This window comes from Arachis ipaensis, chromosome B1 (assembly GCF_059453495.1).
Source record: "Arachis ipaensis isolate K30076 ecotype BB chromosome B1, ASM5945349v1, whole genome shotgun sequence".
Classification (NCBI taxonomy): Eukaryota; Viridiplantae; Streptophyta; class Magnoliopsida; order Fabales; family Fabaceae; genus Arachis; species Arachis ipaensis.
In genome coordinates this window covers 150280322-150352052 of record NC_142436.1, presented here as the reverse complement: position 1 = coordinate 150352052, position 71731 = coordinate 150280322, and the positions used below count along the sequence as shown (strand labels likewise).

The window sequence follows — 71731 nt, the reverse complement described above, 5'->3', positions numbered from 1 at the left end:
GGGATTAGAGGAATAGGGGTGACTTTGGGCTTACAAGCAAAAGCTGGAGTATAAACTGTCTCCCAGCCTTCTCTCCATTTGAAATGGTGATAAATTGAAAATCATGATATTAAAACACCTTCACTTATCTACCTTCAAATAGGAGGGGGAAGAAACATGTCAGAAACTATAATGCAATGGCATTTGTAGTTTGTAGCTATTGGTGTCTGATTTAGGACGAAGGTTCATAACATGAACAAAAGTCATTCTTTCTAGTCATTTATCATATAGTTGAGTTTCTTCCCCAATATTTTTCATTCCATTGATTTCTACTTGCCATACTACCTGTTCACAGAGTGACTTCATATATGAGTGACTTCATAAAGTTTGTCAGTAATTACTGCCCGAGTATCTGAAATTTATACTCATCTTAGCACTTAGTTGATTATGGGTTTTAGAGAAATCCAGTGTTTTGAACTTGTTTCCCTCTACCAAACCAACATCATCCCGTCTATAGTTGGATTTCTAGAATGATGCTAGTTGTAACTTGTAATGCGGAAGGGCTTAGGTATCTGACTTGGATTCAACTAACATGCCCCATTGGAAATTTTACATCTTTGAAATTTTCTTATTCATCATGTATAAGGTGGGTAGTTTGCATGAGTACAAGTGTTAGCTTGAATTTGCTATATATATCATTATATGAAATGATAGGATTTGCATTCTCATGTCTAACTCCTTTTTATTGTCATGTGCAGCACCCAGTAAGCAGGGCTGACTATGACAACGTAATTGGAGCCTTGCCATATCTGAAAGTAAACAGAAATGTTACATAAAGGTTGCAATCTGAGTCATAAACCTAGCTTTGTTTAGTCTAGTGATTTGTGACGTCTCTAAATCTGCTTTTACACCATCTGAAAATTGTTTAATTTTTCAAATGATGTGAGATAGTTTTCCCAATTGAGATATCCCTATATCAGTACCATATGAATTTGGCACCCTTCCTGTATCATGTAACAATTGGTATTTATTCACATAATTGACAATTTGAAACCAAGTTGTTTAGTGGATGAGTAAAGCTAGGCAATTAATTTTTTAAGTCAACATTAGTTAATTTTAAAATTATTTTGTATGTTTTAAATTCTAAATGGTAAATTATAAATTTTTAACTCAAAATCCTAAATTGTAACCCTACATTAAAATTGACTAATGTTGGATAACTAAAAATTAGTTTCTTATACTTTGATTACTTTCCCTTAGTGGATTTATCTCAGGTTGGGTTAGAATAGAATGAATTAAGAATAGTTGTGGTTTAGTCAAAGGCGAAGGTTTTGGTTATCACAAAGTGTACACACATCTTGAATTTCATTCACCCATTGGCGCATTTAAAATGGCAACTTTTGACCGTGAAGCTAAAAACAACTTCATGGCAGCAAGCATTGGGGATGGCAAAATTTTCCGAGACGCGGGGATCCCTGCGGGGACTGCTCCAAATGAGGATCCGATTGTGGGGAATTTTTTCCGCGGGAATGGGGATGGAGAACAAAATTTCCCCGAAGCAGGTGCGGGGACCCGAGCGGGGATCCCCGCCCCGTCCCCGCTATTCCCCGAAATTTATGAATTCCTTGAATTATCTTTAATAGTTTATTTCTCATATATGTTTTTTAGTCATTTTTCACATACACATATATATAGAAACTCAAAACTCCTAATTTTTATTTGCATAACCCTTCTTCAATTCAGAGATCTCTAAGGTTGTCCATACTCCATCCAACCTCTCTGTAGCCACCCCCTCGTTACCCTTCTCACCGCATCGTCACACCTCACCGTGCCATCACCCTTACCGCATCATAATTTCTATTTGCGGCGTTCCTTTTCGTAACTCTGCCGTCATGTCCATTCTCCTCTTTGTTGCCGCGTCTCCCACCTTGTCCACTGCTTTGTCCTTTGGCTCGTTGTTGCGTCCCCTCCCCCCCTATTGCGTTATTTCGAAAGAAGTCACCATCGTGTCATTTAGATTTTTTGTATAAAATGTTGCAGTTTTTGTATAAGATAGATACTTGCAGCTCTATTCATATGAAAATTAATAATTAGTTAGAACTATTATGTAGATGGGAATGGAGTTCCCGCGAGAAATGGGACCCATGGAAAATGGAGATGAGAAGCAATATTCCCCCACGACGAAAAATAGAGGCAGAAATAAAAAACAAATCTAAAGGCGGGGATGGGGAGCAGAGAGGCATCTCCGCCCCCACCCTGCCCATTGACATCCCTAGCAAGCACTACTTCCCTTTGAATATGTTGTGTTGTCCAACAACATTCCCCACACATTGGGTTTCTGGTCAACAGGTCAAAGTTGGGGTTGGACAAAGCATGATTGTTAAAAAAAATGTTTACCACGATATTCCATTTTTCAATGCCGAAAAAATGAAAACTTAATTATCTACTTTGCACTCTTTTAGTGGGTGGCATTTATAAAATATCAACCATGCTAGCTATATAAATAGTCAGGTTAAAAGAATTCATGTACGATTTTTATGAAGAACAAAATCAGAATAAACAATTCCATTTCTATAATAACTTAGTATAGTATAATATTAAATGAGATATTATTCCTTTTAGAGACGTAATAAAAAATAGATTATCCAAATAAAAGAATATAATATTGGAAGGAGGCTTCCATCCATGGATAACACGGTTTAGATAGAGTCGAACTAATTTTAATTTTTTTAAAGGTATATTAATAATAACTTAGTATAGTATAATGTTAAAAGGTATAGTATTAGAAGGAGGAACACATTTATAACACAATTTATAATGTTAACAAAAAAATCCAATACAAAGATATTTACTTCTAGGGGTATATTACAAATCGGATAAGATAAAAATAAAATCTCGATTCAATTCGCATTTAAAATATCGGATCGGGTGTTAACGAGCTATAACTCAAATAATATAGTCTCTTTATACTCACTTAGAAGTCGCAAATTCAAATCTCATTCCTAACTTTGAAAAAAAAAAGAAGATATCGAATCTGATTGAATATCGAATATAATCGATAATAGAAAAGAAAAACAATATTTTTTTTTGTATAAGAAATTATAATTTTTTTATATTTTATATTTGTTTATTTTTAAAATATTATTAAATAATATTTTTTAAATAATAAAAATAAAACAATCAAATATATATAAATATTAATAATAGAAATAAAACTACATCAAAAAAATAATAAAAATAAAATAACCAAATCTAATTATCCAACGTTTTAACAATAAAGTAATAATACAAGTTTTAATGTATTAATATTATAAGAATATAACAAAAATTAAAAATTAAAGTGAATAAAAAAACATAAAATTATAATATAATAAAATTACATAAGTTCACAAAAAACATTATAATTTCATTTATTTATAATATCTTTTATTTTTTAATTGGATCCATGGATTTGCCAATCAAATATCCAGGTATAATTCTATAATTTAATATCCGATCCAATCTTTACCGTGATACTGCACATTGGATCCGGATTTAATCACCCTCTCTAACAATGCATCTGGCATAGATTATCCCAATTTTGGTCCATCCAGTCAAGGAAGTCCACGTGTCAAAACCAGAGCCAATCACGACAGAAGCTAGCCGGCGGGATCGATCTCCAGGTGGCAAACTCCGCCGTTAGTTAAAGCGAAAGGAAGGTAAAATGGGACCCACATATATCCATGAATTTCATACGTGTCTTTGTGAAATGACATTAAAACCCACGCCAACCTCAAAGCTCGTCACAGCACAGGGACCAGAGGTCATTTTTGACAATTCGACAAATCTTGCACGTGCTTCTCACTCACGTGCATGTCTTTATACTCTAACTTGGTTTGGTAGAGTTTTTATTTTTTCCAGAGTAGTTTATGAAAGCTATTTTTTAAAAGATAATTTTTTAAAAGTTATAGCACTTATATTTGGTAAAATCACATTAAAAATAATTTTTAATAACCACAAATACTATAATTGCGTTTGGTAAAATAGATTTTTAAAAATTAAAAAAATTATAATAAATATATTTATAATAAAAAATAATTTTTTTTTCAAATTTTAGAGACTAATAATTTAAATATTTATTTGATTTACTCTCTATATTAATATAAATTAATAATAAAATTTGTGTGTAATCTAATATTAGTATTGATACGTTCATTACTCATCTATATATATTGACTCACTTTTATAAATCATAGAAAATGGAATACATATCTCAAATAAAATTATATATATATATATATATATTATATATAGTTATTATAATTTTGACTAATGTTCATGAAATTGGTGTACGAAAATTTTATGATTAGTTTCTATAAATCAGGTCTATTTCTTTATGTTTTAAAGAATAAAGAAAAACAAACATTTACTAAAAAATACAAAAATAACGCACAAAAAATAATATAAATAGATAGAAATTCATACCTAATACGTAATAGAGAATTAGAAATGTATTTGTGTTGAAATTGTAAAGATTAGATTAAAAAATAAAAAATATATAAAGATTATGTTAGAATTTATGGAAGTTAGAGTGAGAAATTAGAAATATATAAATATTTCAATGGCCATATAATGACAAAAAATATGTGTAAAAAAATAAATAAAATCTAGTGTTAATAATTAATAAAGATAATTTTAAATATTTATTATATTAGATTTCTTTTAATTTTGATAAACACAAATCAACTTTAAAAAAATTTTTCTTATATGCTTTCAAAAGTACTCCTAATTTTTAAAAGCCACAAAAAAAAAAAAAAACACAAATACTTACACTTTTTAATTTGCCAAACATAAAATAAAGTAATTGTGTTCTTAAAAACCACAAACACCCCTCTAAAAAATTTTACCAAACCCAGCCCCTCTCTCTCTTTCTGTTTCTCTCTCTGATTCGTCGAACATTACCAAAGCCCCCTTTCCTTCTTCTTCGTGGTTTGTTGTGTGTTCTTCTTCTCTCCTTCTTCTTTTTTTAGGGTTTCGTCTCGGAATCTCCGATCTTTGCGATCGTTGCGTCGGAATCGATTGCTGATTCGATTCTTGGATTCTTCAAAGTATTATCATTCTTGCCTCGCTGAAAAGTTTCCATGGTTCAGCTGATGGGCTCAGGGAACCACCATTCAGACCCCGAAACGGCGTTGATCCGTGAAAGGAGGCTGGTAAAGCTGGAGATCGAGGACCCTCTCGAGGAAGAGAATGGTCCCATCAACAAGCGCTCCAAATCTTCACTCGCTCCGAAAGAGGTTTGTGATCAGCTGGACTTTTAAAATAATTATTTTTTTAAGGGAAAAAAAAAAGAAAGAGAAAACGTGTTTTTGGGTAAAAAGAAAAGGGTGATTTTGGCGTGCAATTTTTTTGTTCCTTTTGATATTCCCTGTTGAGATTAGAAAAGAGTAGAGTTCCTTTCTTGTGTTCAAGAGTCGGATGAATATGATATTTTATTATTTTGTTGTTAACCACAATTTTCATTGAAAGATTAATTGGCGTGTTACTGCATGCGCAGATGAAAAAAAAAAAGTATATTCAATTTAAAATTTTGGTTGTCATAAGCTTTTTATTTGACAATGTTCTTTTATTTCGGGGACTTATTCTCCTTGTGATTGGTTTCTGGGAATTTCGCACATGAGCAGAGTATCTCAAGGGATGCATCTTTTGGTGATGCTTCAGCATACAGCATACTTGATGAGCCTAGCCCTTTGGGTTTGCGTCTGAAGAAGAGTCCTTCACTGTTGGATTTGATACAAATGAAGCTTTCTCAAGGGAGTGTGGCTGTTACAAATACGGAAAGTGACAACTTAAGCTGTCTAGGGAAAAAGGATACGCGTGCTGCTGCTGGAACCAGTTCTGTTGATAAGCTTAAGGCTTCGAATTTCCCAGCTTCACTTTTAAAAATTGGTACATGGGAGGTATAGTTCAAGTATTACTACCTTGTCACTAGTATTTTTGGGAGATATCTTCACCTCCCTCCCCCCTTGAATTCTGCTTAGGTTGAAATTTATTTGTTTATTTGTGCAGTATAAATCAAAATATGAGGGCGACTTGGTGGCAAAGTGTTACTTCGCTAAGCATAAGCTTGTTTGGGAAATTCTTGAAGGTGGGCTGAAGAGCAAAATAGAAATCCAATGGTCAGATATTACAGCACTTAAGGCCAATTGCCCTGAGGATGGACCTAGTTCATTGTCTGTAGTGGTAATTATTTGCCTAGTCATCTCTCTATATTAACTAGTTTATAATTAATCTCTAGGCATGCTTAGTTGTTCAGTATTCTTTGATTCATTGGGAATTTATTTGTGTATATGTGCAGCTTGCCAGACAGCCTCTTTTCTTCAGGGAAACTAATCCTCAGCCTAGAAAGCATACACTGTGGCAGGCAACATCAGATTTTACGGATGGACAGGCGAGCAAACATAGGTATATTCTTTTCCGCAGTTATCCTCTGGTGTAGATGTGAGCTCAAATATTTTCGTTGATATTTGGTATGGATTTAAAAGTTATAAGTTGGGTACCAAAGGTAGCATTCAATATTGAAGACTGATCTCCCATAGGACAACCGAGAGTGCTATTAGGTAACAACGAGAGAGCTCAGTAAAATAATTGAGGGAGGGGAGGCCCAGTTGCATTTGGTTTTTGGATATCATATTTGTTTAGTTTTAGAGGAGTCTTTATGATATAGATTTAACACATTCATAGTCGTTAATGGCTTTTTATTGTGAAAATTTGTTTGGTTCAATGTGTTAACTTCTAATTTATATTGGGTTCATGCTATAATCATCAAGTCCTAAGTTATTATATTTCTAAGACCTGATGTGTCTAACTCAACTTGGGTTTTCTGTAGGCAGCATCTTTTGCAATGTCCACAAGGGCTGTTGACCAAGCATTTTGAAAAGCTTATCCAGTGTGATGCCCGTCTTAATTTTTTAAGCCAACAACCAGATATAATTTTGGATTCACCTCATTTTGAGACAAGGCCCTCTTCTGCTGAGAGCGCGGACAATCCAAAAGATCATGATGTGCATCAAGTCAACAGTAAGGGATCTGCCATGTCTAGTTTTCTGGACGTGCAATCACCTATTGCATCCCTGTCACCATCATTTACGATTGAGCACAATAATCCTCCAGCCATTAGCATAGATAGTCTGCCCCGTGAAGCGCCTTCCCCTAGTTCAGGTAATATAAGAACCTGGCTCTTGTATTGATTGTCCTGATCATTGATTCTTTATTACACTGTGTTGAAGGTTTATTGTGCTTTATATTAACTTTTTGTTTTGTTTTTCTTTTATAAACTAGTCATGGACTGCCGTGCAATTGAAGGGAGTTCAAGTTCTGAAGCTGAATCCAAGGCCCCTAGAAATTGGGATGAGATTAAAGTGCCTGGATTACGCCCTTCTATGTCAGTCAGCGATTTTCTTGGCCACATTGAACATTGCCTTTCTGAGCAAATAACATCTGAGCCAGAGTACCAGGAAATGCTGGAGGACATTGCACAGTATCTTCTTAGTGACAATCAGGCTATAGGTACAGCCGCTTCTGATGAAAAATCACTCATGTCAAGGGTCAATTCTCTTTGTTGTCTTCTTCAGAAGGACCCTCCAGCCGTGCAGAACTCACATGACCATGAAACTCTGGTTGAAGGGCCTGACCGTGGGAAAGGTATTCAACTTGCCCATACTCATGAAACAGTGATGGATGACAAAAGTAGAATAGATTTCAAGATATTGGAAGAGGACTCTAGAGATGTTTCATCTAGCAAGCAGGCACCAGGCATGTCTAGGAAAGACTCGTTTGGAGAATTGTTGCTTCATCTCCCTCGAATTGCCTCGCTTCCGAAGTTCTTGTTTAATATATCAGAAGAGGATAGCGACAGTCAAGGCAGATAGCTACTCTGAAATGTGAAAATAGTCAAGCTGCATCGAGAATATGTTAATGTACTCGCATGTACCAGTTTAACTTCTTCCATGGGAGTCACTAGGATTCTGAAAAAATTTTAATGAAGAATCGTGGTGTAGAGCTCATGTTAGAACTCTTTAGATAGGTGCTTTAGCTCTTTTCTTGTGGTCATTCTAGTTTTCGTAGACGGTTATTGTAATGTAAGTAGATTTATTGCCTAATAAGTGTTTCAGCAGTCACGGATTTTAATTCTTTTCAGATTTGATTGACGATGTCACATTCACGATGTTAGCTCTTTAAAGTGTAAATACTGTTACTCTGTTATCAGCCATTCAGTGGGGAAAGTTAGGAACTTAAAAGTATTTTTTAAGGTGTATTTTATGGTGTAGAAATGAAATTGTTTCTACATGTGTAGAAAGATAGGTGTCAATGCATTAGTAGTTCATGATGATGGCTCTTGGATGGGGAAGAATTAATTAGACTACACAATTATTGATTCATTAGACCCACAAAAAGAAAGTGTGTGACATTGTATTTCTGTCATAGAGACAACTTATTATATTTTTTTATTTTAATAAATTGAATAAATATTTAATTTATTAAAATAAATAATTTAAAAAATTATTACCATAGAATTAATTAGACTACACAATTATTGATTCATTGGATCCACACAAAAAAAAGAGAGTGTGTGACATTGTATTTGTGCCATAGAGACAACTTATTAGATTTTTTTATTAATAAATTGAATAAATATTTTATTTATTAAAATAAATAATTTAAAAAATTATTACTATGTAGACGAGATATATGTATCTATAAATATAAAAATATATTTTATAAAAATAATAAAAAATATTAATAATTTAAATTAGACCAAATTCTTAAAAATAGAACATTTCAATTAATATAGAAAGTGGACGATCTTAACCGTGCGGGATTCGAACTCCCAACACCTGTTTAAGCAAATTAGTGAGCTAACCACTAGACCAAGTTCATTAATTAGTTAGTTAAAACTGCCTATTTCTTCTGTTATTTTGAAAAACTGCTCATCTTTTCTATTATTTGAAACTGTTTATCTTTCTTATTATTTGAAATATTCTATTTTTAAGAGTTTGATTTAATTTAAATTATTAATATTTTTTATTATTTTCAAAAATTATATTTTTATATTTACAAATACACATATCTCGTTTACACTATAAACGAGATAATTTTTTATGTATCTCGCTTACAGTAAGGAGATATATGAAAATTGAAAAAATACACATAACTCGATACGGGTAAAATTATCTCGTTTACAGTATAAACAAGATAAGAGATGCTGATGTATTTTCCTAATAATTTTTAAAATGATTTATTTCAAAAAATAAAATATTTATTTAATTTATTAAAATAAAAAATTTCCACATATTATTTGATTTATTGTTAATAAATATGTGTATCACTAATCAAATTAGAATTAAGTCCATTAGATTTTGAAAAAAAAATAATATTTTTTTAATATTAACCAAAATATTTTTCATAGAATTAAAAAAAAAAAGATCTAACTTACTTTCACTCTTAAAATTATTACTATTAAAAACGAAAGAATGTATAATTTAAGTAATAGGTAATTACTATTCATTTACCGTGGTTAACAAATTTAATTTGTTTTTATAATTTATATGTCCTAAATATATTACTAACTATTTTTATATTTTTAATATTTTACATGTTTTAATTTATAAATTGAATTGATAATTTACTATTATTAAAGGTATCCCATTTTTTTAGAAGAAAATATTTAATTTTGAAAAAAAGACTAAATTAGAACGATATAAAATGTTTTAGACAAAAATAAAATATTTTTTTAATTGTAATTGAATGAATCGAAAACGTTAAAGATAAAATTAAATAAAATAAAAAATTAGAGATATTTTAAAAAAAATTACAAACATCAAGGACAAAAGTATATTTTACCCTATTATTAAATATTTGAAAATAAATAACAATTTACAATGAAAAAATATTGTTTTGGTCCATAATATTTGAACTAAGTTCTAATTTTATCCTTAATGTTTGAAATATTTTATTTTTGTCTAAAATATTTTATATCGTTCTAATTTAATCTTTTGTTCAAAGTTAAATATTTTCTTCTAAAAAAAGGGATACCTTTAATAATAGTAAATTATCAATTCAATTTATAAATTAAAACATGTAAAATATTAAAAATATAAAAATAATTAGTAATATATTTAGGACATATAAATTATAAAAACAAATTAAATTTGTTAACCACCATAAATGAATAGTAATTACCTATTACTTAAATTATACATTCTTTCGTTTTTAATAGTAATAATTTTACGAGTGAAAGTAAGTTGGTCTCAAGATCTTTTTCTTTTTTAAATTCTATGAAAAATATTTTGGTTAATATTAAAAAAATATTTTTTTTTCAAAATTTTTTTCATCTAATCGACTTAATTCTAATTTGATTAGTGATACACATATTTATTAACAATAAATCAAATAATATGTGAAAATTTTTTATTTTAATAAATTAAATAAATATTTTATTTTCTGAAATAAATAATTTTAAAAATTATTAAGAAAATACATCAGCATCTCTTATCTTGTTTATACTGTAAACGAGATAATTTTACCCGTATCGAGATATGCGTATTTTTTCAATTTTCATATATCTCCTTACTGTAAACGAGATACATAAAAAATTATCTCATTTATAGTGTAAACGATATATGTGTATTTATAAATATAAAAATATAATTTTTGAAAATAATAAAAAATATTAATAATTTAAATTAAATCAAACTCTTAAAAATAGAATATTTCAAATAATAAGAAAGATAAGCAGTTTCAAATAACAGAAAAGATGAGCAGTTTCAAAATAACAGAAGAAATAGGCGGTTTTAACTAACTAATTAATGAACTTTGTCTAGTGGTTAGCTCACTAGTTTGCTTAAGCAAGTGTTGGGGGTTCGAATCCCGCCTTGTTATTATTTGAATTGATTTAGTGTAAATTCTAATAAAAAACGTCAGTGGATGGAAGTAGTATGGTTAAGATCATCCACCTTCTATATTAATTGAAATGTTCTATTTTTAAGAATTTGGTCTAATTTAAATTATTAATATTTTTTATTATTTTTATAAAATATATTTTTATATTTATAAACACATATATTTCGTCTACATGGTAATAATTTTTTAAATTATTTATTTTAATAAATAAAATATTTATTCAATTTATTAAAATAAAAAAATGGTTTAATTACTCTGTTGGTCCCTATAATTTCGCGAAATTTTCAATTAGGTCCCTATACTTTTTTTCCTTTTAATTGAGTCATTGCACCAAATTTTTTTTTTAATTGGGTCCTTACATTTTTTTTTCTTTTATTTAAGTCCCTATATCAATTCCTTTTTTTTAATTGGGTTCCTATAAAATTAAGCCAATTACTACTAAGAGGGACTTAATTGAAAAAAAAATTAGTGCAGGGACTCAATTAAAAAGAAAAAGAGTATAGGGACCTAATTAAAAATTTCACGAAACTATAGGGTATAGAGTAATTAAAACTAAAAAAATCTAATAAGTTGTCTCTATGGCACAAATACAATGTCACACACTCTTTCTTTTTGTGGATCTAATGAATCAATAATTGTGTAGTCTAATTAATTATTCCCCATCCAAGAGCCATCAACATGAACTACTAATGCATTGACACCTATTCTTCTACACATGTAGAAATAATTTTATTTCTACACCATAAAATGCACCATTTTTTAATGATCAAGAATACAAATATTCGTAAGACAAAAGGTTGGGACTTATTTGTTCTTTTTTCTAACAATTTTAAACCGTTAATTTTTTAAATCATATAAATATAATGAATGATATAAATACAATAATAATAATAATACTTTTAACTTTATTAAATTAAATTAAATCGATAATTTCAATTATATTTATTTAAATAAAATTAAATTAATTGAAAAAAATAAATATAATAATTCAATTCAGATCGTACCACGCCAAATACATAGAAGAACGTGATATAAATAGGCAAGTTGAAAATGGACGAATTTTGTGCGTATTACTAAATTTGCCAATCTGTAAATTTTGTGTGTATTACTAAATTTGTCAATCTGCTAATTTTTTTTCTCTCAATATTTTTGTTTAGTGTAATTTTGAATTAATATATAAAATGATCCCTAAAATTTGATCTCAATATAATTTAGTTCTCAAATTTTTAATTGACTTAAATTATATCCTGAAATTTTGACCTGTGCCTCAATTTAGCCCTTTCGTTGTTTTCCATCACTAAAAAGCTGACCTGACAATTTTAAATGACGTCTGACACTGTAATGGTTAGATGTCATCTTCCTCCACTATTTTCTCTTTGTCCTTCTTCCAGGCAGCACCTGGAGCATACTTCAATTTAAATTTCCTCAATCTTACTGCGTATAGACCACCTTCAATATCTGATTCAATAGAACTATCTTGTGGTCCAGACTTATATAGGTTGTCTTTTGCAGATTTGTAGGAGTCATGTGAGTCACTGTCACTGTCATTGCTATCATCGAGGCTTATATAGGCTGTCTTGCTGTCAGTATCCTATTTTTGTCCCACCACTTTTTTTTAGTCTAGCAGAGGATCTGGTTGTAGTAGGAATTGATTTGGATGAAGTGGCTTTAGATTTGGGTGCTGAGTTGCGTGTTGAATTGGGCTTGGGTGCTGATTTGGGTGTTGGATTGGGTTTGGATCTGGACTTGGGTATGGACTTAGTTGTATTCGATGTGGACTTGGGCTTAGGTGCTAGTTTGGATGTGGACTTGGGATTAGGTGCTGGTTTGAGTGTGGGTTTAGGTGTCTCCTTAGGTGCTGGTTTGGGTTTAGGTGTAGGTCTAGGTATCTCCTTAGGTGCTGGCCTGGACTTAGGTGTGGGTTTAAGTGTTGGTTTCGGTTGCGGTATCTCTTTCAACGGGGGGTGGAAGCAGATTCAAGTGGGGGATTGGATGCTACATTGGAAGGGCCTTCAATTGTGCTGTTGATGGGTGATTTACTATGGGAAGAAATTGTTGGTGTATCATTATTTGGGATAGGTGTGGTCCCTTTGACATCTTTCTCTACACCAGTGAAATTAGATGTTAGCTCTATCAATTTAGGTGCTTCTTCATCTACCATGGGTTGGAAAACTCCATGCTCATAGTATATGTGCACTCTTCCCTCATTGTTGTTTGCATAGAAATACATCTCTACCAGCTCTTTGTCATGACTTAGTGCTCGCAATCCACTCTTCATAGGTCTACCAGGAACAAGCCACCAATACTCAACCATGTTATCATAACCTAGGACCTTGTAGTAATTTCTAAGTGAAAATACATCTAGTAAATCCTCATCTAGCCTAGTCAACTCATCAGTGTAATTATTGTCATAAACCAAACTACTATTTGGTTTGGTGACAAAACTACCTCCATGATGATACACAATCGTTATACCTTCATCCATCTACAAATAAGATTTAAAAAGACACAATGGTTAAAAACCACACTAACTTCAATATATTGAAAACAGTAACTCATATTACAGACAATTCAATTCAACTGGTGTCTAACAATCCTTTCTCAAACCAACGCAAATTATGTATCAAATATATAATTTATATTGCTAAATGTCAAACTCTCATCATGTATGAATATAATTCCTCCCTTTCTTCTTCTTGTTAATCTTATAAGAACTTCCACTTTCTCTTTGAAGGTTGTGGTAGGCTTAGAGAAGGGGGGTTGAATCTATGCCTTCCTTTTAATTACTGTTGTTACCCTTTTAGAACAGATTTGCAGTTCTGATTCTGTTTTAACTTAGCAGCGGAAATTTATGAGACAATTTATTTTTGTCTCATGAATATCAGAAAACAGAACACAGCAGAGAGGAGAAAAGCTAACACCAGCATGTATCCTGGTTCGGTTGCCTTGTGCTATGCAACCTACATCCAATCTCCTCCACAACTATGGAAGAATTTCACTATAGTAAACAGTATTACATACACCAATAACACAGGATTGACCCAATCCTTTCACACTCAAGTTCTAACCTAACTTGACATTGGCTATGCTAATACCTAACTATACCTCTTAGTGCTAACCCAACTAAGAAAGGGATACCTCACAGGTACAAGATACAAGACATAAACACACCTAAAGAAATCTGAAATTAACTCTAGGCTTTTCTCTCAAGTGTATCACTCAGCCTTTTTCTACTCATGGCTTTTACTTGAGCTTTCTCACAATGCCTTTTCTCACAAGAAATTACAGAAAGATAAACTTAGAAAAGCACATTACAATCAGTAAAACATGAAGGAGATTGACTTCATCAACAGCCTCTTTGCTATGTGAAAAACCAGCTTTGCAAACCACTGTTTTAGTTCTTCAGTATTGGCCGAATGCTTCTTTGATAGAAAGCATTATCCAAGTAGAGGAACTTCACAGGGAATACTTCACAGAACACAACTCTCAAACTCAGGTTTTCTCCTTCCCTTCTGAATGAACAGCAAGCTTCTTATATCTCCTTGCATGTGGTTGAGTTCTTCTTCCAAGGTCAACACCTTGAGCCTTGAGCTTCACCAACCCACAAGCTTACTTTTTCATTTTTAACATCAAAGAGTAACCTTTGCTTCTGACTTTTCCAACTTGACCGAAGGCCATGAAGAAGTGACTGGAATTGTTTTCCAATGGTCAACCAAATCTGAACCATAGAGATGCAACTTGGTCCCCAAGTTTTGATTAAGTCCGTAGATACACAGCAGAATGGGGCAGAAAACAACTTTCCCTTCAAAGCCATTTTCGGGTAGAGCAGAGAGTAGGGAAGAAAGGATGAAGATCTGATGCATGCAAGATGATATGGATTACCTTTCTTAAGCTTGATTTAGCTTGGGTTTTCTGTTTTAGCTTCTGTGCTTCAAGCTTCAACTCTCTCTCTCTTGCTTCTTTGGTTAATGGCTTATGGAAGAAGCTTTTCTTCTCTTTCTCTTTCTTGCTTTTTCTGAAATCTTGATGTGACTTGATTAGAAGGAAGAAGAACGTTGCTTTTGGTTAAGCAAGAGAGAGGAAATTTCAATTCTGAAATCAGTTCGGGCTTGGATGGTATTAGTGTGCATGGCCCGATTTAATTTCTTTGGTTTCTTTCTTTGCTTTTGCTTGGGCTCTTTATTTTGCTTTCAGCCCAATATTCTTTGCTGAGTGCCTTTTATTCCATTTGTGCTATTAACATTTGGCCTGCAATAATAAACAATTAGTTAATAAGTAGATTTAATTAATCAACACTAATTATTTATTTTGCTCAAAAATAATGTTTGTCATCATTAATTAATTTAGTTAATTTCTTAACTCAACAATCTCCCCCTTGATGACAAACATGATTTTAAGCAACAATCAAAAGGAAATGAGTTTGAGTTAAGGTTTTAGAGACTCCCTTTGATTTTATGTTGCTCCCCCTGAATCTATGCTTTCCTCTTTGTCCCTGTTTCACATTGTACTTAAAGGAAGCACAATAAAGATTTATGTACAATATATCTTGTACAAGGGATATCAAATGAGCAACATCACATAATCAGTCCAACATCAAGCTATTACCATCAGCAAACAAATTCAGCATGTGAGAAACAAGTATTAATGCAGCAAAAATAAGTAACAAGTACTAGTACTAGGATCTACTATCCTATCCTATTGCTATTTTACTCCCCCTTTTGTCATCAAGGGCAGATAAGAGCAACAAAAACAAAGTCTTGTATCCTGCAGAAAAGAGTTAGAGCACAGATCAAAGTACTAATTAAGCTGTCTAAAGAGCATCAATAGTAAGAGTTATTACAGTCATCCAAAAAAATAGTTCAAAAGTAGCAAAAGAAGCAGAAATCATGAGACAAAAAGAGAGCAGCAGCAGTTTTTATGAGACAAATCCTAGGCATCAGAACCATTCCCTTCCGAAACAGCATCCTCTTCAACATCAGTGGCAGCATCTTCATCATTTTGAAGGTTATCAATGAAGGTCATCAGTACAGCCACCCTATCCCTTGACTTCTTTAGGAAGTTCTCATGCTTGCTAGCCAGCTTCCTTTTCTCTTTGCTTAATTCAATCAAGTGGTTCGATTGAGAGACAAACTCTTGAGCAACATCCCTGACCACATTCAGCAGAGTGGATTTCTTCCCAGTGGAAATGGAAGTACCCTCAGTGGACGGAGCAGTAGAATCATCTGGAATGAACTCGTCATCATCATCGTCTAGAACCACTCTCTCAGATCGAGTTGGTCCTTTTTGCTGTTTCACTGAACCACCTCCCTTTAGATATGAATGTCTATTTTCATATTTCTCATTGGTCAAGTCAACACCAAAATACTCAAAAATACAAGTCAGAAATATGCCATAAGGAAGAGCTTTGTCCTTTTCACTTCTAACAGAGTCAAACATGTATCTAACCATCAAATATGCAAATGAAATTTCAGTTTTGGTGAGAAGGGCATATAAAACAAGAGTATCAGTGTAGGAAACCCTTTGATATGAGCCGCTTTGAGGCAGAATAATATGATTGACTATTCGGTGCAGTTGAGCACGCTCATATCCTAGGGCTTTGTGAGTGGGTGTAATGCCATCTATTAGAGAGATATGTTCACAAATACTAGCCAGGACATCATTGTAAGAAACACCAACCCCTTCATCCCACTTAACTGACGTGTAGGCACAGGGCCCAACATCAGTATACTTCAAAGCATCACTGATGGTCTCATTGTTTAAAACGATATCTCGGCCCTTGACATATGAATGAGCAGTGCCCTCATGATAAGTCATGTTTGCATAAAACTCTTTGACCAACAATGGATAAACAGGTTTTTTGATGTCAAAAAGGTGATTCCAGTCCAGAAAAATCAAATTATCAACAAAAGGAAAACCTTTTCTTTTCAAAGATGGCAAATCAGCGAGAAAAGAGGGACATAGGGTACGATACTGGATAACCTTCTCATAAAAATCATTGTTCATGGCAGATTTGAATCTATAAGGGTTATAGTTCGAATGAGAAGTCAAAAAGTGAGCTTTGTGATCAAAAGGTCCAATGTCTGGTTCTTTAACATTCTGGAGAGGGACTCGAGTGTTACCTCGTTGAGAGCGCATTGGAACGGACCTGGATTTTGGTTGAGATGGTTCGGGTATGGGTTCCTCAGTCGCCTGACGTTTGCCTTTGGAGGAGCCAGACTTTGCTGAACTTGGTTTTGAGGAGCCAGGCTTGGAAGGTGTGGCCTTTGGTGGTGGCGTCGGCTTGGCAGAGGCAGGAAACCTTGGAGTGTTTTTGGTCCGAGCCATGGGGTCACAGCGATGAGGAGAGGTAGGAGGAGAAGGAGAAGAGGTAAAGGTGCGGTCTTGAGAGCGAGTGGAAGGCTTTGTGGGTAGCTTGAAAACCTTTTCACGAGGAGCCCTTTTTGCTATGGTTTTCTTCCTCATTTGGTTAGATTCAATTTAAGAAGATGAAGGAGTAGTTAGGGTAGTGGTGAAAACCGAAGTGATGGAGAAGGAGTTATGGAGGGAAGAGAGGGAGTGTTGGTAACCGTACCCAAAAGCAAGTTTCCAAAACCATGCAACTGCATCACCATTTGAAAAGACTTGAAAAGACATGACCTCATTCAAGAAAGATTTTATTTGATTTTAAAAATTAATTTTAAAATTTTGAAAAACAACAATATTAACCTGAAACACTTTTTGGGCCAAGAATAAATCCACTTGAAACCTTTTGGGCCACAAAACATTTATTGAAAACCTTTCATGAAACACACAAGTCATCAAAAACTAACACACAAGATTGTAACATTCATAATTGGGCCTTGAGGTGATAAGAAATTAATGAAACACATTTGGACCACTCTTGATCTGAATATTGAGGTTGGCCCAGATTGAGATTCATTTGAAACAAGCCCAGAACACGTTGACTTGATGGAAACGTTCATCACCTGCCCAGAATTGTCTCATACCTGTTTATGAGACAAAAAGCTCCAGCAAATACATCAGCATTTTTCAAACAAGGAATCATAACTCAAAATTCCTAGACAAGTCCTAAGCATGCAGAATCTATCCTCAGCTAATGGTTTTGTAAAAATATCTGCTAATTGCTCCTCTGATTTAACAAATTGAATACTAATATCCCCTTTTTGGACATGTTCTCTTATTGAGTGAAATTTCACTTCAATATGTTTAGTCCTAGAGTGCAAAACTGGATTTTTAGAAATATTAATGGCACTCATATTGTCACACAGCAGGGGAATATTTTCAGCCTTTAATTTGTAATCAGCGAGCTGTGTTTTTAACCATAAAAGCTGAGAACAACAAGAAGAAGCAGCTATATACTCAGCCTCTGCAGTGGAAAGGGCCACTGTTGGTTGCTTCTTACTTGACCATACATTTAGGGACTTCCCAAGGAAGCAACATAAACCAGAAGTGCTCCTTCTATCAACTCTATCACCAGCAAAATCTGCATCACAATAACCAACTGCAGAAAAATCATCAATCTTAGGATACCAAAGACCAAAATTGGATGTGCCATGAACATATCTAATGATCCTTTTAACTGCAGAAAGATGTGACTCTTTTGGTTTGGATTGGAACCTAGAACACAATCCAACGCTTTGCATAATATCGGGTCTAGAGGAAGTTAAGTACAAAAGAGAGCCAATCATTCCTCTATACCTAGTCTCATCAACATCTTTCTCAGTTTCTCCCTTATCTAATTTAGAATTAGGATGCATGGGAGTTCCCATGGGTTTGGCATTTTCCATACCAAATTTCTTAACTAATTCCTTGGCATACTTCTCTTGATGAATGAAAATACCTTTTTCAGTTTGTTTAATTTGCAGCCCAAGGAAGAAATTAAGTTCACCCATCATACTCATGTCAAATTCACTTGTCATGAGTTTTCCAAATTCAGAACAAAGGGATTCATTTGCTGATCCAAAAATAATGTCATCAACATATATTTGGACTAGAATAAAAGAATCATTAGAGTTCTTGATGAATAGAGTTGTGTCAGTGGTGCCTCTTTGAAAACCATTTTTCAACAGAAAAGAGCTAAGTCTCTCATACCAAGCTCTAGGAGCTTGTCTTAAACCATAGAGAGCTTTAGATAGTTTGAAAACATGATCAAAATGCTCTTTATTTTCAAAACCAGGAGGCTGCTCCACATACACTTCTCTATCTATCACTCCATTCAAAAATGCACATTTCACATCCATTTGGTATAATTTAAAACCACAAAATACAGCATAAGCTAAGAGAAGTCTTATGGCTTCCATTCGGGCAACAGGGGCAAAGGATTCATCAAAGTCGATTCCTTATTCTTGGTCATATCCTTGTGCCACCAGCCTTGCCTTGTTCCTTGCAATGCTACCATCTTCTTCCAACTTGTTCCGGAATATCCACTTGGTGCCGGTCACTTTCTTTCCACTTGGCCTTGGAACCAACGTCCACACTTGGTTCTTTTCAAACTCAAGAAGCTCATCCTCCATAGCCTTAATCCAAGAGGGGTCACTAAGGGCTTCCTTGACGTTTTGAGGCTCTATTTGTGAAAGAAGAGCAATGTTTGAACCTTCATTTGCCTTTCTAGTGGAAGATTTGGTTTGCACTCCACGAGAGACGTCCCCAATGACAAATTCCTCAGGATAATTCTTCAAGAATCTCCATTCACGAGGTCTGGTGGACTTGGAGGCAGATTCAGTCACCAAGGAATTCTGTGTGCTGCTGTCTGCAGAATTTCCTTCAGATTCATGAGACAAAATGGAATTGTCTCTTGAATTTTCAGCATTTGCTGTTTCTGGTTCAGATTGTCCAGAATTTTCTTTTCCATGATTCTGAGTAGTTTCATCCTCATTTTGAGCTTGATTTCCTGCATCACCATCTTCCAAAATGCTTTGCACCAAGTTAGTATCACAGAATGTAACATGTATGGACTCTTCAATAATTCTAGCATCTTGATGATAAACCCTATATGCTTTACTAGTTGTGGAATATCCTACAAACAAACACTCATAAGCCTTTGGATCAAATTTTCCCAAATTTTCTTTGTTATTTAAAACAAAACATTTGCATCCAAAGATGTGCAAGTAATCTAAGTTTGGTGGGTAGCCTTTCCAAAGTTCATAAGGGGTTTTCTTCAAAAATTTCCTTATGATTGTTCTATTTAAAATGTGGCAAGCTGTGTTAACCGCTTCAGCCCAAAGGAATTTTGGAACATTACTCTCACAAAGCATGGCTCTTGTCATCTCTTGTATGCTTCTATTTCTTCTTTCCACAACACCATTTTGTTGTGGTGTTCTTGGACAAGAGAAGTTGTGAGATATTCCAAATTCCTCACAAAAGGATTCAAACAAATTATTTTCAAATTCAGTTTCATGATCGCTTCTTATAGAAGAGATTTTCAAATCCTTTTCATTTTGAATTTTCTTGCAAAAAGGTTCAAAGGCCGAAAAGGCTTCATTTTTGTGTGCAAGAAATAAAACCCAACCAAACCTAGTATAGTCATCCACAATTACTAAACCATAATGTTTACCACCTAGGCTTTGAGTTCTTGTTGGACCAAATAAATCAATGTGTAGCAACTCAAGTGGTCTTTTAGTAGAGATGTCTTCCTTTGGTTTAAAAGAACTTTTTGTTTGTTTTCCCATTTGGCAAGCATCACAAGTGATGTCTTTGTCAAACTTTATCAAAGGAAGACCTCTTACTAATTCTTTCTTTACAAGTTTGTTTATTTGAAACATACTTGCATGGCCCAATCTCTTGTGCCATAACCACTTTTCAGATTCTTTAGAGTGAAGACAAGCTACATTTTGATTCTTTAGTTCATCAAGAGTAAGTCCATACATATTATTGAAACGCTTGGCAACAAACATCACTTCATTTGTCTTTTCATTGACAACACAGCATTCAAGCCTTTTGAAAACAACTAAATATCCCAAATCACACAGCTGACTTATACTTAAAAGATTGTGCTTTAAACCACAAACCAAAAGTACATCATCAATGAAAGTAGATTGCTCATTACCTACTTTTCCAACATCAATGATTTTACCTTTACCATCATCTCCAAAGGTCACAAAACCTCCATCATACTTATTTAGTTTAATGAAGTAGGTTGACCTTCCAGTCATGTGCCTTGAACATCCACTATCCATGTACCACATGTCCTTTTTGTTCTTGGATGCTAGGCAAATCTGCATGATGAGTTTCAAGTAGCCTTAGGTATCCAAATTAATTTGGATCCTTTGAAGTTAATCCATCTTGGTTGCCCAAGTGCATTGAAATCACAAACAACATTGTAGACTTTGTTTCCTACAACTCTCTTTTCAATGAAGCATTGTGCATATGAGTGACCAAATTTCTTGCAATTAACACAATGATTTTCTGGTGTGTGTTGCTGAAACTGATGTGAGTTATATTGCTTAAAATGATTAAAGCTTTGAAATTTTCTGGTTCTTGGAGGAGATGCATTTCTTTTGACAAACTGATTTTTAGTAAAGTTATTCCTCTTTGCAAAGGCATTTTCACCAGAATTTTTTTGAATATTTTTGCCTTTCGAGAATGAGGTTTTGTTGTAAAAAGTTGGTTTCTTGAAAACAGCCTCATTTTTCGAAATATAACCCAAACCTGGCCGGTTTGAACTCGGTTCAGTTTTTGGTGAAGGGTCAGTTTCACTTGTGTATACTTCATCAAATTTTTCTTCAATTGTTGGAGCATTTTCAATACCAGATTTGTTTGGTATGGTTTTGGTATTTGATGAAGAAGCCACAAACTTTATAGAGGAAATATTAGAAAATGCATCTTCCTTGGCTATGTAGCCTAAACCAGATTTTTCAAACAATGGTCTTTGACTTGCGAGTAATTTGTCCAAGTTACTAGAACTTTGAGCAAATTTTGCTAAGTCACTATTCAGCCTTTTAACCATATCATTTAATCTTTTATTTTTAGCAATTAACTCATGTGAAGGATCCACAATGTGCTTTCCTTTTAATTTTTCAAGTTCAGATTTTAGAAATCTGTTTTCTTCAATGATGTCTAAAGCACATTCAGTTTCCTTCACTTTTTCTTTTAAAAAATCATTTTCAGCTCTTAACACATCTCTTTCAGATCTGCATTTATTGTATTTATCAAGCAGTTTTGATGTGTTTAAAGTGAGATCATCAATAATAACATGCAAATCCTCAATGGTCAAATCATAATAGTTTACCTCATCAAGATTGTTGTTTCCAGCCATGAAGCAGTCTTTGTCATCTCCTTCAGATTCTTCTTCTTCATTTGAGTCATTCTCAAGATCCTCCCAAACTGCCATGAGTACTCTCTTCCTTTCCCTCTTGCCTTTGTCCTCCTTTTTGAGTTTTGGACAGTTTGATTTGAAGTGTCCAGCCTCCTTGCAATGATGGCATGTCACCTTGCTCAAGTCCATCTTTTGCTCCTTTGAACTTGAACCCTTGTATTTGCCCTTGCTTTTCATCATCCTTCTAAATCTCCTAGCAAAAAACAAAAGTTCGTCATCTGAAATACCATCACTAGACTCACTCTCTTTTGGTTCTATTTGTGACTTGAGGGCTATTCCCTTTTTCTTTGAGTCTGTGTTTGTGTGTGTGGCTTCATAGGCAAGGAGTTTTCCTCTCAGCTCATCATAGGTTATGGGACTTATGTTGTTACTCTCGGTTAGGACAGTGGCAGTGTTTTCCCACTCTTTTGTGAAGCTTCTAAGGAGTTTTCTCACCAAGGTTTGTTCTGCATAGTTTGTACCCATAGCATCAAGGTTGTTGATTATGATTGAGAATCTCTCAAATGCTTCATCAATGCTTTCTCCATCCTTCATGCTAAACATCTCATACTCTTTTCGCAGCATATCAATCCTCGTTTCTTTGACTTGTTTAGTGCCTTCGTGTGTAACCTGGAGTTTTTCCCAGATTTCTTTGGCTGTCTTGCATCTAGACACCTTCCGGTACTCTTCAAAGCTGATAGCACAGTGAAGAAGGTTGATTGCTTTAGCGTTCAGCTCTATCTTCTTCTTATCATCTTCATTCCATTCAGCTTCTTCTTTCGGAGTCACCACTCCATCAGCACTTGTTTTTGTTGGGATCTTGGGACCACTCACAACGATCTTCCATAAGTTGTAGTCAATGGATTGGATGAAGATCCTTATCCTTTCTTTCCAGTAGGAATAGTTCTTTCCGTTAAAGAAAGGTGGCCGGTTGTTTGACTGGCCTTCAGTGAGGGTGTAGGCAATTGTGGTTGTGCCCAGATTGTTCGCCATTGGATCTTTGCTCCAAGCGGTTAAGCTTGATTCTTGAGACCTTAGCTCTTGATACCAATTGAAGGTTGTGGTAGGCTTAGAGAAGGGGGGTTGAATCTATGCCTTCCTTTTAATTACTGTTGTTACCCTTTTAGAACAGATTTGCAGTTCTGATTCTGTTTTAACTTAGCAGCGGAAATTTATGAGACAATTTATTTTTGTCTCATGAATATCAGAAAACAGAACACAGCAGAGAGGAGAAAAGCTAACACCAGCATGTATCCTGGTTCGGTTGCCTTGTGCTATGCAACCTACATCCAGTCTCCTCCACAACTATGGAAGAATTTCACTATAGTAAACAGTATTACATACACCAATAACACAGGATTGACCCAATCCTTTCACACTCAAGTTCTAACCTAACTTGACATTGGCTATGCTAATACCTAACTATACCTCTTAGTGCTAACCCAACTAAGAAAGGGATACCTCACAGGTACAAGATACAAGACATAAACACACCTAAAGAAATCTGAAATTAACTCTAGGCTTTTCTCTCAAGTGTATCACTCAGCCTTTTTCTACTCATGGCTTTTACTTGAGCTTTCTCATAATGCCTTTTCTCACAAGAAATTACAGAAAGATAAACTTAGAAAAGCACATTACAATCAGTAAAACATGAAGGAGATTGACTTCATCAACAGCCTCTTTGCTATGTGAAAAACCAGCTTTGCAAACCACTGTTTTAGTTCTTCAGTATTGGCCGAATGCTTCTTTGATAGAAAGCATTATCCAAGTAGAGGAACTTCACAGGGAATACTTCACAGAACACAACTCTCAAACTCAGGTTTTCTCCTTCCCTTCTGAATGAACAGCAAGCTTCTTATATCTCCTTGCATGTGGTTGAGTTCTTCTTCCAAGGTCAACACCTTGAGCCTTGAGCTTCACCAACCCACAAGCTTACTTTTTCATTTTTAACATCAAAGAGTAACCTTTGCTTCTGACTTTTCCAACTTGACCGAAGGCCATGAAGAAGTGACCGGAATTGTTTTCCAATGGTCAACCAAATCTGAACCATAGAGATGCAACTTGGTCCCCAAGTTTTGATTAAGTCCGTAGATACACAGCAGAATGGGGCAGAAAACAACTTTCCCTTCAAAGCCATTTTCGGGTAGAGCAGAGAGTAGGGAAGAAAGGATGAAGATCTGATGCATGCAAGATGATATGGATTACCTTTCTTAAGCTTGATTTAGCTTGGGTTTTCTGTTTTAGCTTCTGTGCTTCAAGCTTCAACTCTCTCTCTCTTGCTTCTTTGGTTAATGGCTTATGGAAGAAGCTTTTCTTCTCTTTCTCTTTCTTGCTTTTTCTGAAATCTTGATGTGACTTGATTAGAAGGAAGAAGAACGTTGCTTTTGGTTAAGCAAGAGAGAGGGAATTTCAATTCTGAAATCAGTTCGGGCTTGGATGGTATTAGTGTGCATGGCCCGATTTAATTTCTTTGGTTTCTTTCTTTGCTATTGCTTGGGCTCTTTATTTTGCTTTCAGCCCAATATTCTTTGCTGAGTGCCTTTTATTCCATTTGTGCTATTAACATTTGGCCTGCAACAATAAACAATTAGTTAATAAGTAGATTTAATTAATCAACACTAATTATTTATTTTGCTCAAAAATAATGTTTGTCATCATTAATTAATTTAGTTAATTTCTTAACTCAACACTCTTCTCTATTCAAAGTAATTACTTAATTTTATATTTATTTCTAATATCTTGAATATTAATACAGAGCATTCACCAAATGTAATCTAACAATACTACTACTAACACTTGCTACTTTTAACTGTCATGCTTTAATAATAATAATTATGAACTCTCTTTTGGAATTGCAAAGAAATATTTTGTTTTTGGAATTATTGATTAAATAAATCTAAATAAAGGAGAAAAATTTATAAAGTAAACATAATGAGATATTTAAAAGTAAATTTCTTTTTTGGGAATTCAGTAAAAGATATTTTATGCGATCGATCAAGACCAAGTTTTTACAATAATATAAACTCTCATTACTGATTTTACCAGGCATATACAGTAATTGTATTAGAGAACCATCAATGAATAAGATTGTCATTTTAAATTGATAGAGGAGTAATACCATTGCTCTAAAAATGATTACTCCAGTAATAAATTGTTTGTAATTTCAGCCAAAAATTCATGGATAAAGAATTAAAATGGAATATGAAGGAATAAGATTGTCATTTTAAAATGGTTATGAAGAATCAATGACTATTCAAATGGACAAAGAATTAAAAGATTTAATTGACCACAACCACAAACATACAAAGAAAAATAAATTCTAATATGCAAGAATTCTACCATCACCAACAAGGCAACAACCATAATCAACCAATGTCCCCAAAATATTCACTGATGAAGTAGTGAGAAAAAAAACGAAAAATAAAACTCAACCAACATTTTATAAAAAAACAGAGCATTATATGTTGAGAGCAACGATTTTGTTACTAACCTGTTTTTGAAGAAATCGTGATTCTCATGTACTTCGTCTTCACTATAGGGGCGAAACCAGTGAAAAAACTTTCAAACTTCAGTTACAATGACAACAATGATTTTTTTTACTGGACGTATAAAAGAGGAGGAGGAAGAAGAAGGGTCAATTGGGATTTCGCTTTTGAAGTGGTTAACGTTTAGGCTTTTGTTTAACCCCCTCCCTCGTGTCACACGACGTTGTTTTTGAATATTTTCTGCGCCAAGCGTTAACGGCATTGTTTAGACAGTGTCAGGCGTCATTTAAAATTGTCAGGTCAGCTTTTCGGTGACAGAAAATGACAAAATGGCTAAATTGAGGCACGGCTCAAAATTTTAGCGTACAATTTGAGTCAATTAAAAATTTAAAGACTAAATTACGTGGGATAAAATTTTAGGAGCATTTTGAGTATTAACTCGTATAATTTTACACTATACGCTTAAGAAGTAGACTAAGTGCTTGTTTGGGTGCCATTATTTTGATAAAAAAAATATCTTTTTTAATGAAAAAAAGATATTTTTTTTATTTTTTAGCGTGTTTGGCAAATTTCTAGTAGTAAAAGTAAAAGTACTAAAAAAATAAAAAAAAAATCTTTTTTGAGAAGCTGTAATTTACATCTTTTTTAAAAGATCTTTTTTTCTTAAAAAAAAATATTTTTTTTATTTAATAAATAAATAAATAAGTACTTTTATATCGTTATACCCAAACATAATTGATAGATATTTTTACATGAGATACCCAAACATACAATTACTTTTACTTTTTCATAAGATCTTTTAAAAAAAATAACTCAAAAAAAATATTTTCTTAGAAGATCACCCCGTTGAAAGAACACGAGAGAAAATGTTAGATGGTGAGAAGATCTATTTCCCCATTGTGTCAAGTGGTGATAATTTGACGTTTAACTGTGACAGAGGAACAGAATCCATCAAGGTTGATGGCGGCGTCGTTCAGGTGGATATTGCAACTGCATAAGGACGTTCCGAAGGGTTGGGGTTCAGCACCAACGTGTGCATTCTCCGCTGGGCCGAACTTCAATCTGGTCCTCTCCACCTCGCCCTCTTGCACTCACCCAACCCCAAATACTTTCCTATTTCTCTCATGCCCTCCTTCTGTTTGATCATTTGTCACCTAACCATTTCAACAACCTCTACCACTTGGCCACAAGTGACCAAGTCGTGCAGATGCATAAGGGCTACTCTTCGCTTCTATCATTTACTGTAACAGACATCAACACTACAGTCACTAAATTAATGGCTTTAGGAGCTGAATTAGATGGCCCTATCAAATATGAGATCCATGGAAAGGTAATGAATGATCCATTTAACATTTAAATGTTCTTCAATGTGTAAATAATGAAACAAGGTTTGTTGTCATTTGCTTGTGATCAGGTTGCAGCTATGCGGTGTCTTGATGGTCATATGCTGGGCCTCTATGAGCCAGTATAATAGAATCTCCACTAACAGCTTCATGTATTGCAATCCATATAATAGTTAAATTGCATTAGGATGATCACCATGGCAACGTTTGATAGAGAAGACATGAGAAACATCTCCTTTTTTAGGATTCCCTTTAATAATTGATAGTGTTTGTTCGTCCAGATCAAAAACAGCAGTGCAGAGCGTGTGAAGCAGTGGACCTGAGAAGATAATCGCAGGGGGGGAAATTTTATAGTTAAAAATAAGATTGAAAGAGAAAGGATTCAGATTTCCGTCCGAAACTACCTGTCATGTAGATGGGGTATTTTCTGTCATCTGCATCTCCTAATAGTGACAGGAAATCCTCTTTTGTTTTTTTGGGCAGGGCAGCTGCCCTTTTCTGCCTGCTGATTGAGTTCTCATCATGTACCTTGAATTAAACCCAAGAATGTATTTACTCACTGAATTAAGAAATGTTCTACTGATTGAATTATGTATGATATCTTGATATGCGAAATTGCAAACTACTCGTAATTCGTCTGTGTTTTGTGATTTGGATAATTTTGTGTGTCAGTTACCTGATTAATTTGTAGGTGGAGATACATGTTTGCATGGAAGAAAGGTGGTTCCCCCACCTCAAAAACTGAATCCCGCTTCCTAGAGGCAGTTTCTACATTGAGTATTCTGCGTGTACTTGTTTCAATTAAGTTGTAGCAATGCCCCACAGAAATTTCTGATGACCGGATCCGACTGATGGCATCCTCTATGCATGTAGCTTCAAGAATGTCTCGAGAGATGAAGTTGCGACCTATGCCACCGGCCACGATCTCATCTTCAGCCGGCGGTACAGAATCCAGAGTGAAGGCCTAAGAGGATCACAAAACAGTTTTGTACTTAAATAACATTTTTGCTTGAATTACACCTCTTGATAAGGTACTAGAATTCTCGAGAATCTTCATTTAGGATGTTATCAAAGGATAATTTCTTAAGTCCAGGCATGTATATGTATAAATTAACTTGGAATGAGGAATGCTAGTTTACCAGTCCATGGCTATTGAAGCCAAAGGCACAGCTTGGAAGCTCTCCAGCATAAGTGTAACCAACGAAGAACATTCCATCCGGCAAGATTCCTTTGATTAAATAGCTGCATATTTGATTGAAGTCCACAATGAAAATTGAAAACAACTGAAGCTAGTGCAATAAATAACTGAAACATTAAGCATTTAACCTCACGTGTGGCCAACAAGCGCAACATTTGCATCCTCATTGTGCGCCGCAATGGCCATAGATTCGCCCACAACAAGAACATCAGAGCAGTCATCCAAGGTATCTGCACTGGAACTCTTTGCTCCTTCTTTTGGAATGAACGGAAGAATCTCCTTCCTGAAGTTGATAAGTAAAATCTGCACAACCAAAATAGATACCATAAATTTGATATTTGATATTACTGTTAATAAAGTAGCAGCATTTGACTCCGGTCTGAAAATTTCAGAGTTACATGAAGAAGAGGCACTGCGCTGCCTGCTGCAGTACCCAAGAGTTCATCCCAATATCTTGGAAATTTTCTTTGATTATTATCGAAAAGGGTTTGGAGGAATGATTGGGATTGAAGGGTATTATTGGCAAAAGGCAGAAGCTGATTATGAAGAATGAGGTCAGTAGCGAGCCTAGTCTTTATGAGTTTGGAGAATCTTTTGCCAATTAAAAATCCGAATTGATATGCATCTTGGCATGGTCCAACTTGAAACATCTCTACCTTTTCCCCATCTCTGTCCATATCGGAGCTTCGCGTTTTCGCGTAGCTTCCTCTCCTCTGCAGTGTCTGCCTTACCTTATCCCCTTTTTCACTTTTCTTATCACTTCACCTGCTTCTTTTCTTCTTGTCAGTTATTTCCATGAGAACATTTATATAACATTTTGAGAAAATGACAAATAGATCCCTAACCTTTTGACCCACGGACATTTTCGTTCCTGACCATTGAAAAATACTTTTAAGTCCTTGATCTTCACAAAACTTGGACGGATCAGTTCCTCCGTCCAAATGCCTTCGTCAAGGACTGATTCGTCCAAGTTTTGTGAAGGATAGGGACTTTAAAATATTTTTCAATGGTCAAGAACAAAAATGTCTGCAGGATAAAAGGTCGGAGACCTATTTATCCTTTTTTCATAAATAGAGAAAAGTACCCATGAAAGATTTTATAGGATAGACACAAAATGCACACACAAAAGATTGATAACAGTAGACAAAAAGTGATATATCATTAGTTAGTGGGGTTCTGTTTCTGTTAAGTTTAGTGTCTACATAACAAGGTAGATTTTAGTGAGGTTTAGGTGAAAATAAATTAATTTAAGAAATTAAAAAAGAAAATTAAAAATCCTAAAGAGTATTGGGTGTCCTAATTTTTGAAAGAACTCTATCTCTTATTCTCAATTGCAGTGGCTTGTGAAATCGAGGGATGAGAGGTGAAGCTTAGTCCAGGTGTAAGGATAAATCGAGTTATATAACTTCAATTATAATACATCACTTTAATAGAGTTTTTTTTTTTTTTTTTTTTGGAAAGTAAGAGTTCAACACACAAGTGGAGCAAATTATTACTAAGACAATAACAATAAATGCATAAAAATTCCTATGTCATTTTCGACATAGCCATCAACAACATGAGTTATTTACAATACCATTCCGTAGTATATGAAAATGATTGCTCCACACAGTCGCTAATACCTGTTATCTTGCTGTGAAATATGGCATCATTTCGGCATAACCAAATAATCCATATAACTGAGAAGAATCCTAGTAGCCAATACTTACGCCTCTCTTTTCTCATCGGCACGGATCTCCAACTCTCATAATGCTCTTTCAAGCTACTAGGGACAACCCAAGTCTCTCCAAACGCCGATATCCAAGCACACCACACCTGACTGCACGACTGTCCTCTAAACCATGTATACTTTCGGTCATTCAGTGCCAAGTCAACCAACTCCATATCATTTATCCATGTCCTAAACTCTGTCGCAGACGCTAATAATGTAGTCGCTCCTTTCCTTCCTCCAAATGCAAAATTTCATTAAAATCCTCCAAGAAACAGACGGCACCTGACACAATCCTGCAATATAACTCAATTCTTCCCACATGGAGATCTTCTCAGCTCTCTCATACGAACCATACACTAAGCAAATAGCACAATGAAAATTATTTTTACCACAACTCCTTCTACACAGATCCATCTATCCCCTTTATAGCAGTTATACAGTTTAAAAGCCGCTTCATCCCACATTAGTAATAACCCTCCAGAAGTCCCAATAGAACTTACAGACTCCCAACATGTTCTGTCACTTCCCCAAATACGCATAACATCAATTTTAGTTATTAATTCCTTTTTTGTTTCTATCAGGCCCAACATATCCAACCTAAACTTATTTTTGAAAGTCTTTAGCATACTAACTTTTGCAGCACCTCCTAACTCCCGTATATTCCAAGAACTAAAAATCATTTAATCAGCCTATTACACACCTGTTTACGGTTTTTTGGCCGGCTTCTTCGGACTTTTTCTTTTTGCTTAGCCTGCCGCCGCTTTATAGTAATCGCTTCATTCTGCTCTTGTAAAATAGCCATGATGTCCTCTTCATCGCTGCACTGAGCTCCTGACTTTACAGCCAGTTTTCAAGCCTCTTTGTTCTCAGCCATCTCCTCTTCCCAACTCGGCCTCTGTTCCTCACGATCTGGCTTCGTACCGTCATTCAAGCAGTCTCCCATCTCTGACCCTGATTCTGCACTATTCTCCTTTTCTTCCTCTTGTCTGTTGCCATTCTGAGTGAATCCATCCAGCACAATCTCCTCCTCTTCCAGTCCCAAGCCGGACTTGCTTCGAAGCTGCCTGTCTGTTTCTGGTTTATTGCAGTTGTTGGTCATACCAACAACCTTACCCTGGCCCCTAGCTCCTGCAATTCGCATCCTCTCCGAAGCGTCCAAGTTAGCTGAAGTTTGTTGATGATGTCTCGGTTCAGTTCTCAAGTTCGTCTCCTTCCTCAACAGCTCTTGTTCACTCTCGGTGGTCAATCCTTCTTGAAGTCCGTCAGCAGCTGCCTCCGGTGTACCCTCAGCCGTCTCGCAGCGCTGTCCACTGTCCTCCTCTACCCGGATTCGCGCCTCACACCCTGCCTCGTTCAAGCATTCATGCTCTAGATCAGCGGTTCCTTGCCTCTTTCCTTGCCGAGTTGGCTCGCCGGACGTACCCGTTACCTCCGCCCCAGCGTGTCCAGAACCCAGCTTCCCCTCATGGCGCGTCCCGTGGTGTTCGTGACCAACCCTTGGAAGCGCCGTCTCCAATGCAGCCTGGTTCAGGAGCATGTGATCCTGGCGGGTCAAAGATGGAACCGGGTCAGACCCAACCCGGTTCGGGAGCCCAACGGAAGGTCTACACTAGCATGCATTGCCCCTCACCCAACACGCCTGATTCATGATAATCTTGTTGGGCCTTGTAATTCCCAGCCCATTACCATGCCTTGTTCCATCATGTACTTGATAAACCAATCCTTCTTCATAATTATTAGAAACTGTTTCTTCTGAGTCAATATCTTTATTTATTTCAGATAATCCCTGAGAATCTGCTTTGCCCATTAATGCCGCATAATTGCCATTTCCGTCAGACCAATTAAAATTTTTTTTATTCCATTCGTTCAAATCGAGGCTTGAAATTACCATTCTGTCCTTATCTTGTTCTTCGTTTCTATGTTCTACCGTCATCAACACCGCCACCTGATCCCAATCTATCACCTTCCGTTCAGCTCCATGACTCAATATGCAACTAGAACTTCCATGCTGCGACTCTTCTATATTTATCATGTGCCTACCTTCCATCTCTTCTTTACTCTTTCGAAAACATTCCTCCCGATATACCTCTCCACCCACTTCTCTTACAAGAATGTCGAACATACTTGTCCCTATTGTAACGTGAATCCATTCGTTAATCATATTGAAAACACACGTATCAATTAGAAATTTACCCACACTGAATGAATTACACGATCCCGTTAGTTTATCGCACTCCACCACTTCGCCCCATTACTCCCTTATTCTGCGAAAAGTGTCATTCAACCATACATGCAATGGGACTCCATAACACTCCAACCAAACTCTCCTAAACTCACTTTTCTCAGTCTCATCCCATCTCCATACTATATGAAACAATTTTAATAAATCGTTCATTCTAAAGGTGTAAGCTTCTTCAGTACTAAGCACCGTATCGAACGTAATCACTGCTTTATATGCCCCCAACTCTCTTACCTGTGTCACACATGGCCAGTCCGTATGGATCTTTTTCTGCAGCCACCGAAAGTCAATTGCCGATTGCGTACCGCCGACAATACTTCTCTGTAGCCAGACAACATTCTCACTTGCTATTGGTACTTCTAGCTTCTTAGTCCATCCATTGCTATTTGGATCTTTGACAGGTGCATCTGACAGCTTCCTCCCCTCTTTCACTTTAGCTGCTCTCACATTCTTAATATGTGGCTGGCCTCCACCAGTATCGTACCTGGTGATCACCTTCACTCCTGTACCCTTCGTATTTTGCATCACAGCTCCTCTTCTATGTTTGGCTTCGCCGACAAACATTCTTTTACCCCTCAATACTATACCGTTCATTTCTGCAACAACCTTCAAAGCCCCTCCCTTTGTAGTGTACCGTACAAAAGCAAACAGATATATCTGGCTATTTTTATTCTTTCGCGACAGATATATGTCGATGATCCTACCTGTCCATTTGAACGTATTAAAGAGTTCTCTTTTCGATATATCCCCCGGTAAATTGTCGACAAAAATGGAGAAAAAATCAAGCTCCAATCGTTGATAGTCTTCTGTGTTCCAAACCCTAGGATCTTTACCATGTTTACCCTGTGTGTTTGTTCCCCTCCCTGTGTTTCCCCACCTCACACGCTCTCGCTCTCTCATTCTCTCAACCCCTCTCGTATTATTGTTCACTTTAATAGAGTTATACAAGCTCATCAAAACCAACATCCCTACACCAATGTACAAACCAATTATCAATATCAGGTTATTAATTTTCGAATTCATCCTTTCAGCATCACTTTTGCATTGAAATCATCCTGTCCTTCCATTTCCTGATATTTGCATTGTCTTACCAAGATCGTGACTGGTGTAATAAGCCCCTAAAAAAATGACCTTCTCTTTGCATTCATCTTTAAGTTTATTAACCCAAATAAAATAGTCACATCTCACCTCTAATTTCTGCTGTACTCAAGATTGGAGGAGGGAAGAATGAATCAGCATCAGTTAAGATTTCTATTAACAGTGGGAGCACAACGGTTAGTGTACATATATCTTATAATGCGGGCACCGTAAGAATCATCTATTTGAGTTTTTCACCGTCCGTGACTTTAACAGCACAACATCCATGCCACAATAGCATTTGCCACCATTGAAAGGTTGTTTCTTCTTGTTTCTCTTCATCACACCGTATCATGCTACATAGTCACGTAGGCACTAATCTTAACGGAACCAAAGCCCACTTTTGTCAATCGTTATCAATATTTTGTGTGTATATCGAGTATTTCGAATGATTACAATACACATTTATCCACCCTAAAATCTAGGGGTGAGCACGGGTCAGTTTGGTTCGGGTTTATGGTGAAATTAAAACCGAACTGATCAAAATGTAATTGGTTTGGTTTGGTTCAGATTTGTATTTTTTTGTATATGTACCCGAACTAATCCAAACCGATTAAGAACAGATTGGTTCGGTTCGAATAATTGGGTACCCGATAACTTTGAAATTCATAAAAAAACCAAATTTTTATCTTAAAAATTCAACAAGTACAATAAACATGTAACATCAATAGAAATAATCCAAACATGTTAAACACCAAATACATTAAAAACCAAACTCATTAAAATCCAAATATATTAATAATGTATAATCATTGTCTAATGAAAAAGCCATATATTTTTTTTTATTTTTTGTTATTTAATTAATATATGATCGAGTTTGCAGGTTGGTTCGGATTCCGCACTCCCAAAACCAATACCCGAACCAATTACTAACAAAAACCATCGGTTTGGTTCAGGTTGGACCCAATTACTCGTTAGTTTCAGAACCAATTTAATTGGTTCGATTCGGATTTCAGACGGGTAATTGGGTACCCGCTACGCGTGCTCACCCCTACTAAAATCTTTTTTCTCTATTTTAAATTGTTTTAAAATGATACCACCGAAAGTTAGGTAACATATTACTTTGGTGAACTACGTATCGTGTATAACCCAATAACTATACCTAATTGTTGAGGTGATTTAAGATGATAATTTATATTAGGACATAGAACTTATTCAGAATACTCGTTCAACTGCTTAAAGATACATCTAAATGAATTGTTCAATACGTGCAACTACTGGGTGAATTTGGAAGATACTGCCTACCAATTGAGCGCGAGAGCTTAAAAAGAAACAGCAAAGTTCCAAATAAACAGGTGCTAAATAATATTCACAATTTGTACAGAATCATAAAGGTAAAAATATGTACAGGGGAGATGAAACAGATCTGGTTCATCAGCTATACAAATGGTTAACCAGTTCAATACTCAGAAAGAGCATTTCATCTTTGGAAAGTTGTTTTTCGTATGTACAATTAAATTCTTCCATCACGTCTAATCTGCCAGGATGATGCAGGATCAGGAAGGAGAAGATGAATGAATGGTGGTATCAGGTAACATTGCTACGGTCACTATGAAATATTCACAGCCAGCAGGGAGACCATATGGATTGAGAGTTGATCCTGAATTCAAGGATAACCGGTCAGTCCCCGTGTCAGATGTCAGTTTATCAGACCTACCATGACGCTCAGGCCGAGTCACAGTATGCGCTGATGCCTTCACAATTTGGCGTTCAATATGCACAATTTGTCCAACAATGTAGTTAGGTCTGCTTGGGAGATGGTCAACAAAAAGGGCCACAGATTCAGTGGATAGGTAGTAATTAGAGCAGTTCCTAGTAATAGCCACATAATGCCCAGCTGGAGTGAGCACAAAGGCAGCAAGCTCATGAACTTCCAAACAACCAAAAGAAATCTTCTCTTTATTAGCCTGTGTAGCAAAACCACCAGCAAATATATAACTCAGTCACTACAAAAACCATTCAAGCTATTAAATATGGTGATGGAATAAAAATATTTACTAAAATGCCCCTTAGTTATTAAAGAAAATGTTAAAATTTAAGTATCCATTCCTAGAAATTTCAGTCCCTTGTGTCCCCACTTTCTGGAGAAACTAAAGGGATTGAAATTGTGTCCCGGGACTGAAATTTTAGTTCCAGCCATCAAACACAATACTGAGTCTCGATCCCTCAATTTCAGTTTCAATTTCTGGAAACAAACACTACCTTAATAACAATAATATAAAAAACAACCTAGAACCATCATAAACATGAGGGCAATTAGTTACCTGTTTCTCAAGCTGATGCTTGTTGTAATAGGTTTTGACCTGGTCTTTTTTCTCCTCCAATTCTTTCCGGAGCTGGTCATTAGCAGCTTCTATTCTTGTGTACTTCTCAAGTAGCTCTTCACGGTGCCTCGATAAGAAACCAACTTTATCAGCCAATACACGAATGCAGTTTCGGAACTCAGCAATATCATCATCATCTTTGTCATTTGCAGAGCTGAAAAGAGAGGAGTTTCAATGATTCTTTTCACAATTTATGAATAGAGAATATCACCTCAGAACACAACAGTCCAACATAATAGCCTAAAATCTGTTCTCTTCGACGACAAACAGCCAAGAGAAATTTAGGCATCATTTACCTCTGGCTTCGCACACCTCTCCACCCAAAAAGATGACAATACAAAAAGTGCAAATGTTCAAATAATTTTATAAATTACAAACGTAATTAACTAATCAGTCAGCTGCTAAAAGAAAAATTAAACATGACCTTATGAAATCAAAACTTCAAGTGATGTTCGAGGAACTAAAATTAATATCTTAAGTACTAACGTGTAAATGCAAGTAGTTATGAGTAAGTAAATTACTTGGCCAAAGATTGTGCCAAAATACGCAGCGAATCTGCAAAACCAGCCACAGCACCAGGAGAATAAACACAGGTCTTGAGCCTTTCAAAAAGGCTGCGCATTTTAATGAGAGATGCACGCAGTAAACTATATTCTGAGGCCCTCCTGTCAGCAGAACTTTTTTGTGTTTGAGCTTCCTCTCTTGCCTCATGCAAACAATTCTCTAGGTGAGCACAATTCATCTGTAGAAAGAGGAAAACAAAATTATTAAAAAAGCATGCACAATAATGTAGATACATGACAATGAAAATTGTAAACTGCTGAAGCATGCCTGTAAAGTTCATCCTAGATTACTTCTAATCCTACAATAGTTTTAGTTTATATGCCAAGTTCTTAATCAAGCATATCCATTCAACAAGTATCCCCTAACTGCTCAAAACATAATAAACAACAAGACAGTCTTTTCCCCCTAGGTGGGGTCGACTACATGTACCAAACAACGCCATTCACACAAAGATCTTGTTTGTCCACTTCATGCATAACTACTCAAATATACAAGAATTAAAGATTCTTTGATTGGCTTTGATCAAGATGGTTTTCAAAATGTGTTCATGGGAAACAATGTTCTAGTCAACAAAAACTAACAAGAAAATATCTTTCATGGTCGGGGCAATGGGAGATGGATAGAGATGGCTTGCTATTTCAAACTAAACACACACGCTAACTATTAGTTTAGAAAACTTAAGCAGCTACTTCTCAGAAAATTAAATACAACCTTAAAATCATAGGTATCTTTATCAAATTTCACTCGAATTTACCTGAGATTCATCAAGTAGTATTAACTTGGCTTCCAGCTCACTCTTGAGACTAGCAACCTCATCTACAACAGCTGTAAGCTTGTTTTCAGCCTCATTCAATTGATTTGTTTTTTCTGCAAGTGCACTTTGTAGTTCCAACAACTTGTCATTGTTTATTTTGGAACCCAATACTGCACAATCTGCTAAGCTACAAGGTCCAATATCATGCTGCACAGGCATGCTCTCAGCAGTTGAACTATTAGTTAGTGACATGCCTAATTGTCCAACAATCTTTTCCTTTTTATCTTTATCACCACTTTGCACTTCTTCACGGTGAGGCTCCATCATAGAAGAATCCAACTGTGGGTTCTGCACTCCAGAGGAATCCAACATGTTTTCATCCACTCCATCTAAAGCTTTATCAGTGTGTTCTGCAAATAGACCAAGTTTTGCATCCAAGGAACTCGAGATGCATGATACCTCATCCATGGGCTCTGAAGTAGATACGCAAGGCATGTGGGCTTCACTGCTCACATATTGCGATTTGCAATTGTCTGTCTTCCCAGACATAAGGGGGAAGTCAGTAGCATCATGTAGGCTGGAAATCTTCTGCCCCTGCACATACTGATTGGACAATTTCTGCTCCAATTCTTGAATACGTTTCTCATATGAATCACACTGCATCTGCTTCATCTTAAGCATGGATTGAACATGTTTAACATATTCATCTTTCAGATGCAAGGCTTCCGCTGTCTTCTCTGTAGCATTCTTCAATATATGATCCATCCTTTCATCATCCAGTGACTCGTACTCAATCTCAGGGCACAGTGAACATATCAAAGCAATTCTTGAAGCAAGCTCAGCTTTGAGTTTTGCATTCTCAACTTCCATTTTGCTAGTTCCAGCAATTTCAACCAGCTCACTGCCATCAAGAAGGTCCTCAGAATCATATCTGTCAATTGACTCGGAGGTAATTTCTACAGTCTCAGCCGAGTGAGAGCTAGAACCACTCAGAGCAGATGAACTTTTGAAGCTCCCCTGCTTCTCCATCTTGGACATTACTCCTGCTAGATGCTCAGGAGCATACCTATCTACATCTGATATGTCAATATTAAGCAAACCAACATCAAATGGAGCTATATGGACATCACACTGGTTAGGAGTGTCAAACAATCCCATAGCCGACAATACATCTCTAGGGATGCATAAACTATGTATTCTCAGAAATTCCTCTCGTCTCCTGACCTCAGCCTCCCGCTTACTAGCAAGTCTTTCAGCCAGTTGTCCAGCCATGCCCATGTACAGCTTCATGGAAGCTTTTCGTCTCACTATTTCTGCAAGGCAAGCTCTGTATGCAGGACCTATACCATGGAACAACTTTAAATCCACAAATAAACCCTCCTGACGACCCATTGCCTCTTTGAATACAGGGAATTGTAGCTTCTGATCTTTGATGAGATAAGAAACATATGTTATGCTTTGCATGTATCTGTGCACAAAGTCGTTCATATCATTCTTATTTTTCTTGCAGATGTTTAATAGCTTAGTAATAGCACGATCACAAGCCTCCATCTTAGGCAAGTGATTTTTGTCATGGACATCATACATAGGACCCAAGGCTGACACTGCATCATGAGGACGAAGTGATGACGACAATTGGGAGGATAGGCAATCATCGACCAGTTTCTTTACAGTGTTCACATCTTTGCTGCAGAAATCCCCATAAAATAAAATTCATAAGTTGGACCGACTCGGGGCATAAAAATTTGGAATAACAGGTATAATTGAATTGCAGCAATCAGGACAAGTAAAGGGATATAGCACAATTTGGAAGTATTTAACCTCAGCTAACTATTAAGTAGTTATACCTATATCCCTAAATATAAAAAACAGTCTCAACCAAACAAGCTTCAAGAATAGTTCGAAGCTTTGCAGGAATGGCACAATAACTATTTAACATCAGGCCCACTTACACATTATTTGATAATGATATTTTTCAAACTCATGAAATGAGGCAAAATTACAAAGCAGGATAAGGATATAGCATTAACTTTAGATCTAGATGCTTCCTGAGTAATAAACATTAAACAGTGCCTAAACATTTCAAATAAAGCTGAAGAATAAGAGAATACTAACCTCAGAGATTGCATGATACTCTTTTGTTCATTTATATATCTCAGATGTTCTTTTATATCTTGTTCTAGGGTCTTCATGGATAAGAATTCCCTGTTAGACAACAACTCCTCAACCTGGCGCTTCACTGCACCAAAAGTCTGCTTAAATTGTGAAACCTTGTTCTCAAACTGCTTGTGGGAACTGGTGCAATTCTCCACCGACTTCCGCAAATTTTCTTCCTTCACCAAATCCAGTAAACACTTGCGATTAGCAGTTTGTAAAGCAGGGTGAAGTTTAACAGATCTAAGTCTCTCAACATCCCTCCCAAAATTAGACAGAAGATCAGAATGTATCCTGTGTTGCTGCAGGTAACGCTTCATAAAGTCCCCATAGTTTTGGTTAATCATCCTATAGTACTGCTCTAAATTGCCCCTTGCAACCTCCACTGCTCTTTCTTGAACCATCTGTTCCCTCAAAAGCCTCTCACAATGCTCATATTTCATTATGGTATTACTATAAATAGCATGGCCCCGATGATAATGGAACCTGAATTGCCGCTCATAAGATGGCAAGGCCTTCAAAGCAGGATCCAAAGCATCATCAAGAGGGTGCGGATCATGCGACGAGGACGGTGATGGTGGCTCGAAATTACTGGGAATATCAACTTGCTCTGGCTGTGGAGGCGGCGAATTGCTTTGAAGCCTTGCTTTATTGAATATGAATACTTCTCTGTCATCAGATGGAAGCTTGTATGCAGACAGCGGCCGCTGTGATTCAAGTTTCATATCCATACAAAGCACAAGCTGATCATTGAAATTAATCCCAGTAACAGATTCAATGGACCTCATAACTGCCTCAACAAGCGTGTTTTCATCACAATCCAACTCAAATGAATGTCCATTCTCGGCAATATGAACCAGCAGCTGGCCCTCCCGGACCAAGCTTCCAGTGACACTGGAGCTCATCTCTTATCCGCCCCAGCAAAGTCCCCACCACTTACGTCTCAATCACAAACAGAGGGGAACCAATCAAGACCTAATAAGGTGGGGTCGAAATCAAACACAGATATAGCTGAAGAACACCGCCACCATACAATTCAGTCTGCTTCCTTCTCTTTTTTTCACACCACACAAGGTTTTAAGCTATGTACTGAACAAAAAAATAGCACTCTCTTTTTTTTAAATATCTAGAATCAAAATCCAACGAATTCTCAAACGGGTCCAACTATCCGCAAAAATCAACAATAAAAGAATAAGCTTTTCACGACAAAATCACAGAAATCAATCAATATAACGGCAAGCCCGGTGCAACAAGAGTTCAACTTTGCACATACCCGGCAGAGATTTTCACAGAAAGACACGAACTTCAACCTTGGATCCCCAAAAAAACCCTAGTTAAGAGCAAGCCCAAAGTCCACCAGAGAAAGAGAAAAGCCCGAAGGATGAAAACCTCAGGGAAATCGGCGTCGTTCAGTGGCCGCAAAATCGGAAGGAAGGTGGAGAAACACACAAGATGTGGAAGTGAATAGAGGCAGCAAAGGATTCGCGAGAATCCAACCAGAGAAGACAACGCATATGAGCAAAACGATATATATAAAAAGGAGGAGGAGATGGAAACAGTTATATTAGGACGGAAAATAGGGCCAAGTAAAAGAGAGCGAAAATCTTGGATTGTTAGGGATATGATTACGTGGAGCAATCGATTTTCCAGAATCTCGGTTAAGCAGCGAAACAGAACAAGGAGGTTGTCACGAAACCCCAACCCAAATCCAAACCCAAACCCAAACCCAGACTCTATTTGATGATAATTTCTTCTGAATCACTACAATGTTTTTCTTTTTCTCTTTGTTTTGCTTCTTGTATATGTTGTTCTTCCTTGAGGGAAGTAGAGAACTTGGTTTTGCTTGCTTTATTAAAAATTGCAGTGAGAACCTTCCGTGGGAAGTAACCTTGATGATCTCTCTCTCTCTCTCTCTCTCTCTCTCTCAGATCGTTTCGGAGAATTGTGAAAGCAAACACTGTATTCTGAATATATCGCGATATTTTAGACCTGACTCTGAATGCGCATTTAGTTACTATTTACTCTCAAATAATCATTTTCTTGTTACAAAGTACAAACTACTCTTCTTTTTCAAAACACAAAGCGAAAATAAGTACAAAAAAACATTATATGTATATTACAAATTAATTATTATATATTAGGTATTTTTTTAGGTACAAAAAAATATCTTTTTTTTAAGTTATCTTTTTTTTTAAAAAGATCTTAGGAAAAAGTAAAGGTAATTTTATATTTAGATATCTCATGTAAAAAGATCTTTTTATTTATCAATTATGTTTGGATATAATAATATAAAAATACTTTTTTGTTTATTTATTACATGAAAAACATCTTTTTTTAAGAAAAAAAGATCTTTTAAAAAAAATGTAAATTATAACTTCTCAAAAAAGATGTTTTTCTGATTTTTCTAGTACTTTTACTTTTACTACTCGAAAATTTGCCAAACACGTTAAAAAATAAAAAAATATATTTTTTATCAAAATAATGGTGCCCAAACAAGCACTAAGGGCTTATTTGGGTAAACTTCTAAGAAAATATTTTTTTTTTCGAGTTATCTTTTTTTAAAAGATCTTATGGAAAAGTAAAAGTAATTTTATGTTTGGGTATTTTATGTAAAAAGATCTTTTTATCTATCAATTATGTTTGGGTATAACAATATAAAAGTATTTTTTGTTTATTTATTATATGAAAAATATCTTTTTTTAAGGAAAAAATATCTTAAAAAAAATGTAAATTACAGCTTCTCAAAAAGATGTTTTTTTTTTTTATTTTTCTAGTACTTTTACTTTTATTATTAGAAATTTACCAAACACGTTAAAAAATAAAAAAAAGATATTTTTTCATTAAAAAATATATTCTTTTATCAAAATAATAACGCCCAAACAAACACTAAGTACAATAACTTTGTGCTTATTAAATATACCTTATTGTTATAAACAGTTAGATTTTATTAAATATAAATCAAAAGCTATAATAAAAAAAATATTAATAGATTATAATAAATATAAAACACATTAGACATTACTACTATATAAATAAATAAATATCTTTTTGATATACAATATTTTAAATAAAAAATATAATTTTTTTTTCAAATAATAAATATAAAATATATAAATACAAAAAATATAAATTTTTTATTTTTTAAGATCAACAATTATCATGCAATAAAAAATTTGTAATATTAAAAAATTATATTAAAATAAAATTTTTAACTGTAATATTAAAATATAAAATAATTAAATTTATTTTATATTACTTAATAAATAATTTAGATTGTTATATTAAAATTTTATTAAAAATTATTTTTTTAACAATATTATTATATAATATAAATTTTTATTGAAATATATATAAAAATGTAATTTATTTAAAAGTGTAGCTTTCCAATAAGGTGTAAATATTATTATATATATTTAATAATAAATTACGTCAATAAATATTTTAAGAGTGTAGCTTTCGACAAAAAAAATAGAAATGAAAATGTTGCAGGAAATTATTTTAAATATATTTATTAACGTAATTAGTTAATAAAAATATTATTATATAATATAAATTTTTATTGAAATATTTTCGACAAAAAAAAACAGAAATAAAAATTTATTAACTAATTACGTCAATAAATATTTTAAATAAATTATATTTTTATAAATATTTTAATAAAAATTTATATTATATAATAATATTTTTAACAAATTAATTATTTACTAAAATTTTAATATAACAATCTAAATTATTTATGAAATAATATAAAATATAATATAATTATTTTATATTTTTTGTTGTAGTTAAAAATATTATTTTAATATAATTTTTTAATATTATAAAATTTTTATTGCATAATAATTGTTAATTTTAATAAATAAAAAAATTTATTTTTTTTGTATTTATATATTTTATATTTATTATTTGAAAATAAAAATTATATTTTTTATTTAAAGTATTGTATATTAAAAAATATTTATTTATTTATGTACTAGTGATGTCTAGTGTGTTCTATATTTATTATAGTCTATTAACATTCTTTTTTATAGTAGTAACCTTTGATTTATATTTAATAAAATTCAATAGTTTATAACAATAAGATACATTCAATAAACACAAAATTGTTGTATTTATTTTAGACATACCCTTATATATTTATATATCATTTTATGTATTTTTAATATATATTAAATTAATTTTTAGCTTTACTCAGTTAGTTATTTTTATTTATATAATAATACATATATTTATAAATGTAGGTTCCACACTTCATATTAGAATAAATAATTTTATTAATTCAGATTATCTATATTAAATTATTAAAAATATATATTATTGTATAAAAGCATACTTATATTCATAAAAGTGATTGAAAAGATTTATTTCTTTGACTTTCTTCAACTTATGTATCCCTAATTTTTTTATGAAAAAAGAGCTACGAAGACCATTTTAATATGTTGAAAAACAAAATTTAAGTTATTATTTATATTTGAGTATGGTATCTATTAAATTTTAAAGTCTAAATAAAAATAATATCTGATTTTATTTTTATTTAATTTTAAATAAAAAATTAATTAACTGAGATTTTATTATATTAAAAAAAATAGAAAAAATAGGGGTGTGTTCAATTAAATGAGATGCCACTTAGGATGGTTGAGAGCAAAAAATTATACTTACTTATCTTCTCTCTTGAATCATCATCTCTGCTCAATTAGAAATTTGTGAAAACATCATGTAAAAATATCTTATCTTTCATTAATATGTACATCGTAAGTCGTCTATAATAATGATAGCGTATCGAAATCCTAGAGTTTATGCTAATTCCCAATAATGACATCTTCTAAAACAGGGTTAAAGACTAACGAATTCTCTCCTCCCTTAATCTTTGTGGTTAAAATTGAATTAATAGTGAAATTAGTCTTTAAAAGATAAAATATTTTTTAAATTTATTTTTAAAAAATATTTTTTTAATTAAATTTATCTTTTAAAGATTGTGAATTAATTATATTTGTCTTCTAATTATTCTATTAATAATTTTTTTAAATTAATGTTGTAAAATGTTAATTGATAACATATATGATACTTAATATGTCTAATTAGATAGTAAAAATTTATTAATTTAATTATTTCTCTAATTATAAAACTTCTATTTCTAATATGATCTAGTGACAAATTGTTAGATTTTCGTAACATATTTAATTAACGTCTAATTGAACATGTTATATGTCATGTATGTTATCGATTAATATTTTACATTATCAATCGTTAACGAAAATTATGAGTGGAGTACTTGAAAGACAGATATGATTAATTCTTAATCGTTGAAGGACTAATTTAATTAAAAAAATCTTTTAAAGATAAATTTAAAGAATATCTTATCTTTAAGAAACTAATTTAACAATTAATTCCAAAACTAATTAAACAATGTGTGTGATACATTTATCTTTTAAAAAAGGTTTAGCTAACTTGTGCTTTTATATTAAGTTTATAAATTAAAATTTTTTATTAAAAATATAAAAAATTTAAATTTTTAATACATTTATTCTATATTTATTAAATAAATATATTTAAATTTTTATTAATAATAATTTTATCATGTGTTCTTAGATTAAACCCTACAAAAAATAATAGGAAATTTAACTCATTTTTTATGGGTTTATCTATCATGTGTTTTAAGAATGCGCTATAAAATAAAAAAAAAATTATTAAAAATATAAAAAATTTAAATTTTTAATATATTTATTTTATATTTATTAAATAAAAATATTTAAAATTTTTCACTAATAATAAATTTATTATGTGTTTTAGGAACACATATTAATTAAACTTTTTTTATTATTTTTTAATTTTTAAATTTTTAAATAATTTTTTATTTTAAAAATAACATATATAACATATATATTTAAATTTCAGTTATGTGGATAAATTAAAAATAACCACTAATTCAGTTATTTATATAAAAAATAATTAAGAGAATAAAATTAAAAAATTTTATTCATTGCTGATATTTAAATATTGAAATATGGTTAAAGATTAGCCGTCTTTGAAATTCTTTTACAAAAGATGTGAAACTTTTAAAATATTAAATATAAGAAAATGTAAAAAAATTTAACCAATTCTTATGGCCAGCGCAACTAAATTGTCTCCCTCCGCAGTTTAAATACGTTATCTCTAACTTAAATTTAGATTCTCTAAAATTTGAATTTCACTTTAGAGAGTAAAATGTGATCTCTTACTATTTATTTTATAGGTGAAACTAAAAATAAATATAAAAAAAATCATTCAAAAATAAAAGATCACACCTTATCTTCTAAAGTACAAATTTAAAATTTAGAGGATCCAAATTCCTTCAACTTTATCTCTTTTTTCTTTTTCGGCCGCTCATAATAATAAGAATAAGAATAAAGTGGTGGCAGGGCCACAGAAGTAAATATTCAATATTCATGAATCATGAAGAAACATTAATAGTAGTAAGTTCCTGGAAATTTCGCCAAGTTTGCTACCGCTTTATTGAAAGGTTTTGTTTGGTTAATTCAGAGAATCGATACTCTCAAAAAATTTTTTTTTAATTTTTTATAAAGTATAATTTTTTATTATATCATACATTTTTTAACTAAAACAAAAAAAAAAAGCAAAAAAATATGTTAAATAATAAAAAAGTTATACGTTATAAAAAAAAAAAAAAAAAAAAATTTCATTACCAATCATTTGTGTACCCCGATCTGAAAGCAAATTCCAGATTCCTCATACCACATACACAGGCACTTCTCTTTTTCTATCTTCTTCCAAATCTTTGGCACATGACTATTTATTTGTCCATGAAAAAAATTGCAATAAATTACATGAATATTTTATTATTTAGTGTTATGTTTAAACAAAATAGTTGATCTGATTTGGCTAATTTATTATTGTGACATTGTTTTATAATTAAATGATAAAATATGATGATTTATTGAATGTTGAATAACATATTTTTTTTTTTGAGTAATAGTTCAAATGGCATAGTCTCTCCATACTCAATTAAGAGGTTGCGAGTTCGAGTCTCATATCTTTGGTAAAAAAAAAAATAACATATTTAGTAAATAGATAGCGTGTTAAAAATAACTGAAAAAAATAAAAACGTTTACAAAGGATAAGATTATGATATGAGAATTTCTGTTAATTAATGTATGTCGGAGGATCAGTTTGCAAAGTTAACAGCTTTCAGAGGTCAACGTCTTAAACACTAAAAAGTCAATGTTGGCAACCCTCATTTTCGAACAAGTTGCAAGGCAAAAGACCTTGAAAAATGGAAATTTGATAATTATAGTGTAACATAGCATATAGAAAACGTGTGTATTTTGAAAGAAAGTACAATAGGATGAAGACTCTTATTTTATATTGAATTTTAAGATGAATAAGCAGTTTACTACTAGCATAGGTCTAAATTTTTTTTTTTTAAATTAAGAGTGAGATACAAATCCAAAATTTTTAGGTAACTATTTGAATTATAATTCGTTGACGTAGGTCTAATTTCTGTTGCATTTGAAAAAAAATTCAAAAAAATATTATATATCTACACACCTACTACACAAACATTTTTTGCAAGGCATCTGCCATGAAAGTGAATCTTGAAAAGTCTAAAATTTTTTGTTCTAAAAATGTGACTGCTCATAGAAGAGATATTTTTACTAGTGTTTCTTCAATACATTTTGTTTTGGACTTAGGAAGATATCTTAGAGTTAACCTTAATCATTCCCGTACCAGTAGGGCTTCTTTTCATTCGATGATTGAAAAGGTGAGGGGAAGATTAGCTAATTGGAAAGGAAGGCTTCTAAATAAAGCAGGGAGACTTTGTCTGATCAATTCTGTTGCAGCATCCATTCCTGTCTATCATATGCAGGTATCTTTTTTTCCAAATTGGGTTTGCGATAAATTATCTTTTATGATGAGACAGTTCCTTTGGAAGGGTCAAGTTGATAATAGAGGTCTTTCTCTTATTAATTGGAGGACCGTGATCACTCCAAAAAAATTTGGTGGCCTGGGTGTTAGAGATCCTGCGTGTGTTAATATATCTTTACTTGGTAAATTGGTGTGGCAACTTTTTCATTGTCAAGACAAGCCTTGGGTTGCTCTATTGAGGACGAAGTATCTGAAAAGTGGGAGAGTTTTAGATGGCCCTATCCCTTGCAATGCTTCTCATGTTTGAAAGAGTATCTCAAAAGCTTTTGGTGCTCTTAAGGATGCATTCTCTTGGTGCGTTGGATCACTTGATTAATCTTTTTGGTTTGACAATTGGAGTATTGAGGGCCCAATTGCTCAAGATGTCCCTTTTGTACATATATCTGACTCTGATTTAATTATTAGAGACGTTTGGAAAGATGATCAATGGAATCTCCATGATATTTTATCTATCATTCCAGAAGATGTCAAACAGCGTTTGAATGCTTATAATCCAGATTTGAATGCTGGAGAGAGTTCGGGTTGGTTGTGGGGTGTGGCATCTTCTAGACTCTACTCAGCTAGGAGTGGGTACAGTTGGCTAGCCAAAAGAAAGTTTGACTGGAATGAGCATGATAATTGGTTGTGGGTATGGCGACTGCATATTCATGAGAAGTACAAGTTCTTGATTTGGCTCAGTCTTCATAATGCTATTCCTACTGCAGAGTTTCGTTTGGGTCGTGGTTTAGCTTTATCTAGCACCTGTCATCGGTGTCAGAATGGTTCTGAATCCATTCTTCATTGTCTTCGGGAGTGCCCTAGTGCCAAGGAGGTCTGAAACCTTTTAGGCCTGTATTCAGATAACTCGAATTTACATGATTGGCTCTACAGAGGTGCAAGGAGTGGAGATGTTTTTCTTTTCTTTTCGACCATCTGGTGGATTTGGAGAAGCAGGAATCATGACTTATTTAATATAGATGATTCATGGAGTGCTAGTAAAGTGGTGAGTTTGATTCGTAGTTAAGGGAGTTTCACACTATTTTTGCTATGCATCAATCTCTGTCTCCTCCTTCACTTTGTTTGCATTGGGTTTCACCTCTAGTTCATTCTGTTAAATTGAATTGTGATGCTAGTTGGTTTGCTCCTTCTGGCTATGCTGGTTTTGGTTGTATCATTTGCAATCCTGATGGATGTTGGTTGAAAGGTTGCACTGGGAAAGTCAAAGTGTGCAGTGTTCTTTTTGCTGAATTGTATGCAATTTAGAGAGGTTTACTTCTTGCTTGGGAGAGTGGATTTCGTGAGGTTATTTGTGAAACAGACTGTTTAGAAGCTCTTTTCTTGGTAAACCAAAGAATGCTTGGTAAGGATATTCCGAAATGGAATTTGGCAAAGCATATACAGGAGGTTATGAATTGGAATTGGAGAGCCTCTATTCTTTTAATTCAGAGGACTGTAAATAGTGTTGTAGATTGTATGGCTAAAGCAGCTGCTTCTGTCGCGGACATTCACTCGAATTGGAGCCAATCATGGAGTGAGTTTCAACATCTAATAGATTTAAATATGATTCTAGCCAATTAATTTGATTTTGTCTCTTTTTTTTTCTTTTCTATTTAGTCACAAAAAAAATAAAAAAAAAAAACAAATTCAGCTAAAGTTCTTGATTTATAATGAATTGACCATGTTTGAAATAAAATGAAACGTTTATGAGTTTTGAATTAATGAATAATATAGTTAATTTTTTTGTTTATTTAACAATATTATATGATTAATTATGCATGTAAATTATATAAAAATGATAAATATATTCATAATTTTTTAATTCAAAGATAAATAATAAAAAATTAATTAAAAATATAAAAATAATTTTTATTTTTTTAAATGCAAGATATCTAAATAAAAGATTTATTTATCTTTATCTAACTTTTATTTTTTCAATTAATTAAAAAATTATTTATTTTCGAATTTCAAAAATAGAGATCTATTTATTTTTTTTTAAATTATTATTATTGTTATTACTATCTCTGTTTTTTTCTCCCTTGTTCTCAAAAGTAATTAATGATTAATTAAACCATGTGATTGTGTATGTATTAATTAACTATATAATAAGGTTGCTGACTTCATATCACGATTTTAACAACCATACACGTTTGCATTTTTTAATGTTTTTAAAAATCCCTTAGCAGACAGATATCTTCATCCACCTACCCTAACAAATATTTTCTCAAAATGTAATTCTTTTCTTTAGAAAAAGGCCAAAAAAAGAACAAAACAAAAAACACTTCAACGAATTATATACACGATGGCATGTGGCCTCACATATGCATTAGGGAAGTAATCATAATTCCTCGTTATATTAAAAATAATAATACTACTTTATATATTAAAAATTAATTACCAAATCAATTATTAACATATAATATATATATTAAAATATAAAATATATATTTAAAATAAATTAAATAATATATATTTATACAAAAATACATAATAATTAATTTAATGATTTATTTTTAATGTACATAATTTTTTTTTATCATAAACGCTTCAATATGTTTATTTGAAGCCGCATATGCCATTGTGCCGTATAATCTTATCCCATTAATCTCCATGCAAACTTATCCTAAAGTTTGATTCTCAATTTTTTTTTCTAATTAGTTTTCTGTTGCATAAAACAACAACAACTTATATCATGTACCTATATTAATATCGAAGTCATGCATGGCATCACAAAACCTCAAACAAGATTTCAAATTATCTAATTCTTTTAAGAATTTAATTTTTATATATTTTCAATATAATTTGTTTACACAAATAATTAATTGTATATTATAATATTAATATAAATAATAAAATTTTAATTTATTATTTAAAAAATTATTTAAAGACATAAATTTACACCTTTAAAATTGGTTTTATTTTGTTTATTAAAAAAATGACAAAACCAAAAACTAGGAGGAGAAACACTTAGGGGTGAGCACGGATCGGTTTGATTCAGGTTTATGGTAAAATTAGAACTGAATCGGTCAAAATATAATTGGTTCGGATTTGCGATTTTTGTACATGTACCCGAACCAAACCAAACCAATTAAGAACGGATTGGTTCGGTTCGGGTAATTGGGCATCCGTTGACTTTGAAATTCATAAAAAAACTAAATTTATCTTAAAAATTCAACAAGTACAATAAATATGTAACATCAATAGAAATAATCCAAACATGTTAAACACTAAATACATTAAAAATTAAACTCATTAAAATCCAAACATATTAATAGTGAATAATCATTGTCTAATAGAAAAGCTATATATTTTTAACTTTTTTATTTAATTAATATATGATCGGGTTCGCGAATTGGTTCGGATTCTTCACCCCCAAAATTGATACCCGAATCAATTGTCAACAAAGGTCATCGGTTTAATTCGAATTGGACCGATTACCCATTGATTCCATAACTAATTTAATTATTTCGGTTCGGATTTGAACGAGTCATTGGATACCTGTTACCCGTGCTCACCCCCTAGAAACACTTAAAGGAGACATTGAATTGTATTTGCAATTGTGTCCAAATGCAACATATTTAGGGTGTGAGGCCCTAATGGAATGAGGATCAAGGGTCATGGCAAATCACATGGGGTCTAACCATATGAGACAGTGATGTCTCACCTTAAAGGGTGAGAGTAAGAAGGACCACCACCACACATGTATGCATCTATTTTATACATTCGAAATACTAAAGAGACAATAAAAAATCAGTCAAAATAATTTAAATTTATTTTATTTAATATTTATTAATTTTAGTAATAATTAATAAATATTAAATAAAATAAATTTGGACTGTTTGTATTATTTTTTTTATTTTTCAAATATTATTTTTTAAAAACATACTAGTAACTAGTAAGTTCTAGCAAGTGCAAAGAGAGGCATATATCTCAATAAAAAGGTAAATTGGTAGAATATATAAAGTTTAATTATTCTATTGGTCTTTATAGTTTTGCGAAATTTTTAATTAGGTTTTTATACTTTTTTTTTAATTGAGTTTTTGTACCATTTTTTTTTTAATTGGGTCTCTATACCTTTTTTTCCTTTTATTAGGTCTTTATACTAATTTTTTTTTAGTTGGGTCTCTATAAAATTAAGTCAATTATTACTAAGAGGGACTTAATTGAAAAAAAGGGTTAATACAGAGACCCAATTAAAAAAAAAAAGTATAGAGACTTAGTTAAAAATTTCACGAAACTACAGGACTAATAGAATAATTAAACCAATATATAATTGTATATGTTGCAACTCACATGGTTTCTGTGTAATTGAAACGGAATCTTTTGGATAAGTACGGTTAGATTGACAGAGATTCATTGCTTATTAATTACACTGCAACACTCTATGTATTGATTGCATTCATTACATTTGGAACTTGCATTTTATCTCTGCTGAAATTAGCTCTGTGAAATGTTTTGTAGGAGAAAGGCACACACACCTAAAAGAGGATTACCATTATTATTTAGTAGCCAGCAGCTTTTTTTAATTGTTGTTAAGTTTTATTTTTTTTAAGAGATAAAAAAAATTAGAACTATAGTATAAATTAGATAAAATTTATCTTGTTGAATAGAATAATTTCTTCTTTCTTCTTTTTTTTTTTTTGGGTCAATCTTCTTTTTTGTTTGTGGGTGGAGCCTTTTCAGGCTATTTGCTATTTCCTAATCCAAAAAAGAGTAGGAAAATTTGGGCTACTTGGTTAATATTTCTAATGGGCTAATTCAGTTTTATATTATTGGGCCTGAGGCCCAAAAAGGTGATCTTACTAAAATAATATCTACTTTCTTTTCTGGATCAAAATACTGAAAGTGAGTCAGAACCAGAAGCCAAAATAAAAAAGGCTGAAACCGAGAAAATAAGATTTGTGCAAACTTTTTTTTATATAATAATATTACGATTTGATTTAAATAAATAAATAAATAATAATAAGTGTAATGAAATTATTATATTAACAATGATATCCCCTAGAAATAATAATAAACAGTGAAGATTTAAGAGGTTAGGGGAAGGAAATGAATTGGTAGGTTGGTGACAGTATTATTATGCTTTTGCTTTACTCAATGGTATATAACAACACGCGCATCACGTGATGTGCATCACCATTTTGATGAATTCAATTGGATAGAATAGAATATGTGAATAACGTTGCACCACGTGATGATAATGCAAAGTAATAGAAACCTTCCCTTTCGAGTTTTGACTTTTTTTTTTTTTTACTACACTATCTCCTAACATATCTGTGATCCATGTAACGAAGATTCGACTAATTTTTTTTATTGGTTGTTGAAAGCCTAACACAACTCTCATCCTTTATTTAAATTTGGAATCGGCTACGTACTCAGGTATATAGTATAAGTAGATAAGATAGAAGATGGATAACGGGTGAAAGATAGAGGAAAACTATTCATGAGATGGTCAAACGAGATTTACATGTAAACAGTGTCTCAGTAGACATGATAATGATGAAGCTCAATGACGTCATTTGATCCATGTAGTCGACTCTAACTAGTGGGATAAGACTTTGTTGTTGTTGTTGTACCCCCAACATGGTAGACACGACTAATTTGTTATGAATTAAAACTCCATATAAGAATTTATCACTAATAATGGTTGTTACATACACAAAACGAAATTCAAATTTTTAATATAGAAAAACAGTAACCTAGAGAGTTTGTTTGTTTTGGCTTTTTACATTAATTGATGTTAGTAATATACAATAAACCAACTTAAATAAGCGGTTTAATTATTTTGTTAGTTCTTATAGTTTTTCTTAATTTTCAATTAGATCCTTATATTTTTTTTTTTCGATTGAGTTCCTATACCATATTAGAATTTGTAATTAAGTCCCTGACGTGACAAAAACGTTGAAATTAATAGAATATTCTGTTAAACAAAATGAATATGCCTCACACTTGATATTCTATATAGTTAAACAGAATATTCTGTTAAATCCAACATTTTTATTAAACAGAATATTCTGTCAAATCCAACATTTTTGTTACAGTAGAGACATAGTTACACAATCTGATATTGTAGAGAGACCTAATTAAAAAAATAAAAAATAAAAATCTAATTAAAAATTCGGTAAAATTATAGAAATTCGTAGAGTAATTAAACCTAAATAAGTTTAAGAGAAAATGACAAATAGGTCTCTGACCTTTTATCCCGCAGACATTTTCGTCCATAACCATTGAAAAATACTTTTAAGTCCCTGACCTTCACAAAACTTGGACGGATCAGTCCCTCCGTCCAAATGCCTCCGTCAGGGACTAATCCGTCCAAATGCCTCCGTCAGGGACTGATCCGTCCAAATTTTGTGAATGTCAGGGACTTAAAAGTATTTTTCAATAGTCAGAAACAGAAACAAAAATGTCCGCAGGACAAAAGGTTAGTGACCTATTTATTCTTTACTCTAAGTTTAATTGATGATTTTATCTGACATTAACAGCAATAATTGATTCTTTCATCACCTCACTCGCTTCCTTTCCTAGTGTAACATAAATTCTTCACAAGCCACGAGTATTACTCATTCACAGCATCTTCGAAAATGGGGTGGTCTCAAGTGATAACCTTGACAACTCTTGTTGTTGGGGCCATGGCCATTACTGTTACATGTTCTCCCTTTGTGCAGCAAAAGCTAGACAAGGTTGGAAAGCTACCAGGTCAATCTTTTGCTATCAAGTTCCAACACTATTCTGGCTATGTCACTGTTAACGAGGAAGCTGGAAGGGCCCTCTTTTACTGGTTCATGGAGGCTGATCAGGACCCTCAAACCAAACCCCTTCTCTTATGGCTCAATGGAGGTACTATTACTAATATGATAGAGTTTTATCATTCATAGAGGATTTCATATTTGTATGCAAGGGATTGATATGAAGTGAAACATTTTGTGTAGGGCCTGGATGTTCATCCATTGCTTTTGGTGAGGCAGAAGAAATTGGCCCCTTTCATATAAATCCAGATGGAAACACACTTTATCTGAATCCTTACTCTTGGAACCAAGGTGAATCAGAATCACCATTTAGTTACTACCCTCTTTCCTTTTCTACATTGTTTTGTTTCCTATGGAAGATTCTCCTTGCTCTCTAATATATAATGATGTCTCTTTCCATTGAAATCATTGCTATATCAATCTTTCTTATGCTTGTCATGTTTGTACTTGTAGTTGCCAACGTTCTTTTTCTTGATTCTCCTGTTGGAGTTGGATTTTCATATTCAAACACTTCATCTGACATTCTTAACAATGGCGACAAGAGGACTGGTAATAACTTTGAGCATTTATTACCTCATCCTTCATCCTTCTGCTTTGAATCACATATCATGGAGTGGCACACACTAATAAAACTTTATGCACAGCTGAGGACTCTCTAACATTCTTATTGAAGTGGTTTGAGCGTTTCCCCCAATATAAAGGAAGGGACTTCTTTATCGCCGGCGAGAGCTATGCAGGTAAACAATACAGTGACAAGCTAAAGCATTTGAAGTTAATAATTCTGTTTTCTTTTTGTTTTCATTTTAGATAGATATTAGCTTTTATCTTGATATATTTTTGGAGGACATGTCAAAAGTAGATCCTTTGTTTCAGGGCATTATGTTCCTCAACTTAGCCAAGCTATCTTGAAGTACAACTCGGAAACAAAGAAAAATGCTATAAATCTGAAAGGATACTTGGTATAGACTCTATTACCTCTTGTTGCTTGTTGAGTTGTCATCACAAAATGTAACCACTGTGTTTGTGATGCAGGTTGGAAATGCTCTTACTGATGATTTCCATGACCATTTGGGGGTTGCTCAGTTTATGTGGGCAAGTGGTTTGATTTCTGATCAAACATACAAACTATTGAACCAATGTGATTCCGAGTCGTTCATACATCCCTCAAATTCTTGCAATCAGGCTTTTGAAAATGCCGATGTAGAGCTTGGCAATATTGACCCTTACAGTATCTTTACTTCTCTGTGCCCTGGTAATGTTAGCCAGACAAAGCAACTGCTAAGAAGAAAGCATGTGAGTATGCCTTTATAAAAATATTAAGTGGTTTTCACTTTTTTGGACCTTCATATGTTGTGGAGTTCAAACATAGATCCTTATTAATTAATATATTGAGTTCATAGAGATTTGGTAGACTCAATGAAGGGTATGATCCTTGCACTGAGAAGCACTCTACTGCTTACTTCAATCTACCTGAGGTCCAAAAGGCACTTCATGTTGATCAAGATCACAAGCCTAGTAAATGGGAAACCTGCAGGTAATACAATGAAGCATCTTCTTTATGTCCGCTATATGTTACCAAATTTAATAGCTCAGAAGCCTCAGCTCTCCCATGCTTTCCAGTGAAACTATAAATATCAACTGGAAGGACTCTCCAAGTACGGTGCTCGATGTTTATCATGAACTTATTGGTTCAGGACTGAGGATATGGATGTTCAGGTTAGCCTTACTATCCAATATCCTTGATGTTGCTTTTATTTGGTGTTTAACATGTGTCGAAATGTTATGAAGAGACTGTGAATGTCACTGTCTAAATGTGTTCCATTTGTGAATTCATATAATTTCTTGAAGGAAGCTGCTAGCTGTGGAAATCCAATATGCTTGAAAGTGATAAACATCCTTTCATTTCTTCTCCTTAGCTTATATATTTATTGTTTCCCTTTTCAGTGGTGACACAGATTCAGTACTCCCGGTGACATCTACTCGGTATAGTATAGATGCTCTTAAGCTTCCGACAGTTAGCCCTTGGCGTCCATGGTACGACGAAGGGCAGGTAAGTGCAGTCGAGTTTTTAGTCTTGCAATTCATAGGCAGATATTGACTTTGTTGAGTGGAGTGTGAATCTGATATAAAAAAAACAGGTGGGAGGGTGGACACAAGAATATGATGGACTCACCTTTGTGGCAGTAAGGGGAGCAGGACATGAAGTTCCTTTGCATAGACCAAAACTTGCTCTTTCACTCTTCAAAGCCTTCATAGCTGGAACCTCCATGCCCACTCTTCAGCTTGTCAGTGACTCCTAAAATATGTATCTCAAAATTAGTGCCTCTTGGAATGATCATTTGGCAATTTATTTTCAATTTTCCAACTAGGGATTTCTTATCCAATGAATAACTTCTCATACCACTATAACAGATGTGTACTCATTTATCCATAGAAATTAAGAGACTGTAATATTTGTGTCTGTGATCTTTGAAGTCAAGCAAATCTTATCATTGTAACAAGATCAATAAAATATACATGCTTTGAGATCTATAAAAATGATAACAATTAATATTTTGTTAGTCAATGATAAACTATTAATAACTTTTATTCATGTTTAATTTGTTTAAAATTTGACAATTCATCAAAGTGAAGTAGATAAAATATCAAAGAGCCAAATGTAACTGCACCATAATTAGGAATTGGAAATGAAAATTAACAGGGTATTCTCTTCTAAATTAAAGCTCAGGTAACAGCCATGAACCCCCCATTGTCCTTTCTCAAACGTTTCTCAATTTATTTCACAATGAAAATGAATAAATCTATGTACAGATCACAAATAACAGCATGTTTCTACCCTAATGACCTTTCCTTCGATCTAGTATACATCTATTCATTTCTATTCATACATTATATAATACATGAGAGAGAGAAAGGGTTGGTTAGCTATGGCTCTGAAAGTGCCAGAGTTTGCCACCATTGGAACCTAGCAACCAGCAAGCCAGCAACCCAATTCATGGAAATCGCCAACGTTAAAATTCCGCGGAGAATTTCCTTTGCTGCTTGTTGATAACGAATCTGAGAGATGATTAGAGCTCCTAAAGTTGCCTTGTGTTAACTGGATCACCAAGTCTAAGAATCCTAGCAGCAAGAGACTTCCCAAAACAAATCATTCAGAACCTTTTTTTCCTTCCTTCCTGCCTCTCCTTCCCCATAAGCATCTCCTTGGGTCGTTCTTTGAAATCACTACTTCCGCTACAGGATAAGTTAAGCTCCAGCCTCTGAATGATTCCGCATTAGATACGACGGAGAAATGCTTTCAACCGAATCTTTTTGTTGTTGCCTGTGTAGAGAAGCTCAGTTGAAGAAGTATGGAGAATCGAGAACCTTTCGCAAGTCAAAATCACCTCTCTCTGGCAATGGAGGAAAAACTAATCCTGGGTATGTTGTCTGGAAGTCTTCTAGCAACTGTCAACAAATCAAAACTGGCTTTAGTATTCCGCCTTACAGGGTAAGGGAACAAATGTAAGCCTAAACTATCATTTTTCTTCTTCCATGGCTACTAGGAACTTTCATGTCTGATATTGCAAGATATTAAGGATAACCTTCGCCCAATCATTATTCCTACATGATAAACCCAAATTTCTCATGGAGCATCAATAACCTACATTTTCAAGTATCGGCATGTCATAAAGCTCCACAAATTTTTCTCTCAGAATCTGACTCATGTTCTCCACATCACATGCATGTGTCCAAAACGAGTCATGAACACCTGCATACATATTTATCTCAGAAATTCAAGAGCCAAATACAAGCAAAATAATAATAATAATAATTCAATAGATTTTCCTGCCACTAAAATATACAATATTCAACAAATGGGTTATATGGAGATAAGTAGGACTCAACACAAACTGCTCCTTCCATTCGGATCGTGATAGTCAATCACAACCTTAAATTAGTTGAGCCTAACTCTTCCATCAAAATCGATGGAGCCTATAAAAAATGGACAATTCTATTGCACTTAAAACTTCACAGTGCTTACCAGTTACCACTACTATCACCACCAATAACAACAACAAAACTAATATTGGGTATAATATGAGTATGGATAGAAGTTTGCACAAGTTTATGAATTGTTGGAGACCTGCAAAGCATAAGCCAGCATCCCTGCAGGCAAGAGCAGTCATCATCATGTGTGAACCATCAAGTGAATGTACAAAATTTGGAGGAAATGCAGTTCTCTGTTTCTTGGCATCGACCTAGAACATGAAAAGTTCAAATAATGAAAATGACTCAGAAAGAAAGGGAAGATGAAACATTACATATATAAAGAAAATTGATAAAATATACCGTGTTGCCCTCCCGCTTCAAAGCCAATATCTGAAGAGATGTTCTGACCTGCAGTAAACAGAGAGGTTCATTATTTTGCTGCTTCAAGGTCAGGGAAGTTGAGTTTTATATTTTCTAATTCAAGTCAGTCATATGACAATTAGCACCAATTACGGGAATTTACTGCCACTGCCATGAACTTAGCACAGAGCAAAATATTACGCTGGTCTTTGACATTTATGAGGAAATATCAGGCGATTGGATACCCAAATAATTTCTAGTATATTTAAGTACTATAGCAGCCACTTCAAAATTATTGCATACCGTGTAGGTAACTAACTCCTACTGAAGTCTCACACCAGGAATTTAAAGTTATTCACACACTTCGTAATTGTGATTGTAAAAGAACTCTAAATATTTGAAATTTTAGGGTGTGTTGTATCCTTTTAAATATAGTTGCTTAGTACCTTACCTTTTACATTTAGTATGTTGTTTTTATCTCTCACTATTAAGTATATTAAACCCTATATAATAACTGGAAGGAAAAATACATTTGTATATATAATGCTTACCAGATGACGTTCATTTCTACAGTATGGTTGTACAACCGGAAGACCAAGAGGAGTGGTCCAGCGAACGGCTTCATTTTCTGAAGCAATCACCTTGACAAAGTTTGAGAACACACCATTAATGGAGAGAGACAAAGGGAAAAAAATAAAAGCAGCAGCAGGAATACACACACACACACATATTTCTTCATATTTAAGCCGCAAAGACACTAGGGATTGTCAGTATTGTTGGCTAAGAAGGAAAAGAAAGAGGATAAACTAATGAATAATTAACGTCATCATCAAGTTGAGTCTGGATTCATAAAATTGGTCTGAATTAGATATGGTGAAACCCAACCTGTCCATTTTACACCCTTACTATTACTAAATAGACCCTGGTATTCTAAGACATAACAATAAGAACAACAACAAAGCTTTATCCCAGTAGATAGGCTCAATTATATCATTGCCCCGTCATGAATCATGTCTATACCTAACCTATTTATGCTTAAATCTCTTTTGATAAGCTCATGTCATTAAGAAATTTTATGAGATATTTCAAATATTGTAATAAGTATCAGCTGAAGTTGAAATGAGAACTAACTTTTGCACAATCACCAAGCCATCCCATAATATCACGTGCTGCTCCAAAAATTTCTTCAAGGGCCTTCAATGTCACCTGTGGAAATCATAAGAGCAACTAAATGTAACAACAGAAGCATATTGCATCTTTGTTAAAATGTATTTTTAATCATGTAATACAGCTAGAATGGAACAAGCCAAATCCGTTAATGATTGAGCATTTGGATAGTCAACAAAATATGCTATATTGTGAAACACCAGACTCCATCTTGAATTCACCTTATCAAGGAAGGTGTTGTGTTGTTTGGACACATGCTTTGCATGTTCATTGACTTAAGGGATTTGTGTGAAAATAACTAAACATGTTTTATAACTGGAAAATCAGGTGACTGGGGGTAGTGATAATGTTGTCATCTGATTCCCTAATTATGTACCTGAATTTCACTCTTCTTTGAACAAGGATTCCCAATGAGTGACAGCATCATCACTTACAAATCACAATCACCCAATTCCCCAATTATGTACACGAAATCACTAGTTACATGCACAAGAATCCCCTATATCGATGGGTATCAAACATTTTCCGTACTATTACACATGTCAGCGGGGAATCATGTAAGGAAGCTGATACTTACTTTAGCAGCATAGCAAGCTGCAGCAAATAGAAGTTTGTCATCAGTAATAAGGCCTTTCTCCTCTAATCTTCTTTTTATTTGCTCTCGTGCCCCAACAAAAGTAACACCATAAACTGAAGTCATTACTGTCTGTTTGACTAGTTTTCTATCAATCTGAAAGGTTCCAAAAGTTGAGTAAGATAGAAGAACAAAGATATCATAGCCAACTGAAAGTATCGATTTTGTTTCATTAAACAGAGTTTTGAAAATTTAAAATAGACATTGACCTGATCAATTAAAACCTTTGCTAGCAGAGCATTTGGATAGGTACTTGGGTCTTTTTTGCAGTCCCTTCTCATAATGTCATGAACCCTGCCCACGTATAGACATCCCAAGTGACAATACAATTCATGTGTTTTGGCTTAGTTGAGAATATACTGTGCACCAACTATGATGGGGTAAAATTTTGTGTCACAATATAAAAAGCAAGTAGGTCATGATCAAGAGGTACCAGATTTTTCAAAAGTAACTATCCAAATGATAAACCAGATGATGTCCTAATCTATATGCAGGAATATATAGCAATTCGTTTTGTATTCAGCAAGCCAGTATCATAACCAGGTGAGAAGTTTTAAGCCCCAAATAATGTAGCACCAAAGAAAGGATTTGAATGCAAGACATACCTAACAGCAATCTCTGAGTAAACATCAGCAGGTTTCTCTTTAGCAACCAAGTTAACTGCAGCAGCTTCCATCTAACAAATCACATTATTCCATTCAAATGAGATTAACAGACACCACTGAACTTTACACCAACAATGAGTATTACAAAATATCACACAGCTTTAACTATCCTTGTTGAGGAAGTATTTTCAGTCTTCCTACCAAAGGGAGCGCAGATTGTTCATATAAGTACAGATAAGAGGGGTTTGGTCCGCACTTTAGAATATGACTTTATGTTAACAAAACATTTCAATTGCAGTAAAAATATAACTATTATAAAGTTTCTAATCATATGTTGTCATTTCCAAATGCAGCAACCTCAAAGAAAATAGTTATATAAAGATCAAGATATACTCAAATAATCCCTAGACCCAGGAAGTATAAAAATCAAATAAATAAAATAAACATTACATAAAGAGCAGTAAGAGATTGCAAATTTGAAAAAATACGGTTTAAGATAACCTACAGTATCTCTTCCCAAAGCTGCATAATGCTGCAAGCCATTACAGGAGCCATCCTGAAAATTCATCACAGAAGGGTTACCAACATTTCTTTGGTATTAGATGAAGGGGGAAAAAGCAACTTAGTCAAAAGATGACTAAATATATAGAGAGATTTGCAACATACAGAATTTATCATAGTGTCGTTTCTAGTGTTACGATTTACAATACCAACTTTCAAGTTCCTGTTGATTTAGGTTTTTCCTTTGATCATATGTTACTGCTTAGATATTACAAGTTTCACTCAAGATCTAGAAAAATCCCTCTGTATCATAGGACTATAAACTATAACTACAGGCAAGCAAGGAGTAAATTTGGCTACTTGTGAAAGAACTCTACAAAAGTTATAAGAAAATTTTCACTTCCAAGATCTAAGGCTTCCAATGAAGCATTTTACAGATTTACCTGATGAATTGGCAGATGAGATATAAAAGAACTTGGAGACGAGCTTCTTAAGGCTTCTGATAGATTAATACAAGTAGCGAGGCACTGGAAAGGATCCTCAGCCATTAACCACCAACGATTTCCGTTAACGGGGTTATCAGCAGAGTCAAATATATCGTGAAGATGATTCTCTACAAAAGTTAGTCGACCATCATAAGACAGTTTTTCCACACCACCTGCATACAAATTTGCCAAGTGTATTTTTAGCCATTGTAGTCCAGACTTCCCCAAAGGCTTCCCTTCAGCAAACTCAAGTAATCCTCGACACAGATCACAACTTAAATGATTCAAATGAGAATGCATCGGATATGCTCTGCCACGGAAGTCAAGATTGTGAGGATAATAAAAGCCTTCCTCATCTTTCATTTTTCGAGCCACCTGTTTCATAAGTACTTTTACAGTAAATTTCGAATCATCTTTAATCTTAGGAAAAATGGGATAGCCATTTGTTATAGAAGAACATTAATAAGATGGAGAGAAGAATAGTACAATATAGGAGGCTCCTTACAAGAGGGTAAAACAAACAAAATAAAAAGCTATCTATCAAGTGTAACTTACCAATCTCAACATGGTTGAGAGGAAAGTCCTCTAAAAAGATAACGAGTTTTACACCAACTAGACATCAAGCATATAATCCTATCCCATAAACAAAAATTGGATAGATTTGAATAAGATTATACTGGACCTATATGAGATTTATGTCACTCCTGATCAAATGGAAGTATGGAACCCATATAAACATCAAATGGAAGTTACATGGACCAAAATCTTCTTGATGAAAATAGATAAATAAATAAAATTGGGATTTTCAGCAATTCAAACAGAACATAAAATGATATTTGACAATTGATGGAAGATCTTACAGAAAGCTTGAGTTCAGTGTCACATCTCAGAGAGTGCCTCTCTGCATTAATTTTCTTTGCTTTCATTACATTCCATTTCCACTCCTGAATTTGTTTTGGATCATCTAGAGGTGGCCTTGCTGGTATAGGAACCTACAAGTCAAAGTAGGAATATAGGCAAGATTAATTACATAGTAATGGCTAATTTAGAAAAACTCAGCTTTATGAGAATAGATGGAAACATAGAAGTAAACAAATTTAATTAATATATCTAAAACACCCTTTACAGTCTAATTTAAGCAACAGATGAACAGAGGAAATATCTTAGATGAAATCTTCAATATTTATCTTCCTTATATCTTCAAAAGTTTTTCATCAGTTTATGCTTACATCTTTCCGATCAATCAGGCCTGCAGTGTTGCCTCCTCCAGCCCAGACAGCCTCCACAACAGCAAGTATTCTTCTATTTATTCGCCATTTGGTGCTGCCAAGTACATCCAATGCCTGCAAATATATTATCAAAAAGCAGGAGAGTTCAAAATTTCATATCAGGTGCATATAAACAAATTCAGACCAAAAAAGCAAGAAGCAATAGTGCCAAAATAATTCAGTCATTTAACAGGAAAAAATTAAGAGAATGATGCCTTAAATAAGAATACGTGCCAGACTAAAAATATCCAAATTTGAAATTTATGAGAAAGTTCACACTTCATAGTTCATAATGATATTTGATATAAAGAAACTCAACTGCACTGAAACTAGACTTTAATGTTTTGCTTCAAGCTCCTGTGCAATGGTTTGACATAAATAATAACAATACATCAACATGTACTGGGTCCTATTTTCTATGGAACATCGTTGCATCCCTTTCTAGGCAATGATAAAAGGTAAATGAAAAGTTGCACAAAATACCTCAAAAACCTTCTGCATTTGTGTCCTTTTAACATTCTTCATTGTGTCTTGCTGCTTCTTCGATCCATGAGTACGCATGATATAAGATGGCAAGAACAAGTGCCCACCCTTTTCATAACTGAAATGAGAATTGTAGCATATTAGAATGCACAAACATGCAAGAGAGTAGCAGCTAAGACATTAAGGATTATGGGAGAAAATATGAATTCACACCCCTTCGTACTTCAATATTTTTTCCCGCACTCAAGTTAGATACCATACTCAAGAGAAATAGCTGAAAGTTTATTCATTGATTCGGATTATTTGGCCTCCTCTCTCATTCTTTTCTTCTTTATATATATAAGGGTTCTATAGAACAACCAATAGTATAGCCACATGAATTGTAACCAAATGCAGGCTTTTCAACATGCAATATTAATAGGACTAATCCATGTGTCTTACCCCTTCCACTTTTTCGGAGGTATTAACATTGGCATGTAAGGCATTAACATGTGATGAGCCTGCACACGAGAATGCACTAGTTAGCCATTAAAGTAAGCATGCTTTTCAATTTTATAATGAAAGGATTATCAGTATTTTAAATACTGACAAAAGAGCAATGGGATGCTTAAAAGCAAACAGATCTGAAAATAACAAAATAGCCAGCAATTGTCAACTTACAGATTTATCAAGCCCAGCAAGGACTAACGGATCACATTCTATAATGCCATAATTCTTCAAAATCTTTTCCCTACAAGTACAAAAAAGTTATTTGAATAACAATAAAAATGTGAGATAGTTTTTGCAAGAGTGCAATCAGTGCACCTATATTAATACTTTGTATTAATCTTGAGACATTGTTGTTTACAGTTTAAAATATCTAAACTACAACCATTAATTTTCAGACAGTGTCATTTAGTAGCAAGGGGTCAACAACCTAAAGCAATTACTACATTGATCTAATTCCAGGAAGGAAAAAGAAAAGGGGAAATCTCACCCTGGATTCTTTGAAATGGCTTTAAATCTATGCCTGAATGCCGGTCGAAAATCTGGAGGAGTATCAGCAGACTGGCTAACTGGAATGTGTACATATGCTGTCCCAATTAACATATCGATTAATCGACTTCCCAGCTGCACAGTTTCAAAGAGTTAACTTCCAATTTAAAACAGTATAAGATGAAGCAAATTATTTATCTACATTCAAGCCTACCTTAGCCTGGGTATCACGACCCCAGGGGACAAAATCTTCTTTCTTCAACAGCTTCTGCACTGACCTCAATCTTCTTTTTTTAATCAAACCATTTATATGTTTCATTAGTTTTGGTTTATCATCATTCATATCATCTTCGGTATCAGCCTCCGTTTTCTTGCGCTGGTGACTTCTGGTTTTTTCCATGAACTTTTGGACCCTAACCTGAAATACAATAAGATAATAACAGCATATATTATTACAGAAGAAGTGGAACAGCATATAGTATGAAATTGAAAGCTACATTACAACAGAAACTAATGATTTAATTACCATAATGAACCCTTCCTGCAATGGATAATATCAGCACATAACTCCACTAATTAAAAAAAGGAGAGACTTTTGCATAATTTACCTCTTGTTCTATAGCCATACCAATCTGAACAGCAGCATTAACAAGCACAACACACCCTGCCTGATGATGCTCCATGGCAACCAATCCCATCATCTTGTGCATAACAATAACCGCCATTTTCGCCGCCGGCAAGGACTCAATGTGCGGCGCAAACGCCGTCTTGTGCTTTTTAGTCTTCTGTGACTTCTGCTCAGCCTCTATAGCTTCCTTCAGAGGCTCAAACCACCCCAAAAACAATGCTTTCACGTGAGGCAAATTAGGAGCTAAATTCTTCTCACACATCACCCTCTCTAGCTCCCTGTACTCCTCCACCATCCTCTCCCAAGCTTCGGTTTCAGCTTGAATCTGCCTCCTCCTGAGCAAATTGTACTTGTTCTTCTCAATTTCCTTGAACAGAAGCTTGAATTCTAGGTTGGTATTCTTGCAGAGACCTTTGAGGAAGATGGAGGAAATCCAAGGTGGGTCACGGATGAATATCTTGGAGGGTTGGTTAGGGTGGTCCAATTGTCGAACACCATTGAGGTGTGAGTGGGAATTGGTGAGGGATTCCTCAAGGTCTTGAATGACATTGTTGTGGATTGAATCTGATACAACATGGAATTGCTGTGTTCTTGAGGTAGAGCTAGAAGAGGACTTGATAGTGAGTGGAAAAGAAGAAGAAGACGAAGAAGAAGGTAGTGATGAGAGGAAAGTGGGAGCGGGGATGAACAGAAAGTGAAGATTTTGATGATGAGGTTGTTGATGTTGGGATTTTCTGTGAGATGGGGTTGCCCTGGTGGCAGTTGCGGCAGTGTTCTGAAGCTGAGGACTGGGGAAGAAAGCTGCCACCGTCATTCTCAGAGAGAGAGAGAGAGAGAGAGTTTATGCCTCTGCGGAGGGAAGAGGATGAAGCATGAAATGAAAACCTTCCTTAAACCTTAGCAATGTGTCCATGTTTTTCAAGATTTTTTTTTTTTTTTTTTTTTTTACTTTGTGTGTCTATTTTTTGTTTTTCCAAGGAGTGCGCAAATTAATTTTATTATGGAGGCATAGTGTTGTAGGCTGTGTAGGACGCAAATATGGAGGGGAGGGAAGCTTTACTGGGTTGTGGTGTCAGGAATACAGTACTTGGACCCTGCGAGTTGCTAGTGGGAACTCGGACCATTCGATTTCCTGTAAATTAAAAAAAAATTCCTCTCAAACAGAAATCAAACCCAGCGACTAGTATAATGAAATAAAAATAAAAAAACCAATAAAGAAAACGGACCTTTCGTTTTGATGAAGACATATCGCACAGTTCGATTTCTCCCATGAGAATTTTGTATACAAGCAAAACGGACCCTCCGATTTGCTTACAAAATTTTCAAAACAAATAACTCGGAGGATCCGATTTCTTCCTTCCCACAATTCGGTGTAGCACCCCCACATTCTATAACCCAGCAGAACACCTGCCCCTCTTCCATAACCAAAAAAATTAGCCTCAAGGAGTGAGACTCAGAATCTGATACTATAATAAAAAAATTATGTCATTTGAACTATAATTTATTAATTATCTATCTAATTATTTAAAAAGGTATAATAAAAAGATATATTATTTTTTTAATAAGAAATGATAATATAATTCTAAGATTATTAGACTATAATGTCACTATACAAAATAAATCTAATATATTATTATTAATTATGTTGCATTTTATTAATAAAAAAATATTTTATTTCCTTTTATTATACGTAAATGAACAATAATGGTTTTCAAATTATTAACCATATAAATTTGTCACCAAAAAAAAATTATTAACCATATAAATAAACACCTTACCACTAAATCATTCCTATTATGCTCCATTTCCATTATAGATAATAAAAAATAAGATCAGATAATAGATCATTTTAAGAGTAATACCCTGATCATTCTTTTTGGACAGTGAGTTCACGATTTTTGTAGATAAAAAGAATTGGTCTTAATTATGGGCTTTTATTTTCTTAGTTGGGCCACGAACATTTAGGGATATGGTACAATTATTTTGGAGTGGTTCTTTCTCCCAATGAAAAGTTGGGCTTTTCATACTGTACAAGATATAAAAAAAAAAGATAAAAAATATTTTAAATTTTAAATATTTTTTAAAAAAATTTGAGGTTTTCATGTAACTTTCAAGTTTCAAAAGATGCATGTTCTGACCAAAAAATAAAAAATAAAAGTTTCAAAAGATGTAAATCTCTATAGTGATGAATATCATTGACTATTTTTTAAAGTTCTTAAATTATATGAAACATTACTCTCGTTCTTTGGAAAAAATTTGTACAATATAAAACTTGTTTATAAATTCTTTGAATTAGAGTATCTAATTAAACAAATATTTATATAATATAAAATATAAAATTCTAATTAAAATTTTTGTTAAAGACTATTTTTTGTATAAGTCTAATTTAAAATACTCTATAAAAAAATTTTTGTCACTTAAATATGAGAATTTAATTACAAACTTTTAAATCACAAAAAATATAATTAAAATTTGGATTAAATTATAACACAAAGAAATTAAGTTTATTTCATTAGAATTAAAAATGGTGTGAATGTGGTGGGTTTTGCTCAACCTGATTTATAGTGCATTAGTGCATTGAATGTTTGCCAAACACAAGTATATGCTAATTAAACTATTAATATTTTCTTATCCTACCAAAAAGTAAAGTTCAACATTAACATGCACATTTTTCTAGTTAGTAGTTTTGTTATCTTTTTATGAATAATATTCTTTACACATATTATTTAGATTATTTTTTTATCAATAATAAATTTATTATTATAATTTTTTTGATATAAGAGTACATAAAGAGTACATAGTATATAAGATGTAATAACTAAAATTATCTTTTGATTTTAGCACAACTGAAATAAAAAATTATTTTGATTTAGTTCATATGGATATTGAGATCCTATTTCTGTCTTTTTTGATAAAAGACATGGATATTTTTTTACTGTAGTAGATAACAAGAGCAAATTTACTTAGATTTTTTTAATGAAAACCAAATCTGGAGCATCACAATTAGGTATTAATTTTGTGAATTTTATCAAAGTACAATTTGAAAAACTAGTTAAATGTATAAGGATCGACAATGGGTATAGATCAGAATTCACTGCTATTTCAATAAGGAATTCCATATTGTTTTTAGTAATACGCAATCACGCCATTCACCTAATTAATAGGCTGTCCAGCACTAAATTAGATAATACTAGTCCTTACAAAATTTTGTATAGTTACTGACCTTTCATATTTAATAGTATTTAGTTCTTTTACATATACCTTCACATTAACAAATTCAAGAACAAAATTAAACCAGAGACAAAAATACAACTTTTCTTTGTTTCTCTTCAAATAAGACACTAGGAGTATACGAATGATACTTCATCCAGTAGAGGATGTGGCATTTGAAAACATTGGAACTTCGATAAAAATGACCCTCCAAATGTTGTTAGGCCACCAAAAGGCATATCAGCATCAATAGCAATGGTATTTTCAGGAATACTCATCTCATCAAGTCCTGACAACAACGAATCTATCAGTTGTGGGCTCTGGTCCAACATGTACTCTTGGATAATCACATCTTAACAAATATTTTATTAATGTTGTTTTTGCCGTGGAATATTGATCGAAAAGTAAATGACAGTTGTTGAATCCTCTAGCTGAATATAGGTCTCTTGCTAATGTTGATCTTCTTCCAAAACAATAGACGAGATTAGAAAAAAATATGTGTTTTATAAAAAATAAAAAATAGAGCGAGAGCGTGCTATATCCTCCGCCTTTCCACTCTCTCTGTAACTTTTCCCCTCTCTCTAACCGCTCTTATCTCCTTCCCAAACAATGATGTCTCGTGTTTTTTCTGGATTTGGGACCACCATAGCCATTGACATTGCCAATAATTCTATTTTTCATGAAAGAACCAAACACATTGAAGTGAAATGTCTTTGTGAAAAGCATTTGTCTAATCTTATTCATTTTATGTTCGTTCTAAAAATTAACTTGCTGATTTTTTTATCAAAGCTCTGTTATCGAATTTTTTTGCTAATATTTTTAACTTAGGATTGTTAGATTTACACAATTCTAGCTTGTAGGAGGGTATTATTTAAATTATTTTTTTATCAGGTTTACTATTATAATTTTTTTAGTGAAAGTACATAAAAAGTACATAATATATAAAATGTAATAACTCAATAAATTTTTTTATTATTTTCTATAATAAAAATAACTTTTTTTTTTAATTTTTTTTTATTTATCAAACCATTAACATCACAGTTTAAATAATTTAGAACATAAAATTTTCTTCAACATATCAAATAAATTAATCCTTAATCTATCTTCCAATATCTTGTGAGTTTCTCACTTTTATGATTAGCCATAACTAATAAATATTTATGGGAATTCTCAGCTATATATTATATTATATACACAATAAGAGAGTCATAATAGTCATTTGTGTCATCATATAAATTGACATCATCTCTATATAGTGCTCAAATTGAAGCAAATCAAGATGCAACCGACAACTATACCAAGATGTAACATTGTCAGCACACAATAATGGTTCCCTATAAGCGTGCCTACTAACCAAGATTATCCTTTAACAGCACATCATCCACCACTACTTCAACTCAATCTATGTAGCAAATGAATTGTTGCATGATTAAAAAATCAATGTTAGGCCTAATATATGCTGACATGTACACCACTATTGCCATTTGCTAAACACCCCGTAACTTTGCTCATGTGTCACACGTGTACATAATCAAACATCAACAGTCGAATAAACATCTCATTAGTTTAGATTAGGAAAAATATTAAGAATTATCAAAATTTATTATTATTTTTATTATTTTTTAGATATTATTTAATTTTTTTAATTTAATAATTTAATAATATATCAGTCTTTTTAAATATTAATAATTATTTAATAATAATAAAAATTTTTGATAAATCTATAACATTCTTCTTAGATTATTTATATCACAAATTTTACAAATATATTGATACATTCTAAAAAAAATAATTTTTTTAAAAATTAATTTACTATTAAATATTAAAAAATAAAAAATATTTTAAATTTTAAATTATATATTTTATATCTTAAGTTTTAAACTCAAAATTATTAATTTAAATTATTAATATAAAATATAATAAATAAAAAATTAAAATTTATTTAATTAACAAAAGTATAACACTCTTTACTTACTTAGTAAAGAGCGTACCATTTACAGATGAATCTATAAATTCTTAAAAAATTTGAGTCGAAAAAGTATCTATGGAAATAATTTTTTTTATTCACAATATTTAATTCATTATCTTATTTAAAAGAAAATAAATACGCACCAATTTAAGTAATTCTCTCAATTATTTTTCTTAGTATTGATGAAAAAGACTCTTTAGAATTAATTTGTTAGCAAAATAATTAAGGAAAATGCTAGGTAAATAATGATCATTTTGAACAATATGAATAACCACCAATCAAATAAAAATACACTACACCCTAATTTAATATTATTAATTAAATTTAAGGTTAATTTACGCTTTTAATCCTATTTATTCACGTTGTTCACACATTGTTTAAAAATGTTATTGGTTACTTATACTTTTTCAATAATTAATTGTTCACATAATACACGAGAATATGAGGAAACTGGGAGTATCATGCTTACAAAGTCAAACATAGTATGATCAAACGTTCGTTTGCCACTTCAACGGCAGTTAGGCACAAGGTTCATAATTTTTCTAACATGCTGCTTCCTTCTAACTTCTTAGCCTTCAAAATCTTGCAACTGCTCCTATATTTATTGAGCTACATTGAACTTAACTTGGCATTCTTAAGTTCCTGTATATCTTTCTATAGTAGTCATTTGTCAACGTTTTTCCTCCACTATATTTTCCGTTTTTTGTTTTGTTTTGTTCTCTGATTGTAGACAAAAGATATTGTGATTCATGATGTGTTTGTTAAGAGTTACAACAATGTTCCTATTTTTGTTTTTGGACATTGTTAACTCAAGAGTAGTTCATGGGGAACAAAATGCCCCCCTTGTGTATGATAAAAGTTCACTTGTTTCATTCATGTTATGCATTGTTTCTGACCCTGAAAATGCTCTAGAGAGTTGGAAGTCACCAAATGTTCATGTTTGTGATTGGTCAGGTGTGAAGTGCAACAATGCAAGTGATAGGATCATAGAGCTTGACCTTAGTGAAAGGTCATTGGGGGGAACCATTTCTCCTTCACTTGGAAACCTCTCTTCCTTGAAAATTCTTGATCTTTCAGGGAACTTTTTTGTGGGTCACATTCCAAAAGAGTTAGGCTATTTAATTCACCTAAGACAACTAAGTTTGTCTGGGAATTTTCTTGAAGGTGTCATTCCCTCAGAGTTTGGGTTCCTTCACAACTTGGACTACCTTGACATGGAAAGCAATAATCTTGATGGAGAAATTCCACCATCACTTTTCTGCAATGGAAGTTCACTAAGTTATATAGACCTCTCCAATAATTCTTTAGGGGGATTTATCCCTTTGAGCAATGAGTGTGTCCTTAAAGAACTTAGGTTCTTCTTACTTTGGTCTAATCATTTTGTTGGTCATGTTCCCTTATCTCTTTCAAACTCCACTCAACTTAAATGGCTTGATTTGGAGTCAAATATGTTAAGTGGAGAGCTTCCATCTGAGATAGTACACAATTGGCCACAATTACAGTTCCTGTACTTGTCATATAATGACTTTGTCAGCCATGATGGTAACGCCAACCTTGAACCTTTCTTTGCTTCCTTGATGAACTTGTCTAGATTTCAAGAACTCGAATTAGCGGGAAACCGCCTTGGTGGGAAGCTACCTCATATTATTGGTGATCTTCCTACTAGTATGCAACATCTTCACCTAGAAGGAAATCTCATATATG

At 33.4% G+C, this 71731-nt stretch overlaps 7 protein-coding genes across 7 annotated transcripts in view; 4 read left to right on the top strand and 3 right to left on the bottom strand.

Annotated features, from left to right (window-relative positions):
- Positions 1 to 1036, top strand: part of PRPL35 (Ribosomal protein L35) — a 2733-nt gene extending 1697 nt beyond the window's left edge. The window contains exon 3 of the mRNA XM_016344990.3: positions 738 to 1036. Coding sequence (XP_016200476.1) covers positions 738 to 815 — 78 coding nt within the window. The 3' untranslated portion in view covers positions 816 to 1036. The remainder of the gene's footprint in view (positions 1 to 737) is intronic.
- Positions 1037 to 4837: 3801 nt separating this feature from the next.
- LOC107641491 (ATP-dependent DNA helicase) lies at positions 4838 to 8223 on the top strand. Its single transcript, XM_016344984.3, has 6 exons — positions 4838 to 5255; positions 5643 to 5918; positions 6028 to 6201; positions 6317 to 6423; positions 6848 to 7179; positions 7300 to 8223. The coding sequence occupies exons 1-6, from the start codon at positions 5100 to 5102 to the stop codon at positions 7887 to 7889; spliced, it is 1635 nt and encodes a 544-aa protein (XP_016200470.1). The 5' UTR covers positions 4838 to 5099; the 3' UTR covers positions 7890 to 8223.
- An 18744-nt stretch (positions 8224 to 26967) lies between these two features.
- Positions 26968 to 29028, bottom strand: LOC107641474 (uncharacterized). The gene is made up of 6 exons (XM_021106425.2): positions 28638 to 29028; positions 28373 to 28542; positions 28181 to 28283; positions 27718 to 28005; positions 27446 to 27569; positions 26968 to 27360 (listed from the first exon to the last, which is right to left on the bottom strand). Exons 1-6 carry the CDS (start codon positions 28914 to 28916, stop codon positions 27215 to 27217), a joined length of 1110 nt encoding a protein of 369 aa, XP_020962084.2. The 5' UTR covers positions 28917 to 29028; the 3' UTR covers positions 26968 to 27214.
- Positions 29029 to 34607: 5579 nt separating this feature from the next.
- On the bottom strand, positions 34608 to 41119 carry LOC107641465 (autophagy-like protein). Its single transcript, XM_016344958.3, has 5 exons — positions 39084 to 41119; positions 36969 to 38655; positions 36172 to 36392; positions 35591 to 35804; positions 34608 to 35233 (listed from the first exon to the last, which is right to left on the bottom strand). The coding sequence occupies exons 1-5, from the start codon at positions 40025 to 40027 to the stop codon at positions 34823 to 34825; spliced, it is 3477 nt and encodes a 1158-aa protein (XP_016200444.1). The 5' UTR covers positions 40028 to 41119; the 3' UTR covers positions 34608 to 34822.
- An 11350-nt stretch (positions 41120 to 52469) lies between these two features.
- Positions 52470 to 56308, top strand: SCPL29 (serine carboxypeptidase-like 29). The gene is made up of 11 exons (XM_016344945.3): positions 52470 to 52795; positions 53446 to 53861; positions 53954 to 54061; positions 54224 to 54319; positions 54415 to 54507; positions 54644 to 54729; positions 54803 to 55063; positions 55171 to 55304; positions 55391 to 55486; positions 55715 to 55820; positions 55909 to 56308. The coding sequence occupies exons 2-11, from the start codon at positions 53606 to 53608 to the stop codon at positions 56068 to 56070; spliced, it is 1398 nt and encodes a 465-aa protein (XP_016200431.1). The 5' UTR covers positions 52470 to 52795; positions 53446 to 53605; the 3' UTR covers positions 56071 to 56308.
- Positions 56309 to 56525: 217 nt separating this feature from the next.
- SCA3 (DNA/RNA polymerases superfamily protein) lies at positions 56526 to 65760 on the bottom strand. The gene is made up of 19 exons (XM_088502250.1): positions 64829 to 65760; positions 64435 to 64638; positions 64222 to 64355; positions 63906 to 63975; positions 63687 to 63745; positions 63246 to 63363; positions 62724 to 62837; positions 62355 to 62486; positions 61453 to 61869; positions 61014 to 61064; positions 60509 to 60579; positions 60113 to 60197; positions 59847 to 59999; positions 59234 to 59308; positions 58654 to 58743; positions 58103 to 58150; positions 57897 to 58011; positions 57418 to 57521; positions 56526 to 57217 (listed from the first exon to the last, which is right to left on the bottom strand). The coding sequence occupies exons 1-19, from the start codon at positions 65660 to 65662 to the stop codon at positions 57107 to 57109; spliced, it is 2985 nt and encodes a 994-aa protein (XP_088358376.1). The 5' UTR covers positions 65663 to 65760; the 3' UTR covers positions 56526 to 57106.
- Positions 65761 to 70597: 4837 nt separating this feature from the next.
- LOC107641431 (Leucine-rich receptor-like protein kinase family protein) overlaps positions 70598 to 71731 on the top strand; it is a 3449-nt gene continuing 2315 nt past the window's right edge. The window contains exon 1 of the mRNA XM_016344927.3: positions 70598 to 71731. This exon is cut by the window's right edge and continues 1596 nt beyond it. Within this exon, the coding sequence (XP_016200413.1) occupies positions 70777 to 71731 (955 nt within the window). The 5' untranslated portion in view covers positions 70598 to 70776.

Bases quoted from the DNA above. Each gene is read 5' to 3' on its own strand.
- LOC107641465 (XM_016344958.3), bottom strand. From the start codon at position 40,027: ATGAGCTCCAGTGTCACTGGAAGCTTGGTCCGGGAGGGCCAGCTGCTG. The intron at 38,656-39,083 runs GTTAGTATTCTC...GGATTTCTGCAG, and splicing joins AGTATCATGCAATCTCTGAG to CAAAGATGTGAACACTGTAA. The intron at 35,234-35,590 runs GTAACTAATTGC...TTTGCTACACAG, and splicing joins AGCATCAGCTTGAGAAACAG to GCTAATAAAGAGAAGATTTC.
- SCPL29 (XM_016344945.3), top strand. From the start codon at position 53,606: ATGGGGTGGTCTCAAGTGATAACCTTGACAACTCTTGTTGTTGGGGCC. The intron at 54,730-54,802 runs GTATAGACTCTA...TTTGTGATGCAG, and splicing joins TAAATCTGAAAGGATACTTG to GTTGGAAATGCTCTTACTGA. The intron at 55,305-55,390 runs GTAATACAATGA...CATGCTTTCCAG, and splicing joins AGTAAATGGGAAACCTGCAG to TGAAACTATAAATATCAACT.
- LOC107641474 (XM_021106425.2), bottom strand. From the start codon at position 28,916: ATGGACAGAGATGGGGAAAAGGTAGAGATGTTTCAAGTTGGACCATGC. The intron at 28,543-28,637 runs GTAACTCTGAAA...TTGGTTGTGCAG, and splicing joins GCGCAGTGCCTCTTCTTCAT to ATTTTACTTATCAACTTCAG. The intron at 28,006-28,180 runs GTAAACTAGCAT...TGATCCTCTTAG, and splicing joins GCTTCAATAGCCATGGACTG to GCCTTCACTCTGGATTCTGT.
- LOC107641491 (XM_016344984.3), top strand. From the start codon at position 5,100: ATGGTTCAGCTGATGGGCTCAGGGAACCACCATTCAGACCCCGAAACG. The intron at 5,256-5,642 runs GTTTGTGATCAG...GCACATGAGCAG, and splicing joins CTTCACTCGCTCCGAAAGAG to AGTATCTCAAGGGATGCATC. The intron at 6,424-6,847 runs GTATATTCTTTT...GGTTTTCTGTAG, and splicing joins GGACAGGCGAGCAAACATAG to GCAGCATCTTTTGCAATGTC.
- SCA3 (XM_088502250.1), bottom strand. From the start codon at position 65,662: ATGACGGTGGCAGCTTTCTTCCCCAGTCCTCAGCTTCAGAACACTGCC. The intron at 64,639-64,828 runs GTAAATTATGCA...ATTGTATTTCAG, and splicing joins GTATGGCTATAGAACAAGAG to GTTAGGGTCCAAAAGTTCAT. The intron at 58,744-59,233 runs GTTAGTTCTCAT...AACTTTGTCAAG, and splicing joins GGCTTGGTGATTGTGCAAAA to GTGATTGCTTCAGAAAATGA.